General features: G+C 44.6%; 2 protein-coding genes and 1 pseudogene across 2 annotated transcripts; 2 read left to right on the top strand and 1 right to left on the bottom strand.

Annotated features, from left to right (window-relative positions):
* The first annotated feature begins 3,862 nt into the window (after positions 1 to 3,862).
* Positions 3,863 to 10,159, top strand: ZBTB39 (zinc finger and BTB domain containing 39). Its single transcript, XM_030196662.1, has 2 exons — positions 3,863 to 3,985; positions 6,344 to 10,159. Exon 2 carries the CDS (start codon positions 6,462 to 6,464, stop codon positions 8,583 to 8,585), a length of 2,124 nt encoding a protein of 707 aa, XP_030052522.1. The 5' UTR covers positions 3,863 to 3,985; positions 6,344 to 6,461; the 3' UTR covers positions 8,586 to 10,159.
* On the top strand, positions 9,763 to 9,900 carry LOC115467478 (annotated as a pseudogene).
* Positions 10,160 to 40,115: 29,956 nt separating the features above from the next.
* Positions 40,116 to 51,593, bottom strand: GPR182 (G protein-coupled receptor 182). Its single transcript, XM_030196663.1, has 2 exons — positions 51,479 to 51,593; positions 40,116 to 41,327 (listed from the first exon to the last, which is right to left on the bottom strand). Exon 2 carries the CDS (start codon positions 41,312 to 41,314, stop codon positions 40,217 to 40,219), a length of 1,098 nt encoding a protein of 365 aa, XP_030052523.1. The 5' UTR covers positions 41,315 to 41,327; positions 51,479 to 51,593; the 3' UTR covers positions 40,116 to 40,216.
* Between the last annotated feature and the right edge of the window lie 3,007 nt (positions 51,594 to 54,600).

Below are 54,600 nucleotides of genomic sequence, written 5' to 3' on the forward strand. Positions count from 1 at the left end.
TTTCTTCTCTACTTAATCTCTGCACACTACTAACTGTATTTGATATTCTGGAATGACAATATCATAACAAAACTATGTAAGCCACATTGAGCCTGCAAATAGGTGGGATAATGTGGGATACAAATGCAGTAGTAGCTGAAGATGTAACATTCAGGCACACTACGTATGTCCCTGTATCTGGAGAGCTTACTGTACAATCTAATTTTTTAAATGAGGCAATGGAGGGTTAAGGGGCCCTTTTACAAAGGCACACTGAAAAATGGCCTGCGGTAGTGTAGATGCATGTTTTGGGCACATGCAGAATCATTTTTCAGCCTGCAAATAGGTGGGATAATGTGGGATACAAATGCAATAAATAAATAAATAAATAAATTTGTCTGAGCAAGGCACTTTGACACACATCCACGATCTCCCTAATTCTTTCTGATTCTGCCGATGGGACGTTCCAATCCACATCAGGCAAGTTGAAATCTCCAACAATAGCACTTCCCCTTTCATACCAAGCTTATAAATATCTTCTATCAGATAATTGTCCAGCTTTTCCATTTGTGCCAGAGGTCTGTAGATAACACCCATGTGGATACAGGTTCCATCTTCTCTTTCCAGGATGATCCATATAGCCTCTTTCTTTCACAGGTTCCCTGCATTCAGCTGCTCTGATATTGTTTTTCACATACAGTGCCACTCCTCCGCCTCTTTGGCCCTCCTTATCCTTCCTAAAAAGATTATATCCTGGTATGGTCGCATCCAATTAATGGGAATCATGGAACCATGTCGCTGTAATAGCAACAATAGCCACATTTTCCTCAAATATCAGGGTTTGAAAATCTTGAAGCTTTTTACTTATACGAGAATTTGTGCTCATTGCTTTCCATATGCTATATGAGTTTGGATGATTTTTTTTTGTTACATTTGTACCCTGCGCTTTCCCACTCATGGCAGGCTCAATGCGGCTTACATATTGTATACAGGTACTTATTTGTACCTGGGGCAATGGAGGGTTAAGTGACTTGCCCAGATTCACAAGGAGCTGCCTGTGCCTGAAGTGGAAATTGAACTCAGTTTCTCAGTTCCCCAGGTCCAAAGTTAACCACCCTAACCACTTTGCCTCTGCCATCATCTTTTTTCTGGGGGTGACTTTCTGAGTTCCATTATTTCCTTTTGTCACCTCCACCCTCTAGTTTAAATGTCTAGAAATATACTGTCTGACTTTGTCCCCAAGGATCCTTTTTCCTGTAACAGAAAGATGTAGCCCATCATTACAGTACAGACTGTTATTTTTCCACATACTACCCCATCCTCCTATGTATCTAAAATCTCCCTCTTTACACAGGCTTTGGGTCACTTATTGAATTTCTCTATTTTACATTGTCTTTCCTCTCCCTTCCCAGATATAGGAATTACTTCAGAAAAAGCTGCAGTCTGAACCAAAGACTTGAGTCCCTCCCCAAGCTTCTGGAACACTCTCTGTGCTCTAAACTTACTATTGTTGGCCAGGTCATTTGCCCCCAGATGGATTACATCAGTAGTAGAATCCTTACTCTACTATCGGATCACATTCAGAATTTGGTTGGTACTTCTAGTGGCTGAGGATACTGGAAGGCATTTCACTAAGTTGGAATCCTTTGAACTCTGTTCCTAAGTTAATGCCTCTGATAATGGAGGCTCTAGCAATAAGAATTTTCTGGTTTGCACCAATCTGTCATTATTTTGGTGATGGATTTTGTTACACTCCTTGCCTCTGGTTCCACATAGGTGCTTCTTTTCTGAGCATCATAATGAGTTTTTAGAGTTTGTGATTTGTAAGATTGTGTATTTGTGGTTTTTTTAAATTATTGTTTTATTGTATCTTACCTAGATGTTTGAATAGGTGGGTTATAAAAGTAATAAAAAAATAAATAAAGCAGCAACTGAATTATATAAAGGCAAAGGTTGGGAGGGTGAATGCATCTGTGTCACAGGTCGTAATCTACCCAAACCTACTGTGACCCATCTATTCCTCTGCTGCTTTATTCTCTGTGACAGTGCTGGTGGTAAATTGGTTGGGAATTGGTTAATCCTGGATGCTTCCTTAATTGTAGCCAATTCCTTCTTGAGGTTGTTGATTTCATCTTTCATAGCCGATATTTGGAAACAGATGAGGCGAGCTCTAAGGTTCCAGATGGTTTGCCTTAAGATTAAAGCACAACATGTATTACATTGAATGAAGGTGATGTTGATGTGTGAAAGGTGAACTGTGTTAAGGGATATGAATGAGTAGGATTGACTAATATAGGGTTTATTGAAGATACTTGGCTCTTGAGTTGACATATAGGGAGAGTGAACCCAGGGGTGGGTAGGGAAAGACTATAAAGTCAGAATGAAGGCAGATTTAGAAACTTTCCAGAGGCCAGAACCTCTGGAAGTGAAAAGAAAGGGTGGTGTTGGATGGAGGTAAAGTCAGCAGATTATCAAGGAGATATTAAGAGAAGAACACACAGGTAAGAGCAGATTAGAATCTCTGAATCAAACCAAACTATAATCTGAAAATTCAATGCTTAGCTTTCTGGCAGCACTCCAAAGCAAAACTGTTCTCTGCTCAGGATTTACCAAGTCTCTACAGAGCTGCCGCGCCCTTTAAAAGCACACAAGTCTATTTGTCAACAGATGCAATAGAACCAAATTGATTAGATTACAATAACACTGCAGTAGAATGAAGGTACAAAACACAGTTCTGATAATAAAGGCACATTAACGTGCAAGTCACGAGATATAATGTTGTCATTTATAGATGCAGTAAAACATAGCCAAACACTGGTTCCTCATGTCTTTTGGGACTGCTTGCATTGCAGGTGACTGGAGAAGAGTTAATAGGGAGATACTGGACTACTCTATAAGCCAGACAGGGTCTATCAGATCTTCATGACATGCTGCATGTCACAATCGTGCAGACAACTCCTTCCAGAGGGTGCAGAGGTGCTACCAGGACACCAAGGAGAATACCAAATCATCCTTGCAGGATGAGCCATCTCATTCACACCAGCTGGGCCTGATGGTAAGAAATGAACTCATACCCAGGCATTTCCAGAGAATGTGGATACATATACTTTAACCAAAAATGGATACCAATAATATCATGCTCTGTCCCTATAACTCCAACAGTGACTCCATTATAGTGTGCAGCCCCCTATTATCCAACCATGTTCCCCTGTGCACCCTACTTCTTTCTTCTCCCCTTTCCATGTCCCTTACCCCTAGCACTCTTACCAACCTCCACCTTATGCTCAACTCTGCTGCAGTCCCATTGAGGGATGATAGATGGGGTGTCACCGCTCTCAGAGCCTCAGCCAGCAGCCCAGCATGTCTGCAGCCCCACAGAACTCAGAGAGCACCACTGCTCCTTGGGCTGCACTGGAGGGCACCATCATTGACTGGGTTGGCAGAAGTGTTGGACAGGTGGATGGTGCTCCAGGTAGGACCGGGAAGGGCCTACTGAGGTTTGGTGGGTGGTGGCAGCGGCAGGAGGGGGGCGGTGGGCAGCGGGAAGTGGCCGGGGTCCAATGACCCTTACTGCCCAGGTCACTATCAGTCCACCCCTGCTCATTATCTATATATATTTAATAAGATTGGCCAGAATGGTGAGGGCTTGAGGAGACAGGCAAGGATAGAGTCCGAGCTTGCCGGACATGGACAAAGCTTGAGGGGATTGGGCGGGGACGGGGACAGGGACAGGGACAAACTTTGTCCCAGTATCATTTCCTAGTGCTGTTCAGCCTCCGGCCATCAGGGGCCGCTGCCTTTTAGTGTGGCTAAGGGTACACGGAGGCGCTGGGGTGAGTGTTGTACCCTCTTGTCGGAGTGGTACAGAGCCGGCCGGAGCCTTTGTGCGGCGGAGGAGGGGGGGTGATGGCGCCGCCGCCGCTGGCTCTATGTCCCGGTTAAGAAGAGCAGCGCTATGCAGTAGGCGGGCGTCGAGAACGGTATCGCTGCTTCTGGCCTTCAGCAGGTGAGTGCCCCCCCCCCCCCCCCCGGTAATTAGTTGTCGCCTGGCTTTGGCCTGTTGCTCCGTCTTGTACAGAGCCAGGGGAGGGAGGTGGTCAAAGCCCCGAACAGAGACACAGAGTCGGACTCCTACGCTCCGGCCTGTTCCTCGTCCGCAGCCTTTCTTAGGAAGAAGCACCCCTGGGTGGGGGCTGGTGTCCGGGTGACTCGACCCAGATGGATGAGGGGTCAGAGCCGGCGACCTGGCCGCAGTCAGCCTCGGGCCCCGAAAGCCATTCCGTCAGATCAACACGTTGATAAACGTAATATTAAATAAATGTTGTTAGGCATAGTGCTCGAGTGCACTCTTTTCCTCCCGCCTAAAAACCCCCCACTGATGTTACTTCTCAGGCCAAGCTTCTGTGCCGTGTACTCATATAAAGAAAGATAAGTTTGGGTTAGATAGGACCGCCCAGTTGCCCACCATATCATCGAGCCCGTTACTTCATCTCTGGCTGCCTCTATCCCATGTCTTGGTTTGTGGATTTTCAAAGCAGAACTACTGTGAGCCCCTTTGCTTATTAGGATCAGCAAAGAAGCTCATGGTAAATGCCAAAGATATAATTTGATTTAGATTTCGATCACACCTTTTTCAGTAGTAGCTCACATTCAGGTACACTGGATGTTTCTCTGTCCCAGGAGGTCTCACAATCTAAGTTTGTACCTGAGGCAATGGAGGCAGTGTAAAAGTTGGATCGGCATTCCCTACAAAGAAAACATTAGCATGGAATGATAGGAGCCCAAATAAATATCATTTATATATCGCATAGTTAAGTTGGAAGAAGATATGAGACATCAAATTCAACCCTTTTCCAGTCGAGCAGGTTACTTCATCTCTGGCTGCCTCTATCCCTTGTCTTGGTTTGTGGATTTCCAAAGCAGAACTACTGAGAGCCCCTTTGCTTATTAGGATCAGCAAAGAAGCTCATGGTAAATGCCAAAGATATAATTTTGTTTAGATTTTGCTCACACCTTTTTCACTAGTAGCTCAAGGTGAGTTACAGTCAGGTACACTGGATATTTCTGTCCCAGGAGTGCTCACAATCTAAGTTTGTACCTGAGGCAATGGAGGGTTAAGTGACTTGCCCAAGATCACAAGGAGCAGCAGTGGGATTTGAACTGGCCACCTCTGGATTGCGAGACTGGTGCGCTAACCACTAGGCCACTCCTCCACTCAGCAACATTCCATGTAGAATCAGCAATAATAGCAACATTCCATGTAGAATCTCAAATAGTAGCAACGTTCAATGTTCCACGCACTAACCACTAGGCTACTCCTCCACTAGCAACATTCCATGTAGAAGCTTGCCCTTGCAGATCAACAATGCGGTCGCGCAGGCTTCTGTTTCTGTGAGTCTGACGTGCAGGACGTCAGACTCACAGAAACAGAAGCCTGCGCTGCCGCGTTGCTGATCTGCAAGGGCAGGCTTCTACATGGAATGTTGCTAGTGGAATAGCAACATTCCATGTAGAATCTCAAATAGTAGCAACAGAATCGCAAATAGTAGCAACATTCCAGGTAAAATCTCTGATAGTAGCAACAGAATCTCAAATAATTTATTTAGATTTTGCTCACACCTTTTTTAGTAGTAGCTCAAGGTGAGTTACATTCAGGTACTCTGGATATTTTTCCGTCCCAGGAGGGCTCACAATCTAAGTTTGTACCTGAGGCAATGGAGGCATTGTAAAAGCTGGATCAGTATTCCCTACAAAGAAAACATTAGCGTGGAATGATAGGAGCCCAAATAAATATCATTTATATATCGCATAGTTAAGTTGGAAGAAGATATGAGACATCAAATTCAACCCTTTTCCAATTACCCTGTTTTGCTAGTGTAAATTGAAGTATGTGTATTTTATCTATACTTTTCTAGATGTGTAAATGGCATCCACATTAATTTTTTTCCTTCAGTCCTCAGAATGGGTGATAAAATATAAATAAAGTGTGTGGGGGGGAGGGGTAGCATATTTTGTCTCATTAGGCTAGAGTAGGTTTCTTATCGCTTGCATATTGATTGTGGGTATCCTGAAAACCAACTGACTAGGTGTGTCCTGAGGACTGGGTTGAGAATCCCTGGGCTAGAGAAAAGAAAACTAATTTATGGAACACCAGCTGGTAATATACTCTCAAATTGAAACAAATTTGTTCTTGATCTAAAATGCATTTGTATTCCTCTTTATTAGCATGTATCAGCTGAGTTTGCACCAAATTTTGAGTATTTAGTATTTATTGATCTCTATAAAGCATCTAGCTTGATTATAATGTGTGTTCTCTCCATGGGACACTTGAATTATTGAATTTTGTATTTTTTTTCTTCCCTAGAATCCCTTGCTGCTAATGACAACCAAGTGCACTCATCTCTTTGTAGCATAACCATGTGGTTGTGAAGACACTAAGGGGATCTTCGTTGTTGTGAAGCTGTTTCTTAGAGAAGTTGAACATGGGCATGAGGATCAAGTTACACAGCACTGACCATCCTAACAATCTGCTGAAGGAGCTAAATAAGTGCCGGCTCTCGGAGACCATGTGTGACGTCACCATTGTGGTAGGGAACCGTTCATATGCGGCACACAAGGCAATACTTGCCTGCGCTTCCGGTTACTTCCAGAACCTCTTTCTGAACACAGGCCTGGATGCAGCTAGGACTTACGTGGTGGATTTCATCACCCCGGCCAACTTTGAGAAGATTCTCAACTTTATTTATACCTCTGAGCTTTTCACAGACCTGATCAATGTGGGGGTTATATATGAGGTGGCTGAAAAGCTAGGCATGGAAGGCCTTCTCAAAGCCTGCCATGCAACTTTCCCGGACCTGGAGAACTCAGCTGTGGCCAAGTATTCTTTAGCATCCAATGAAAGCCGGTCAGGTGCCCTGAGCAGTGTCTCAATAGACCCAAGCCATTCTGTCAGTGAGACACGAGGTGGTGGTGACCACTTCAGCTCTGACAGGAATTACATCACACACCTAGATGGAATGGATAGCTATAAAGCAGAAGAGAAAAACCCATCAGGTGAAGCTAATCAAAGCATGCCATTACCATTCCAACTACCAACAAAGACAGAGCAGGATGAGCCTGCACCATTCCCCTCTCCTCCAAATCTGGCAGCTCAAACAAGTGGGGGTAGTTTGGCTATCCAGACTACCACAAGCTCCTGCCAGACCTTCAAGATCCAGAGTAATGGGGATTATAGTAAGAACAGTTTCCTTGCAGTTGATGCACCACTGGGGTCCTCTGCAGGGAGCAACTCCTGCACCAGTATTGGTGAGCAGTGCAAAGATCAGAGCTTCGGGCCAATGGATGAACTACAACTGGATGAGCTAGAGGAGGAAGAGCTGCACTTTGAAGATCCTGTGGAAGATCTGGGGCCAGCTGGGGAAGTCATTGAACTGAGTGATGGTAGTGAAGATGAGCTGGTATTTGGGGAAGCCACTAGTGGGCGGGAGAACAAGGCTATGCCTTGTCAGGTGTGTAAGAAAGTGCTGGAACCCAACCTGCAGCTGATCAGGCAACATGCTCGGGAGCATGTTGATCTGCAGACAGGCAACTGCAAGGTTTGCAAAACTCACTTCCATGATCATAGCTCCCGTGTCACCCATGTCCTTTCACATGTGGGTATATTCCTATTCTCCTGTGACATGTGTGAGACCAAGTTTTTCACCCAGTGGCAGCTTGCACTCCATCGGAAGGAGGGCGTGAGTGACCACAATGTGGTGGTGCGCCCCTCTGACCCACTGCCGGGGGAAATCAACTCATTTAATGGAGGGACCAGCACAGAACTGACCTGTGCTGCCTGCAGGAAGATGCTGTTCAGAGACTTCCACACACTCCGCGGGCACATTCTGGAGCATGTGAACCTGAAGGCTCAGGCATGCGGAGTTTGTGATCGGCGGCACCCCAACCTGTGTAGCCTGATGTGGCACACGCTGTCTCACATGGACATTTCTGTCTTCTCCTGCGCAGCTTGTGCCAGCAGTTTTCTGGACCGCGGCCTATTGGAAAAACATCTGGCTGTCCACCGGAGCATAGACAGCTCCTTATTTTGTTGTCACTTGTGTGGCCAGAGCTTTAGATCCGATGTGGCTTATCACTGCCACATCAGCCAGCACAAGTGTGATGGGCTAGAAGAGCGACGGGGCTTTGGTGACCAGCAGCACAACACCTTGCAGAAACGGAAAGTGCCCGGAGAGTTCCTGAGTGAGGACATTGCCCTACAGACGCAGACTACACACACTAAATACAGCTGCAAGGTCTGCGGCAAGAGGTTTTCTCACACAAGCGAGTTCAACTATCACAGGAGGATCCACACCGGGGAGAAACCCTATCAGTGCAAAGTTTGCCATAAGTTCTTCCGAGGGCGGTCCACTATCAAGTGCCACCTGAAGACTCACTCGGGTGCCCTCATGTACCGCTGCACAGTATGTGGGCACTACAGCTCCACTCTGAACCTTATGAGCAAGCACATTGGCATCCACAGAGGCAGCCTCCCGGCTGATTTCACTATTGAGCAGACGTTCATGTACATCATTCATTCCAAAGAAGTGGAGAAAGCCACAGACAGCTGACTGCTCTAAGAAGTTCCAGAAATGAACGGTTTGTACGGTTTTGTAAGGGTTAGGCATCCTCCACAAGTTGTGCTCAAAGCAGACTTCTCCAGGAACCTAAATAAGCATAATTTGAAATGAACTGATAAGCTAGTTACAGTGCACTGTTATTTAGAAGCCACGGTCTGTCTGCTTGGTTTATCTCCAGTTTGTCATCCTTTGCTGCATGTTGCATCTCATCCAAGAAGATGAGGCAAAATTAGTACACACATATTTCCTAACAAATTTGTGCTTCCCAAGGGGTTTGGATTGAGAGTTCAAGAAACCGATACCCACAGAACAAATACAACATGGGTAACAGCAGTGCAAGCTTCTCTCTTTCACACACACATATACACACTGCCCCACCACAGAGCAAATGCAGTATAGATTGCGGCAGTGCAAGCTTCCCTCACACACGCACAGTGTCCTGCCACAGAACAGGGACAGCACAGACAGTAGCAGTACAAGCTTTTCACCAGTACACAGAGGGATTAGTGCTGCACCTTATCCCCTCTAATCCTTTGTTTAATCAAAATAAATACAGTAGAGTCTCACTTAACTTGAGGTTCTGGATTATCCAACATGACTAGGGGATGTCACAGCATCATCATTTAAATACGCACTGGTTTCTCTCGCTCTCTTTTCACAGTGTTGCAGACAGTTAAAAGGCAGCAGCACTAGGTAAGATTCTTGGGCCCCATAAGTTGGTAAACTCTTATTACTGCTTTCTCTTTTGAAACATACATTCAGTGTGTCTCTCTTTTATCCCTCAACCACTTTTTCTGTGTCTCTCTTTTATCCCTCAACCACTTTTTCTGTGTTAGCTGACTTTTCAGTTATGCGACCACCTGTCCCGTTTACATCGGATAATCGAGACTCAACTGAAGAAATAAAAGAAAAGAAAATAAGGTTTAACCAGTCACAAAAGAAAATCTGTAGCCTGTTTCTTCGTGGTGGTCGCAACCAAAGTGACGTCGTCTTCAAATTGGCATATAAAAGTATTTCCAGAAGAAAGTGTCGCATACAGGTTCATGGCTTCACTTTTGACCGCTGAGTCAAAATGTGCTTTATTTTCAGGGTGTTCTTGGGGAGATGGTTTGTTAGCGTCCAACGATCTATATATCCTGAAAGGGACATTTTCTAAATCTTTACCCTCATCGCTTCTCGGCCTTTTGGCTAAGATCAAGTGTAAATCTTTACCCTCTATTTCAGATGTCAAGTATTTTAATAATATTGAGACACATCTTTTTATAAAATAGTGCTCTGCTCTCTAAGAGCAGGTTTTTAAATATTCATCGACGCATATTCCTTTTTTTTTAAAGATTTGTGAGACCACCTTGTTTTGTAAGCTGAGTGCCTCATTTTCCTTGTTTTAGTGTTGCTTTGTTTCAGGTTAAAAGAATACAGTTTTATGACCGAAGAGTGTACCATTAATAGACACAGTACCGGTCTTTTAAGTCCTAATGAATAGTGATCCATTTCAGGTCCTTAGCACTGCACCCTACTAAATCGGTTCACCAGATCAGAGGGAATCAACACAAATGGCACAAAAAAGGAACATAGAGGCGTATTTTCAAAGCACTTTGGGAGGCTAAGTTCCCTAGGCTTCTATGGAACTTTGGGAGGCTAAGTGCTTTGAAAATGAGCTTGATAGTCAACCACAGGAAGGGGTGGAGGAAGCAATTTTTCTTCTGTTAGAATAACAATTTCATCCTGTTGAAACACAAACTGTTGGGTCCTTCAGTAAAATTGCTTCTTTCACCCCTTTCTTTTGGCCGACCACGCTCCTTTTGAGTATGTACCCTACTAAATCAGGGCAGATAAAAGACCAAAATAATTCATCTTGTCTGCCCAGCAGTGGCTGTACTGCCACTGCAGGTAACCCTGCCCCCTCCCCACACACTGTGCCTTATTGGAAGGCACAGTATAATCATTTTACTGCTGTTCTGGGCTGAACCACTCTTTGGTCAGGTTATCCCAGTGTTTTATTACTATTCTCCTGCCATTAAGGCATCCTTTGTGTTTATCCCATGCTTTTCAAAAATTCCGTTACTGTTTTTGTCTCCTCCAGTTCCTTCGGGAATTCATTCTACGCATCCGTTACCCTTTCCATGGAAAAAAAAAAACAATCTTGATATTGTTTCTCAGTCTACCTCGATGGAGCTTAATATTATGACTCCTACTACAACTTCCTTTCATTTGAAAAAGGTTAGTTTGTGCATTAATAACATTCATGTATTTGAATGCCTATCTATCTTCTCCTCTGGTGTAAATGCATTTTAAGTCCTAAAGTTTCATCAGTTTGATTGCTTTTCTCTGTATCGCCTTGAGCATGCCTCTTGTTCTTCGTGAGATGCAACTTCCGGAACTGAGCACAGTATTTAAAGTGAGGCCTCACTAGCTGCCTATAGTGAAGCATCATCATCCCCCCCATTCTGCTTTTTATACCTTTTTCTTGTGCATCTTAGCATTCTTCTGCCTCTAACTACCACCACCTTGTCACATTGAGATAACAAGATGCTACATTTATCGCGCAAAGGTTGATTGGTTGGTGCACAACAGCGTCTCTCATGTGTAGCTCCATTGGATTTCTGCACCTCAAAATGCGTGACTTTGCCCTTGTTTTGCATTGAATCTTAACTGACCACTCCTCAGGCTGTAAGATCACTTCATATTCTGTCTTCTTTCTTGGTAGCAATATCCTAAATGGGTTGCTTTTGTGCATACCACAACAGTAATGAACCTCACTCCTAAGCCAGGGTATGTGGAGTATGATTCAGGGTTCAACTTTATTTAATATACCGCAAATCGGTGAAAAATGTAAGCGGTTTACAAACAAAATTAAAGAGAGAGTATAGAAACAGACCAATAGAATAGGGGAGAGGAGAAACACAAGAGGGATGCTGGGTTACAATTTCTGCTTAGTAAAGGATTAGGAGCCTCGGTCTCTCAATTTATTGCTAATATTTCTCCCTGTGAGATGTCTTCTCTGTTGTAGGTCTTTGTGTTATCCACAAAAAAACCACAAGCAAATCGTTCTAATCTCTGTGCAATGTTACTCATAAAGATAGTAAACTGAACTTGGTCTCTGAAGCACTCTACTAATTACCTTTCTCTGAGTTCCATTTACCACAGTCATCTGTGAAATCGGTTTGTGGTTCAGTTCCCTCCTTGGCATCCACCTCCAGACTGTTCAGTTCGAATCTTCTGTGCAAAATAGTATCATAAGCTTTTGTTGAAATTCAAGTGAATTGTGTCTTGTGCATGTCTTCAGTATAAATTTCTGTCATCCTAGCAGAGAAATCATATTTGTTTGAGATGATCTGCTGCTGGTAAAAAAACAAACAAACCATGCCTTGGATCTTGTAACTGACTGAATTATAAATAGTTCACTATCCTTTCCTTCAGTAGAGCCTCTGTTAATTGTCCCACCACCAAGGTAAGGCTTACCAGCCTCTAGCTGGTAACCTCCTCTCTGTTATCACTTTTTATTTTTGTTACGTTTGTACCCCGCGCTTTCCCACTCATGGCAGGCTCAATGCGGCTTACATGGTGCAGTGAAGGGTTAAGTGACTTGCCCAGAGTCACAGGGAGCTGCCTGTGCCGGAAATCGAACTCAGGTCCTCAGTTCCCCAGGACCAAAGTCCACCACCCTAACCACTAGGCCACAACTACCTTTCTCCAGCCTGGGGCCAGGACAAGCTTTTTATGTACCTGGGTCAGTCACAATTATTTATTTATTTGTTACATTTGTATCCCACATTTCCCACCTATTATTGTTTATTTGACCTTGGTTTGATTGTGCAGGAGGTGGGGTTTCATAGAGTAGCACCACTATTTCTCTTTGTGATAGGCCACGGCTAGATGATCTGTCAAAGTGAGGATGTGGAGGCCAGATGACAAACGGCATTGGTAGATAGAAGTATTTGAGCTGGCAACAGAGCGGGCAAACCAAATTAGGATTTCTGCACATCATTCCTACCGCATCGTCATAGCCCCTCCACCTCACCCTTAAGGTAGCTATAAATGATACTACAAGAAAAAGTCCATAGGGCCCTCTATATATAAAGACCCACCACCACAAGTTAGTGTCAAGCACTCTGTAAATCTACCATTATAATTAATGATAATATTCAACAAATTCTATATGGGAGAGAAATCTGTATTCTATACCAGATTGGGTATAATTTAAACCCTGCATGTCCAGTTTACGTAACACAGGTTCACAGACAAGCAGGGTGTAATATTTTCACTGATCGGTGATGTTATGCGATGGAGCCCAGTACAGGAAATGCTCCTCAGCACTCTTTCCAGAAGCATTCAGAAGTAGCTCACTTCGCATATGTGTGCCTTCCCACCCACCGTCATTCATGCAAGATCAGCTCAGTCTTCTCTCTTCTGTGGATCAGTGAGGATGACTCTTGCCTGTTAATCCCACACAGTTCACGTCTTTAAGAGATTTTGTCTATTGCGATTTGTGGTGCTTATTTTTTGCCTTTTTCATATGGGACCATGTCCCTTCCATTTTAGCCTTTCTAGTTGGGTTTTTTCAGCACTGATAAGTTGTTTGTTTTGTTTTAAATTGTGGCCCTCCGGGCTCCCTTAGACCTCAAGCACTTGCCATTGAGCTGTTTGATTTTGTCTTGGCCATTTTTTATGACATCCCTTAAAATTCCCAGTGGTTTTAAGAAGTACTCTAGGTGCAGCAGCATCTTGTCCTTCATGGACTCTCATAGCTGGTGTCTGCAGTGTCTGGGGCCCGATCACGATCCCTCTTCTTGTAAAATTTGTTCATAGATATCAAGGAGAGGTATCAATGGTCAAGAAAAACAGTGTGAATGGATTTTTGACACTGAGAAGTCCAGTCCATCAACTTTAGCATCAGACTCTATAGTTCCAGGAGCTATATGAGATACTGGGCATGCATCAATATTGAGAGGTCCTCTCCATCTTCCTGATCATCGTGTTGGTAGCACCATAGAATTGGGCATTCTCCAGTTCCAAGGGCAAGGAAGGAGTCATCGTTATCCTTGTCAGTGCTGAAGGACTCTGATGTGATGCATCAGGTCAAGGCCAAGAGATATTGACATCAATTCCCCCCTCAGACTACAGAATCGAGAGCACCGAGGCTTCGAGGTCCTCCAAGCACTTCAGGCGAGAGGGTCACTCAACTTCCAAGGAACCAGATGGAGCACAGTAGCCAAGACCAGGTCACTGATACTCCCCACATAACTTCAAATGATGTGACTCCCTCTGGCTGGCCCCCAGCTTTCGTTGATGGTAGTCCTTGAGGAGTGGCATTTGGACCATGCTCCAGGAGCAGATGGAACACCTGTTTGCTTGGCAAGAGGCTATGGCATCGAGGGCATCAGTACCGGCATCTCGGGTGGTTCAGCCTGTTCTGGAGGTTATGCGCTGCCTGCAGGAAGCACATCGACACCAAAGCCTTGATGGGCAACAGAGCAAGAGTGCACTGAGCTGGTGTCAATCTTCAGTCCCCTGGGGGGGGGGGGGGGGGGCTTTCTCAGAGCACGGGGGATTTCTGGTTCCTTGATGCTCCCTTCCCGTTCCTGACCATGGTATCAGTCGTTGAGGTCAGGTAAAGACTTAGATGTCTCCAAGGTAGTACTTCTGTTAGTCTGATTCAAATCACTTTTGGATGTCTGAGGATGTGCTAGAGGGCTTCTCGAAGGAGGGGTCCCTTGGCTGTCCCTCAGACACTTCCTCATGAAAGCTAAGCACTCTCCTTTTTTCATTTTGTAAAGGAGATGGCTAAGTCAAACTCATTTGATTTATACATTCAGGGCCTAGATTTTAGACATTCTTCAGTTTGATAGCCCCAAAAGAGATTGTGGCAGTGCCCATGCACAGAATCCTGAAGCTGGTAGAGATGAAGCAGTGGGAGACGAATCCTCTGTACAGCAGGTGAACATAAAGGTAAACTCGAGAAGCTCCAGCTTCCTCACTATTCTATGGTGGTCAAATCCGCTCTCAAAAGAGCCAAGAGTTTCAAGACTCACTCTTTCAGTGCTCCCAGGGAACGAGGCTAGGACATTGGAGTCCTTTGGGAAAAAATTCTTTCAGAATGCTATGCTCACTTCCTACATGGCGTCCTACCAGCTCTTAATGAGCATGCTGTTATGGAACATTGTGTGCGGTGTGGTGGAGTTCACAAAAACTCTTCCTCAGAAAAAGGATGAGGTGTACCGTCAGCTAATAGCCAAAGAGTGGGAGTGCTGAAAGTCCCAGACCATGTAACCTATGATGCTTTAGGTGCAGCATCCAGGGACTCCACCATGGGGATTGGGTTATGCAGACTTAATAGGCCGCATGCCTCAAACCTTGAACCCATGGTTCAGTAGAAGCTTGGGGACATCCTATATCAGGGAGACAGTCGTTTTTGGTGACAACAGTGGAAGAGGCAGCAGACCTCATCAAAAAGCATTCTGAAACCATTAAGTCACTTTCCCAGCCCACTCCCAGCATGGCCTCCTCTTCTAGAAGGCATTTTGGCAGGGGGCAATGGAGGTCTTACTACTCTCAAATGCATAGGTGCCTTCCCTCCCCAGACTAACCAGGGATCTTGTTCCTGTCCACAGCAGCAGAGGCCCCAGAAGTCTCAACCAGCTTGGTGAGCCATATTACTATAATAAGAGCCATATCTGTGTTCATCTCCACTCTTAGGGCTGGCAGATCTAGAACTTCATTGCCTGGACTGTTTAGTTCACATGCGTGCAAGGTAACATTCATACATCCCAGCTCTTTGTCCATGGTTTGTGTAGCCTCATACCCAGGCTCCTCTACCCTGTTGCACAAAAGTGAACTATTAAGATGGTCTTATATTGGTTTTCTCATTATCATCATGCATTTTTCAGGTGCGGCACCCTTAAGCCTTCCACTTCTGACAGTCCCATCGTCTAGCAACTGTCCGTACAATCTGAATTTCTCACTTGGGATCCTTTTCCCTGCCGCTGTCATTACAATATAGCCTTTTATTCTCTGTACAGTCCCAGCAGCCTATGTATCCAAAACCACCTTTGCAGCAGGTTATGAGGCACATCTGAAAGTTGGGCCATGCAGTCTAATTTTTCTTCTCCTTTTCCACAGAGGTCATAACTCTTTAAATACTATGGTATTTGTCTTATGCTTTAGCTCCTTTCTCCAAATTCAGGAAGTGTCTCTGCTGTTTCCAGGTAGTCATTTGTTCTCACATGAAGGGTACAGAGAATGATCATCTGGCTCAGAAATGTCACACGATGGGCTCCTTTCATGTCATACATTTGTATTCAGTCTATCTTTACAATCTTAGGTGGATTTGAAAGTGCCAAGCCACTACGAGAAAAACTTCACTGGCTCCCACTCAAGGAACGCATCACGTTCAAAATATGCTCATTAGTTCATAAAATTATCCATGGAGATGCACCAGCTTACATGTCAGACCTGATAGACCTACCACCTAGGAATGCCAAAAGATCATCCCGCACATTTCTTGAGCTGCACTTCCCCAGCTGCAAAGGAATGAAATACAAAATAATGCATGCGTCAAACTTTACCTACCTGAGCACACAATTACGAACGCACTGCCGCGCAGCTTGAAATCGATATTCGAAAGAACGAACTTCCGCATACTATTGAAGACACATCTCTTTAATAAAGCGTACCACAAAGATCAACAAATGTGAATATGCTCAACTCGCACATCTGTATTCAGAACTTGTTTCATAATATCTGCTTGTACACTATGATTTCGTTTATTTTTGTTTTACTGTCAAGCTGACCAAGATCCTGCAATACCAAATGTTTACCTATTAACATTCCTCCACTACTCATGATGTATTGTAAGCCACTTTGAGCCTGCAAAGAGGTGGGATAAGGTGGGATACAAACGCGACAAATAAATAAATAAATTACACATTCACATTCAGAATATGAAAAGCGTACATTGCACACATACTCAGCATTAACATTCTTGCATGAAAAAGAGTTGGAATGGATAATATCCTTAAACTTAATTTTGGAACACTTGCCACATTTTACTCACATGGTTGATAGCTTAAAAACTCTTGCTCACATGAACCGGAAGAGGAAGCACAAAAGCAAGCAGACACACTTTGCTTGAGCACCCCTTCACTTTTAGAACTGGAATAAATTTGGGGCAAAAAATACAGTAATTAAATAATTTAGGGGGCCTGAATTGTAAAGGCTTTTCTCGACTACACAAAGATGTGAGACAGCTACTTGGGCCTGGGATTTAAGCTGAGGTCATGTGTGTGTCTCTTGTTCTGTAACAATGAAGTGGCTTGAGCAAGGATGGGACTGATTGTAGATAAACATTGCAGATCTTACGTGCAGAATGAGAAAAACTGATGTTTTTGATTACTTTCTTTAGTGAGTCTTTATTTAAAAAAAAAAAAAAAAAGTCTTCAAATCTGAAATCTTAAACTGTGAATTAGGAAAGCGTTGTCACCGACAAGGAGGAAAGGCTTTCTTTTGCTAAAACACTAACAGGAAGGTGCTGGTAACCGAGCCACCGTTTGGTGAGATGGGAATGGAAAGTGAAGGCTGGGATGGGCTACTTGCTGCGTTTTCCAATGCGATGTCTCTGGTGTGGAGAGTTCATTTCTGCCCTTGTTTTAGTTTCTCCAGCAATAAGTGGGGATAAAGGCCATCCCTGTATTACCTCTCCTGCAGCCTTAGTGCTGGGTCTGCTCTCATTCTGTGCCTATAAGGGAAATACTAGTGGAGGGAGGGGCAGGCAGGCAGCTCAAACAAGAAATACACTGAGTAGAATGTTTCTGTTTGAAATACAAGGTTTCTCCTCCTCTTCCACTTGCAGCTCCCATCAGGGCAGAGGCGTAGCCAGACCTCACGGTGGGAGGGGTCCAGAGCCCGAGGTGGGGGGGCACATTTGGTCTGCTGCCTGTCCATCGCTGGTCTCTGGCGCTGCTGTGTCGCCTGCCCTGCTGCTCTCTCTTCCCCTCATGTCCTGCAGGATCCTTTTAGTGAAATTGAGCATGCTCAGTTTCACGAAAAGAATCGTGGCGGACGTGAGGGGAAGGCAGCAGGGCAGGCAATGTGGTGGTGCCAGAGACTGGCACTGGACAAGGCTTCAGCTGCCGGGGATTGGGGGACCCCTGCCAGCAAAACCAGGGGCCCTGAGGAAATTTGGGAGTACCGGGCCCCCATGGCCCCACGTAGATATGCCATTGCATGAGGGTATGTATCATTTTGCACACCTCCTTTAACTGCTCCCTATCTGGCTCTTCTGGGAGATGTGCACACAGCCTCTGGCCTTACTCCTTGCAGTACTGCATTTTTCCTTCCTTCTGTCTATCTGATGTGTGTATTTAAATATACACACAAGTACCACCTGCATAGTTAATGTTCTTCAGATGCAGACTAGAAGAACTCTTAGCTATTATGGTAGTAAATTCTTATCTAGCTCAACTGGCCTTGTAGAGTTTTCACTCTCCAGTTTGTTTCCGCACTTCACCTGTCCCCTCCCGCTGATGTGTTATGCCCTGCCTTCGCCTTCACCTTCCCTCCAGTTTGCCTCAGCTGAAATTATTGCTGCTACTGCCCCTTTATCATTATACTTTATTTGTCTTTTTCACTTTAGGGGAGAAAGTTTTAATTTATTTTTCAGCTTTGTTTTCAGCTATCAAGTTTCAAAACAGCAGCCTAGAGGTGGTGATGTGAACTCATTTGTATGTGTTTGGGAGTTTGGAGGGGGGCGGTTAGGTGGGTTATGAGAGGACAGAAGAGCTTGCCGGGCCTCTAAGGTCTCATTTCATTATCCCGGAACAGAGTGGGTCAGACACAAAGCAGTCAAATACTCTCCCAGGTTATGACTTTGCATATAAAGAATTCAGTATTGATTCACTTCTTTTTTTTTTTTTTTTTTAATGAGAAATTCAACAGTTTAACCTCGGAGCTGAGTTTTAGCTGTTTTAAATATGTCTGTGCTGCATAGATAATGGCCACTGTACTGGGGGAGGGGGTGATGTACCCTTAGCAATTAAACTTATTGCTCCTGGCTGAAGTACTTTTATATCTGGGTTTTCAAATGCTGAAACTGTCACCACTAGAGGGCCCCCTTCCCCCTTTGTTTCCCTACTTTTTCAAGCCCAGAACACACTGACACTTCCAGAAGTGGTGTGTGACACCCCAGCCTCTGCGGGATATGGGAGAGGGCTCATGACCAAGCCTCACCAGAGGGGAAGATGAAGAGAAACTGTGTGCACTGCATGTGCTTCATAAAGCGAGAGTCCAGCTGCCAGCTAATTTCCACAATCTGGAGCTCATGCTGTATCTAGGTATACCATGAGCACCCAAGTGTGGAAATTAATAGCCAGCATGCAGATCCTGGATAGCCAAGCCCTACTTTCTGCAAAAACATGTTGCACAGAGTTGTATTTTAAAGATCCATTGCTGCTCTCTTTGTTGCTATGAGATGCCCAGTGGTGACTTGTTTTCATACCATAGCTGATCAGGTTTGAAAGCACACTGGGAAACACTCCTCTAGTAAAACGGAGAACACATCTTTAGCTGTTTTCACATATCGTGGTCCCCATGCAGCAGGGGCAGAAAGAGCAGATTGGTATTTACCAGCTGATCTGTCTAAAAGACTTTCTAACCAGGGGCCTAGTTAAATTGTAGATGTTTTGAGATCCAAAAATTTGAAGTAGCATAATTACAAATATTCCCACACAGTTTGGGAAGTTGAAATAATTACAGTTTTTAGGGAAGAGCAGAGAAAGGGACACATTTTGGAAGTGAATTGCACCTTTAAACTTTTGGAAGGTTTTAAACATTGAGGTTAACTGAAGGGATTGTTTTTAGCCATCTACCTCTGAAGGAAACTGCTTGGATGAAAAACATATGTGTTTGATCCTTGTACTAAAGGTGGGGAGAAGTCCTGGGATCCAAATACTGAGTAATTTTCATATAAAACCACATAATAAAATAAAAATTTTATTTTGCTACTGGTCTGTTACTGATATTTTATTTTTTTAATCTAGGATTTTTTTTTTTGTTTTATCAGAGGCTGTAGATTCTATATTGCAGAACAAAATTCTGTAATTCTCTGACTTTCACTCCTCTGTTGACGCTAACATAGGTACTGACCTCCTAATATTAAAGTATTTACTATCTATTGCTATAAAGTTTTTGTATATTTTGTAAACTGATTTCCCTGTCTGAATTGATAGATGTCTGCAACAATTGTACATCAGATTTTTTTAATATGCCATTGCACAACAGGATGTGTTGTTTGTACTTAGAATAAAATACATTTTGGGATTTGGCTGTTTGTCTATGCCCTTAACTTGTATGTAGAGGAACCCTTTTACAGAGCCATGCTGTGAGTAGCACTTGGGTTCACCGTGCACACCAGCCACTTTCTAGTGCAGCGGGAAAATACTGGAATTGTAGTTTGTGTCAAAATGGCCGTGCACTGGTTTCACAATTGGTGTGTGGCCATTCTGACTTTAGCTTTTAACTGCCACCTTATTTAGATGGCAGTAAGGGATCAACCGCTAAACCTGTGGTAATTGGGCAGTGTGCGATGATAGCCATGTGCTGCCCGGTTACCTCAGGGCACACCCACACCCCACCCCCATTCAGTGGTTCTGTTTGTTGCGCACTACCTGCTCGGAAGCCTTGCTGTCCTTTAGTAAAAGGGCCACTTGGTGACCAGTGACTCTGCAGATTTTCTTGTGATGTGTCCACATCCCAGGGAAAAAAAAAAACCCACCACCAGACCTGTTACATGTGCTGGTCATTTTGGATGCCAAGGATTGGGTAGTTAGGGAGGCTTGACATGGGCAGAGGCACCTAGGCAAGCAAAGCAGTATGAATGAGTGAAACTTGGGTGGCATACATTAATACACTTTAACTTTCTGAGAGGATTGAGTTGTGTTGTTTTACCAGGGGACCCGTGCCTGAGAAGTAATTAAACAGCAGGGCTGAATACTTTGGTTCTGGACTGTGGGAAGCAGAGGCAGGGAGCATAGGTTGGATAGGAATGAGATAAAAAAAAAATTCAAGGAAATCTCAGTTTCTAGCTTGAGCTGAAACTTTGTCTGAAACAATCCTCTACTAGGAAGGAAGGAAGGAAGGCACAGGAGCTGTCTTAAGAAATGGTGGGTGAGGCAGATCAGAATAGATAGGAACTCTTCCTCCCAAACCAGGATGCAGATAAGGAGATGGTACTTGCATTTTAGATACAGCATCTTGTAAAAAAAAAAAAAACAACAACAACCTTCGTGCCCTAGTCCATTTTTCATATTCTGCAGTCCAAAACGTACACTTCAGAATGCATTAAAGCAGCCATTTGTTTCACTGACAGTGTTGGGTAAGTATGTTATGTCTTCTATTCCATCACTACCTACAAGTTCAGGGCTAATCACATCAGCAAGATACCAGACCAAAATGTCTAGGAATTACAATACAAATGCACAGTTACATCAACTATGCTGTAGTGTACTCAATACCAAAATACATAAAATTTAATACAGTACATGTCCAAAAATCTGGACTGCTCAATAATTGGGTCTCTCCAGATTTTTGGCTTTTCTGGACTCTTGGGCAGTACTTTTAAAATTCAAATTTACAGAAGAATAAAAAGCTGAACAGTGTCTCTCATCCCCTTCCAGCATCTCTCGTCACCTCCCCCCCTGGCTATGTCTCCCTTCCCACACAGTCGGGCATCTTTCCCCCACTCCCGCCCTGACCTCGGCTCTATCTCATGCTCATCTATTCTGAAGTCTTTGGTGCTGTAGTGGCAGCCTTACAGGCTGCCATCAGCATACACTGGGCCTTTCCCTCTGACCTGTCTTGCAACTTCCTGTTTTTGGAAGAGTGGGACAGGTCAGAGGGAAAGGCCCAGTGCAGAGAAGGGCGACGAAAATGATAAAGGGAATGGAACAACTTCCCTGTGAGGAAAGGCTGAGAAGGTTAGGGTTCTTCAGCTTGGAGAAAAGGCGGCTGAGGGGTGATATGACAGAAGTCTACAAGATAATGAGCGGAGTAGAGGGGAGAGATGTGAAGCATTTGTTTACACTTTCAAGCAACAACAGAACCAGGGGACACAAGATGAAGCTAGAATATGGTAGATTTAAAACAAATAGGAGAAAGGTTTTCTTTACTCAGCATGTAGTTAGACTCTGGAACTCGTTGCCGGAGAATGTAGTGACAGCAGCTGGCCTTACGGAATTTAAATGGGGTTTGGACAGATTCCTGAGGGAAAAGTCCATTGAACATTATTTTAAAAAATTGTGTGGGGGGGGGAGGGTTGCCGGGTTCTTGAAGCCTGGATTGGCCGCTGTCAGAAACAGGATGCTGGGCTTGATGGACCCTTGGTCTTTTCCCAGTATAGCGGTGCTTATGTGCTTATGCTAGAAGCAGCCTGTAAGACTGCCGCTGGCACTGCAACACCAAAGACTTCAGAAGAGGTGAGAGTGAGAGCAAGTGAGCAGGGCTGGGAATAGAGGAGGTGGATCATGTGTGTGTGGGGGGGGAGGGGGACGGGAAAATGTGTAGTCCGGATTATCGGGCGGTCCAGAAACTGCAATTTTTTGAAGTCTGGATTTCTGCATCCAGATTTTTGCACTTATGTATTGATTTTCATCAGATAACGAAAGGCCAAATTTATAAAGAATAGAGCCTTCGAGTTTTTCCTGAAATTCAAATAATGCCTATGAGACCTCAGAGATAAAGGTAATGAGTTCCAGATTTTAGCCATTTGATGATGTAAAGGTGCAGAGAATTGCTTAACTGATTTTAACTTAGTTATTTCTGGAAAACGTAGAATAAACTAATTCTGGGTACTGTATGTAGAAGTAGCGCCTTGCAGCAATGTAATTAAATTCATGATATAGGAAGGGTCCAGACAAAATTTTAAAATCTATGACACAGCTTGAATCCAGCCGTGAGCGGCAGCCAACGTAACTTAGAAATTTAATACAGTAATCAAATCTTGTCGAATCAAAAATCAACCGAATAGCTGTATTTTGCATAATCTGTAATTGGTTGTTAAACAGGGCCCTAAATGTGTCAACAGTAAAATATTTTTTATAACCCTGAGCTTCCTGTTAATATGATGTCTTCATTACTGAAAAACCATGATGTCACATTGGTAGTAAATTGTCCACCTCCATTCCTAAGATTTTTGAATGTAGGTCAAGTGAGAAAACATTCTTATCGATAGTAAAATCTTGCATATATCTTGGGTCACTACTAGCTTCTAACCATAAAAATGTATTATTTTTTTTTCTTTTTTGATTTTAAGACTATGAACTGAGATCCAGTTTTCTATTTGTTTCATACACTCTTGAATTATGTGTCAATGTTGCTGCCCAAGACGATGAGAATGGCAGGAAAACAGTAATAGCATCTGCTTAAGTAAAAATGATACATTAAAGTTAATAGTTTCTGTAAGGAAAAAGCAATATATTGTATTTACTTTTTAAATAAAAGTAATATGTTACTGTGAAAAGTAATATATTACTGGTAGTTACTTTGTCATTGTTGGATATAAACAGTTTTGACATTACATAAAATTGAAATTCTAGCAATTATGTATTGTTAAAAGAAACCTCACACCTTGTAAACTTCAAAATTAGGTCATTCTTATTGAATTCAACTGTTAAATGTTGAACACCCAGTCGTCTTTGTTATCATCTCATGTTGCACATGCTTAAACAATTTTTAAGCAGGAAAAGAGTAGAGGCTGGCCAGAAGGACGAATCACCACAGGAGATGTAGCTTATTCACTCTTTATTCACAGCACCGGTAAAATGACTGGGCACTGGCTGTGTTTTGGTGGGGAGCTTGCCTGCATTGGGGGGTCACAATCAAATTCTCTATAAGCAAGAGAGGTGTATACTTGCTGGTGCAAAATTACTTGTAAATCACAATGAAGGTGCTGGTCAGATGTAGAAGCCATGGATAGCCACCATGTCAGTTTGAAAAAAACTGGTTAGACGTTGGCCGGGCCACCTTGCTCACAAATTAAGAGAATGACATGGAGATGGGGACCCCCTCCCCCGGTAAACTGCAGTAATGGTAGTAATTTTAACAGAATTTGTGGAGACAGGGTGGGAATGGAGTTTGGAGGGATGGGAAAGGGAAATGGGACTTGATATACCGCCTTTCTGAGGTTTTTTGCAACTATATTCAAAGCGGTTTACATATATTCAGGTACTTATTTTGTACCAGGGGCAATGGAGGGTTAAGTGACTTGCCCAGAGTCACAAGGAGCTGCAGTGGGAATTAAATTCAGTTCCCCAGGATCAAAGTCCACAGCACTAACCACTAGGCTACTCCTCTACTAGCAACATTCCATGTAGAAGCCTGCCCTTGCAGATCAGCAATGCGGCCGTGCAGGCTTCTGTTTCTGTGAGTCATACATGCAGGACGTCAGACTCACAGAAACAGAAGCCTGTGCGGCCGCATTGCTGATCTGCAAGGGCAGTCTTCTACATGGAATGTTGCTCGTGGAATAGCAACATTCCATGTAGAATTTCCAATAGGGAACGGGAAATGGGACTTGATATACCGCCTTTCTGAGGTTTTTTACAACTACATTCAAAGCGGTTTACATATATTCAGGTACTTATTTTGTACCAGGGGCAATGGAGGGTTAAGTGACTTGCTCAGAGTCACAAGGAGCTGCAGTGGGAATTGAACTCAGTTCAATGGACAAGTTTTGTCCTTGTGTCATTCTCTAATGAGAAGTTTCTGGCTAAGTGGTATTCCATAAGTATGTACCTAGAATAGGGGCTTTCCTAACACAGAGAGAGATGCACAGAACTGTGGCACTGATCTATACAACACAAGAAAACACTGGCTGGGACATTGATTTTTTTTTTTTTGGTCTAACAGCATGCAAATTATACGTATGTTGTTAGTGTTGAGTAAAGGGGTTGGTAGGGTCCCGTGCTAAATTTCTTGTCAGTGCCTGAGCCAGGAAAGTCAAAATGGCAGCATGCCACAGCCCCTGAGCCTGACCCCCCTCCCCCTCAAGAATATTCTGGTAGTCTGGCGGACCCTAGGCCAGGCAGGACCAAGCCTGACCTAGTCACTACTGGCCTTGTGGTTTAGTGGAATCCCAGACCCCTCCACGTACCTTTCGTAGGAGGCAGGAGGAATGTTTACTCCCTCCAGCCTCTGGGACCACCCTCTTCAAAATGGTGGCACCCTGCCCCTTCCTGGTTCATCCTGGATGCACTGGACGTGGCCCAAGTACCATATGGTCATTTTATGTTGTTTCTAACTGATGAGCAGAAAAAAAAAACATGATATTGTGTCTAGATTCAATAAATGGTGCCCAATATTAGGTGCCGGGATGATCCATGCTAAGCGAGTATTCGGGTGCTCAGCAGGGAGCATCCTTTATGCAATGCTACCTTAATGCACATTTTGCGCCTGAGCACTTACACCTGCCAAATGCTGGTGTAAATGTTTGCACCCAACTGATGGCAGTTAGGCTGCAAATGCAGATATTTTATAACGTGTCTAATTTCTGGGAATGCCCCTGACCTGGCAATGCCCCCTTTGGAATTGCACACTATGCTATTTAGGTGTGCATGTTATAGAATAGGGTGTTGGGCAGAACTGTGTAACTCTTTGCTAGCGTCTAATTGATTAGTTTATGTGCAGATCTGGGGTCCGCGCCCAAATGGTGTGGAAATGGTGCGTACACTTCCCCAATAGTGGAACCACCATGCATGTGTGAACCATTCTGCATGTGCAAACCTGAAAAATAGTGTACCCACTTTCCACGATAGTGTGCACGCTATTATCAGAAACTTGACAAAACAACAACGTGCCAAGCAAAAATAGATAAAAAGAAATTCCCATAAATGACATGAAATGAACATTTTCTGACTGCCTATCCCTATTAAAGTATGTCATGTAGATTACTGAAATAAACTTGTACTTTAATGCATTTTGAATTGCATTTTTTAGTCATCCAAATGTGAAAAGTATACAATTAAAATTTTTGTTTCCCTGGCAATTTCCTCCTGCTCCTGGGCTTCCAGCTCAGTCAGAAACTGAATCTTACTGGGCAATGACACTATTTGTCTTCATTCTCAGCTACTAGTGGTTTTCCTTCAGAATTAATCCTTTCCGCCCTCTCATGTAGCCCATCTGTTGCAGAATTGATCTTCAGTTGCGAACCCAGCTTGCACTGGAACCTAATGTGTTCTCACCTGATTTTGGCTATTAAGTGTCACCATTGCATAAAGGCTGAGACTCCCTTCATCTGTTGGTTGTGAAAGCTATCACTGAAACATCTCCAAAAGAAAAGAACTGAGGTCTCTCACATGGCAGAGCTCAGCATTTTGACAAAGCTACTGGGACTGTTTCCCTCCCCCCACAGTTGGTAGCTGTTCTAATCCCATATTGCCAAAGAACTAGGACAATAGTACTTTTAATCTGTTGGGGTGTCACGTCTGTGGCCATGACCACCCTCAGTCTTACCTTCTTTCTGGGGGTCAGCAGCTCTACTGGCTTCTGTCTGTTTGTGTTTGTCTTGTCTCTAGTCTCTGTGCTGATTGCTTCACTAGACCTTGCCTGTGTGGGCTATGCCTCTCTAGGGAGCCAGCATCTAAGATGGCTGCCACCGGCTCTGTGCCAGCTTCCAAGATGGCTCCTGCTTGTCTTTCCTGTGGGCTCACTTCCTATGTGTGTCGAGCCTCTCTTTGGGGTCTGTGTACTTCCTGCTTCTGCCCTACTGCTGGTGACTCATCAGTGAGAGCCTTCATAAGGAAGTGCTGTGCTTGCAGTCAGCGCCTTTGCATAAGTGTTATGCTCTTAGGCCAGGTCAGGTTAGTAAGTGTCTGCTGCACTACTGCTTAGGGTAAAACAAACAGTGGATCCAACAAAAAGTCCTCTCACAATGAGTGTCTTCCTGAACAAGGTCTTTATTCACAATGGCACAACTGACCCATTTGGGTCAGTTGTGCCATTGTGAATAAAGACCTTGTTCAGGAAGACACTCATTGTGAGAGGACTTTTTGTTGGAGGGTCAGTTGTGCCATTGTGAATAAAGACCTTGTTCAGGAAGACACTCATTGTGAGAGGACTTTTTGTTGGATCCACTGTTTGTTTTACCCTATTGGTTTTCCTGTGGAGAGCTCACCTTCTGTGGGTGTTTGCTTCGTCGCACTACTGCTTAGCCTCTCTCTGGGTTCCAGCCCAGTTTCTTTCTGTGTCTGTGTCTCTGTTGTCCTTCTGTGGGGGGTCTTCCCTGCCACTGTCTGTCTGTGGACTGCGGGTCCTTCCTGGCTTACCCTGTGTTTGGGGTGAAGCCTCTGTTCCTGGCTTACCCTGTGTTTGGGGTGAAGCCTCTGCTCCAGGCTTACCCTGTGTTGGAGTGAAGCCTCTGTTCCTGGCTTACCCTGGGTTGGGGTGAAGCCTTTGTCCGGGTTTGTTCTCTGTATGCAAAGCCTCAGCCTTTGTGAGTTCCCCAGTCAGTGTGTGGAACGGCTGTGGCTTCAGACCCTTGGCCTGTTCTTCCTGGTTACTCTGTTTGCTGTGCTGCCTGCCCAAGACCCTTGGCCTGTTATTCCTGGTTTGCTCTCTTTACCCTGAACCCTGCCTTGCCTAGTCTGTGTGCCTACCCTGCTTGTATATCCTGAGGGTATATCCTGAATCCTGTATCTGTCTGGCTAGTGTGTTTTTCTGAGTGATTATTCCTGTATCCTGTCTTCACCTAGCTAGAGGGTTTAACCTGTGGGTATTCCCGGATCCCCGTTCTGCCTAGTGTGTTGCTGCCCTAGTCTTGCTCCTGCTAGCTTCTGTACGCCTTGTGTTCCTTTGTCTGTCTTCTGGGTCTTGCTAGTGGCTGTGCAGCAGCACACTGTCTGAGTCTAGTTCCGTGCCCTGTCGCCCTCATGTATCCCAGACCCAGGGTGGGTCCTCTGGATCTTCAGTTCCTGCCTTATCCTGCAAGTCCTGCCGGCCGCCTGCACTTCGGAGCTCAACTCCGAAGGAACGGTGGCTAGGTGCAGGTGAAGCTGTTCCTGTCTCATCTGTTCTAGTTGCCTGCCTTGTACTACTCCAGTCCAGAGTTCCAGTACTGCTCTTCTGTGTTTCCAGTCCCGAGGTGGTCTTGCCTGCCGCTGCCGCTCGGCAGTGGCCCAAGGGCTCACGAACTCCAGTCCTGCCTCGAGGACCTGACAGAATGCCAAGGCCCTCGAGAACGCAACATGGGGGGGGGGGGGGTTGAGGTGAAGTTTGCTGGGGAGCCTGTCTCTGGGGAAGGTGGCTGGTGCTTTCCGTCTTTTCTTTACAGAGAAAATCATTTTTTGCCTTTTATAGTCTCAAAATGGCAACTCTATGCAGAAGCCAATGCTCAACATAGGGCTCAACTGGGTCTTTATTGGGAGACAGTGAAAGCTGTTCTTCAAGGGGAGGTGATTTCATATGTCAGCCATCAGATAAAGGTGCACCGCAGGGAGGTAGCGCGCCTAGAGAGGCGAGTGACTTTCCTCCACAAGCAATTTGGGGAGACACCGACTATGAGGGTGAAAAAACAATTATTGGAAACGCAGCAAAATTTAAATGAATTGTTGCATGATCGGGCGAAACGATCGCAAGATTATTACAAATATCAGCTATATCGGTTTGCGAATAAGAGTAGTGGCTTATTGGCTCGTCTGGCTAAAGGAAACAAGGGGCGGACAAAAGTAACCACGCTGATTGACTCCAAGGGTAACAGACACCATACAGACAAAGCTATTAACGGGGTTTTTACAGAATTTTTTTGCTCAGCTTTATGAAGCACAGAATACGATAATGGAAAATAGTGAGGCATATCTGTCCAGTATGGGATTACCCCGCATAGCGGACTCTGATGTAGCAAAATTAGATACCCCGGTGATGGTGGAAGAAGTGGAATTAGTAATACAGCAAGGGGCATTGGGAAAGGCCCCGGGACCGGACGGTTTTAGGAATGAATTTTACAAACTGCTGAGATCAGAGATTAGTCCGGTTTTGGTGGAAGTATTTAACAACATCATACAACAGGAAAGGTTGCCTCAATATAGCTCAAATAATTGTTCTCCAAAAACCAGGTAAACCAGCAGATAGGCCGGAATCCTACCGTCCAATATCATTGCTTAATGCGGAGGTGAAACTGCTTGCCAAAATTATGGCAAACAGGCTATCTAGAGTGTTACCTTCGCTGATGGCTGATTCACAGGTGGGATTTATTCGGGGGCGGGTAATAAAAAATATGAGAAGAATACTGGCGGCATTGGAAAGAATTAGGAAGGAGGAGATCCCGGATCTAAGCTTTGACGCTGAAAAGGCGTTTGACCAGGTGGATTGGGGCTACATGTATGGGGTCCTGGAAGCATATGGTATAGGAGGGGTTTTTTTGAAAGCAGTTAGAGCATTATATGCAGAGCCGCGAGCGCAGGTGTATGCAAACGGAGTATTATCGGATAGCTTCCCGATAAGTAGGGGAACAAGACAAGGATGTCCACTGTTGCCACTACTTTTTGTCTTAACTTTGGACCCCCTATTGCGTGAGATTCAATCTAATCAAGGTATAACGGGCGTAACCATAGGGAAACATACCTTTAAAACTACTGTGTTTGCAGATGACTTATTAATGCTTATTACAGAACCTAAAACTTCATTGGGAAATCTAATGGAAAGTTTGGTGGAATTTGGAGACTTTTCCAGTTTTCAATTGAATTTTTTGAAATTGGAGGCACTGGCCAGTTCAGAAGAAGTAAGAGGTATGTGGGAAGGGGGCTTCCCCTTGAGGTGGGCAATGGGGAGGTTCCGATACCTGGGAATGCAACTGACAATGAACACCTCACTGTTATACAAGATAAATGTAACAAAGCTTTTACAGGAAATGAAGGGCCAACTGACGAAATGGTCAGTTCTACCGGTGTCCTTTTATGGAAGGGTACACTTGCTAAAAATGATTATTTTCCCATGGTGGCTTTACGTAATGCAGGCTTTGCCACTATGGCTTACCAAACAAGATCTGGAGGCATTCTATAAATTGGCGGCAAGGTTTTGCTGGGGGGGGGGGGGGGGGTAGGAAAGCGAAAATGAAGTGGAAAATGGTGGTGGGCAATTCAAGATCTGGAGGATTGAGATTTCCTGATTTTAGGAAATACAATCAAGCCTGTTTACTCAGATATCTTAGAGACTGGTTGCTGGGAACCAGCACCTATGGTTGGAAAAAAACTACTTTGACCCCTGGAATGTAGCCTCATTGTTACATGTCCCTAGAAGGCGACTGCCAGAACAATTACGGCACAGTGTACTGTTATGTCCATTAAGGCAGCTATGGAGAGCTTTATTGCCGTTGTGGCAGCAGAATCCCATGAGCAATGTATGGCTTCCCGTACAAGGGAATCTAGAATTTGCGCCGGGAAGGGAATCTAAGATGTTTCGTCAATTACGGGATAAGGGAGTACTAAGGTTGGAAGACCTACTTCAACGGGATGGTTCGTTGGTAGAATATCAGACTTTTGCGGAGTTGGGAGGGTGGGGCCCATTAAGCATACTGGCATATGGACAATTGACTCATTACGTATGATCGCTGCCATCAGGGAGCCTGTCGGCTAGTTTTGGGGAACAGCTGAGAGCATTACTAGAAGGAGATGCAGTGGGCCAAGTGTCGGTAGCATGGTTTCATAGAGAATTATGCAATAAAGAAAAAGCTCGTGACTTACAGGTGGCGGCAGACAGATGGAGCAAAGAGAGATGGGAAAGCCAATATCTACACAGTTGCTATTGACCGCCCTTAAAAGTGGCCCACAGTTGGTCCACAGTGCAGAACTCCAAGAATGTCATTTTCGGTCGGTGCATAGGGCTTACGTTTCCCAGAGACAGGCTGTTCACATGGGGGTCACTGAATCACATTGTTGTCTTAAATGTACAAGTGGTGAGGCTACACTTTTTCATGGATTATGGCAATATGGATGTATCTCTAGATATTGGGCGGTGATTTCCAGGTTCCTACAAGAGGTACTGGGCAGAAAATTTAGGCTAACGTTTGAAAGAGCAGTATTTAGTGCACCTAGACTGTGGAGCATGGGCACACGAGGGGAGAAGCTATTTTTAGGGAAGGCGTGCATTGTGGGGAAGAAATGCATATTTCAATATTGGTTGCAGGATCACCCTCCCTCCTTCTGGCATTGGAGGAATAAACTACATGAACTAATGACCTGGGAAGCCAGAGGTGCGGGCCTGACACCGGGAAGGCAACGGAGGTTCTTAGAGGTGTGGGGGGCGTATTTAAATATCATATCGCCACGAGCACGTAGTCAAATTTTGAACAAACTCCCCTGGCAAAAGTAGTTTAGAATACAGGATACTTTGAGCTTGCATTGAGGGAAGTTAGGAGATGGGGGGAGGGGAGGGTAGATGGGGACATAGAGAGGGTGGGGGGAGGGGTGGGATTGTTGGGGGAGGGGATAAAAGGTTAAAATGATGACGAGTAGTAGTGCATGACTTCCCAGAGAATATATTATCACACTCGAATTTATATATTTTCAGGCCATGGAAATGTTCTTTGTTGAATCATAAAACTGGGCAAAATAGGAGATACCATAACCCTGTGAAATAGGGTACTGCTGATGCCCAGAGGTAGTGAATTGTCAGCAGGTTCCTTTGAGTAGGTGTCACGGAGCAAAGGGTAAAGGGGAGGGGGCAAAAAGGATTAAAAAAGGATTGATGAGGAATAGAACTTATTGTTTATACTCAGATGTTTATGTTGTGTTTACAATTTACTGTAAAATGAGTTTATGGGATGTTGTCATGTTGTGGAATCATCAATAAAAATGTTGAAACATAATCTGTTGGGGGGGGGGGGGGTCGTTATTTATTTAGTTGGATTTATTAACCGCCTTTAAGAAGAGTACTTTTGTAGCAAGGCAGTATACAGTAGATACAATTTAACATAAAACTTACAATTCTGTTTTCAGCATAACAATGGTAAAATGACAAAATATAAGCATAAATATAGTTGACGAGGTAAACTGAAACCTAGTAATAGGACTAACATGACACAATATCAGAAACATATACATTTAACTAGAGGCAGTGGCGTAGCTAGGGGGGGCACAGGGGGAGCAGTCGCTCCCTCAAACAGGTTTTTAGAAAAAAATGGTGCCCCCCCCCATCCGCGTGGTCAAGCCAAAAAAAAATTTTGAATGGCAAGTCACAAATAAATAAACAAATCATTCATCTAACTGTGGAGAATAGATGAATCTGATCAATTCAATAGATGTCTAAAGGCTTGCTGGGACAAATAGATCTTCAAGTACTTGTGAGCACAGCTGCAGCATCCTAGCCTCTTGATGCTAGCCTCTTGTTCTTGTGCTGCGAAGATGATAACCTCCCATCAGGCCCAATGATGCTTTCCCTGGGGGGTCTGAAGCACAGCACTAGTGGATTTGATCCCACCAGAATTGGTTGATACTACTGCAGCTGTCACCTCCAGCTCTTGCTGAAACTGTCAGAAGCTATGATTCTGGAAGATAGATGGGTGGGCAGGAGACATTAGTAGCAGCTGCCACTACTGCTACCACACTGCACCATTAATCAATTCCCCAAATCTGCCCCCCTTGCCCTTCTGTGCTTCTGTCAGCACCTAGAGATGTTGAGCAAACCAACAGGAGTAGGGGCTGACCATAGACAAAACCAACTCGGGAGATGATGCTTGAAAAAACTATTAGTTGTTTGCAACAAGGGACCCCTTGTTGCAAACAATAAAGAGTTTTTCCAAGCATCATCTCTATGGTCAGCCCCTACTCCTGTTGGTTTGCTCGATTCAACTTGTTTTTAGGCTGCTTGTATCCCCTCCCAAATGAGCATAAACAAGCCATTCTCAACTGGGAGGAGTAAAAAAAACCAAAACTGCAAGATAATGAGAAAGGCAATTCATTTTTATTATTTACCAAGAGCAATTTACAATTACAAATGCTAGTTTCTCATGGGGAATGCAGGGGACCCAAACAAGTGGTCTACCTCCGCCTCTCCCCAACGTAATGCTCTGATACAGCTGTTTATATACCTTTTGTGTTAAGCAAGGCTTTAGCACTTACAGTGGTGGAAATAAGTATTTGATCCCTTGCTGATTTTGTAAGTTTGCCCACTGACAAAGACATGAGCAGCCCATAATTGAAGGGTAGGTTATTGGTAACAGTGAGAGATAGCACATCACAAATTAAATCCGGAAAATCACATTGTGGAAAGTATATGAATTTATTTGCATTCTGCAGAGGGAAATAAGTATTTGATCCCCCACCAACCAGTAAGAGATCTGGCCCCTACAGACCAGGTAGATGCTCCAAATCAACTCGTTACCTGCATGACAGACAGCTGTCGGCAATGGTCACCTGTATGAAAGACACCTGTCCACAGACTCAGTGAATCAGTCAGACTCTAACCTCTACAAAATGGCCAAGAGCAAGGAGCTGTCTAAGGATGTCAGGGACAAGATCATACACCTGCACAAGGCTGGAATGGGCTACAAAACCATCAGTAAGACGCTGGGCGAGAAGGAGACAACTGTTGGTGCCATAGTAAGAAAATGGAAGAAGTACAAAATGACTGTCAATCGACAAAGATCTGGGGCTCCACGCAAAATCTCACCTCGTGGGGTATCCTTGATCATGAGGAAGGTTAGAAATCAGCCTACAACTACAAGGGGGGAACTTGTCAATGATCTCAAGGCAGCTGGGACCACTGTCACCACGAAAACCATTGGTAACACATTACGACATAACGGATTGCAATCCTGCAGTGCCCGCAAGGTCCCCCTGCTCCGGAAGGCACATGTGACGGCCCGTCTGAAGTTTGCCAGTGAACACCTGGATGATGCCGAGAGTGATTGGGAGAAGGTGCTGTGGTCAGATGAGACAAAAATTGAGCTCTTTGGCATGAACTCAACTCGCCGTGTTTGGAGGAAGAGAAATGCTGCCTATGACCCAAAGAACACCGTCCCCACTGTCAAGCATGGAGGTGGAAATGTTATGTTTTGGGGGTGTTTCTCTGCTAAGGGCACAGGACTACTTCACCGCATCAATGGGAGAATGGATGGGGCCATGTACCGTACAATTCTGAGTGACAACCTCCTTCCCTCCGCCAGGGCCTTAAAAATGGGTCGTGGCTGGGTCTTCCAGCACGACAATGACCCAAAACATACAGCCAAGGCAACAAAGGAGTGGCTCAGGAAGAAGCACATTAGGGTCATGGAGTGGCCTAGCCAGTCACCAGACCTTAATCCCATTGAAAACTTATGGAGGGAGCTGAAGCTGCGAGTTGCCAAGCGACAGCCCAGAACTCTTAATGATTTAGAGATGATCTGCAAAGAGGAGTGGACCAAAATTCCTCCTGACATGTGTGCAAACCTCATCATCAACTACAGAAGACGTCTGACCGCTGTGCTTGCCAACAAGGGTTTTGCCACCAAGTATTAGGTCTTGTTTGCCAGAGGGATTAAATACTTATTTCCCTCTGCAGAATGCAAATAAATTCATATACTTTCCACAATGTGATTTTCCGGATTTAATTTGTGATGTGCTATCTCTCACTGTTACCAATAACCTACCCTTCAATTATGGGCTGCTCATGTCTTTGTCAGTGGGCAAACTTACAAAATCAGCAAGGGATCAAATACTTATTTCCACCACTGTATCTTCCTGAGAAATCATTCTGTTCTTACCATCTATCCCACGTCACTAAATCTCACATTCTTCTGTTCATCCATAATTGCACCTTTCCCAGGCCCTTTTGCACATAGGAATGTCTTATCATAAGTTCCTGGGCCTCAAGATTTATGGCCTTTGCCCCTTTTGACTCCGCTCTAGGGTGGACAACTAAGTTTATAGTGTTTACTTAGGTGCTAGCAGACCATGAGCTCTGATTCAGTAAAGAGATCAACTAAAAACACAGGCCTGTCAGCCTAGATGCTCTGTTGAGCCTTAGCTTTTATAGGTCTTAATCATGGTTCATATTTCATAACTAGCACTATAGAAATGATAAGTAGTAGTAATAGTAGTACCCATAATATACAGACTGTTGCAGAGGCTTCCCCTGTTCCTGAGCACCTAGAGATGTGGCAGTTATGGAGTCAAAGTGCTGCTTGCTCACTCCATGTCAGTTGCCACCAGCATCAACAAGGATGACAAGCTCTCTCCAGGTGGGTTGGGGGGCTGCTCTTGGTTGTGTCTGTCTCTGTGAAAATGCCACCTCCTAAAAAAGCTGCCCCCTTTATTCCTTCTCCCCCTTTGATTTGACCCTGTTTAAAGTATCTGGCAATGCAGCTTTAAATGTAGCAAGCCCAAAATAAGTACAGTTCATCCCCAATCTTTGTTTCTATTCTGTATGAGTGGTAATGGATCACCAGTTTCTTATCAAGGGGCCTTCGCCTGGGTCAAAAGGCGTTAGTAAATCCCAATAAATAAATGAGATATTCCTTGTGGAGTAGAGGAGTGGCCTAGTGGTTAGTGCAGCGGGCTTTGATCCTGGGGAACTGGGTTCAATTCCCACTGCAGCTCCTTGTGACTCTGGGTAAGTCACTTAACCCTCCATTGCCCCGGGAGGGAGCCGCGGGGTTGTGGAACTCTCACAACAGTGGGTGTATGGAACTCGGTCAGCACAGGATGAGAGGGGGGTCCTGAGACGACAGAGGGGGGCCCTGAGATGGAGAGGGGGGTCCTGAGACGACAGAGGGGGGAGGGGGAGGAGGAGGGGGGGCGGGTCCTGGAACTCCAAGGGGAGGGGTGTCTGGAACTCAGAGGGAGGGAGGCAGGTAGGGGACTTGGAACTCGGAGGACGGAGGGAGGTTGGGAGGGGGCCCTGGAACCTTGCTAGAGCCCTTTTCCTTTCTGTTTTACTAGTCAGCTATAAAACCACCACCTGTGCAGAAGCTCTACTGGAAGACTGCTAATAGGTTTCAGGTTTGTGCAAACATCCTGTCTCATTGCCTGCCAGTTCCTTACAGGACATTCTCATCTAGCTGGGAATGGAGTTTTATAATCTTCATTTTAACATGACTGGCCCTTGTGAAGTAGCATCTTATAGCTTTCTCAAGTTGCCAGCATAGCTTTATTACCTCCTAAGGGATGTGGCCTGTTGGATTATGTTCAAGAATTAAAGGAAGGAAAGGCCTGCTTTAATAACTTATTCTTATTCAAGAATGATAAGAATAACTTTGTAAGTGTAAGTGCTTTGAAAATGAGCCCCACCATAACATAGTAAATGGTGACAGATAAAGACCTGCACATGGTCTATCCAGTATGCCCAACAAGGCTTGCTATTATGGCTGCAGCACAGTCAACATTCATTATTGATACATGATTAAACATGATTAAACCAATAAACCAACAATCCAATCATATTGTTAACTAATGTTTTGCTTGTTAATTTCATCCTTAAGATGTCTTCCCCTCCCTCACTGAGATACACAGCATGGATATGATAGACATTTAAATACCTCTGTGGCATTAATGTACAAGAGGTGAGCCTCTTTCAAATGAAGGAAAACTCAGGAATGAGGAGGCATAGGATAAAGTTCAGAGGTTGTAGGCTCAGGAATAACCTAAGGAAGTACTTTTTCAAGAAAAGGGTGGTGGATGAGTGGAATGGCCTCCCGGTGGAAGTCAAGGACTCTGTCTGAATTTAAGAACGCATGGGGCAGGCACATGGGATCTCTTAGGGAGAGGAGGAGATAAGTGGATGGGCCATTTGGCTCTTATCTGCCGTCATGTTTCTATGTGTTCTGTCTGTGCCATTTTCAGGACACAGACCACAGACGTCTGCCCAGCATGGCCTTTACTTCCCATTTGCTGGAGTTGCCATCAAAGCCCATAGCAGCTTGAAGATTTTTATGAAAAAGGAAATCTTGTTTTTATTGATTTATGGGAGATATTAGACCAGACATGCTACTGACAACTAACATGCAATTATGTGGTCTCTGTCAGTCAAATAGAATCCCAACTTGTTTTAAAGATTAGCACTTCAGCAAGATGGACTTGTCCATAGGTGTCCCATATAAGAGGCTTAGCCTCCCCAGTCCTACCATGACCTTCCCCTACCTCCTCCCTGTCAGTACTTGCTCGCTTGCCATGCCAGGTCACTGCCTCCTCAAATTCGGGGCAGGAAAAAGAAAATTTGTAATCTTCCTCTCCCTGCTGCCCACCCGCTTACTTCTTTGCTTACCCTGCCTGCCTGACTCGCTTACCTCTCTGACTCAGTGAACTTAAATAAAGAGAAACCACCTGTGTGTGGGGCTATAGAGCTGTGTGCACCACAGCTGCCTATGTCAGTCCTCCCCAAACAGGATGTTACATCATAGGGGACAGGACCAGGAGAGCTGACAGCAGCGTTCACAGTTCTAGAATTTCGCATGCGGTCTCTATTTTCAGTCACCAAGCCATGGAGGGAGGCATCAAATCAAACAAGTGGGTAAGCAAAGGAGTGAGCAGGTGGACTGCAGGGTGGGGAAGCTCATAGGTGGAGGTGCCCGTGAAAGAGTGAGTGTCCGGGTGGTGAGGAGGAAAAAGAGAGAGATGGTGTGATGGTGGAGGTGGGGAACATAGTAAAGAAAGAGGCAGGATGATGGAATGGGGGAGAGACATAGGAATGAAGAGAGAGAGCATGCAGTGTTGGATGGTGACTGGTGAGGGAGGAGAGACAGAGGGATGATGCTGGATGATGGAGGGAAGAGATAGAGAAGGGGAGACATGGGGCAATGTTGAATGAGGGTAATGATGGAATGGGAGAAGGAAGACAATTGTGGGGGGGGGGGGGGGGGGCCAAGACAGACAGTGGGGCAATGTTGGATTGGGGCAGAGTGAGATAGAGAGAAGAGATGATGCATGGCAGGTGGAGAAGGACAGAAGATTCTTTAATGCAAGGGGTGGGAGGGAGAGAAAGAGGAGATACTGGTAAGTGGTTTTATAAGTCAAAATAAAAATAAATATTTTGTTTCATGCAGATCCCTTTTGTTTATATATAACTAAATGGGCTATAAGCCCCTAATACAGTCCATTGGTTTTCTTATATTTTGTTCTTGTGATGACTTATACTGTGCCAAAACTGAAAACTCATATCTCTATCTGGTCATTAATAAAAGGAGCTCATTGTGAAAACTATCCACCCTAAAAGGTTGTTTTGTGTCTGCACATGAGGAATTCTGATATTATGATCCCTTGTTTCATATTGTTGATGGTCTGTGTTTTCCGTATGGGTGATATATTGTATATTAGGGTCTGCAGAGGGTAATATTTACAGTGCTGCAGTGGTGTTCCTAGGGGGGCTGACACCCGGGGCGGATCGCCAATGCGCCCCGCCCCCTGGGTGCAGCGCCCCCCCAGAACAGCGCGACGCCCCCCCCGGCGAAAGAACCCCCCCCGGGTGCATACCACTGGGGGGGGGGGGGTGCCACGTGCCTGCCGGCTCTTCGTTTTCATGCTCCCTCTGCCCCGGAACAGGAAGTAACCTGTTCCGGGGCAAAGGGAGCATGAAAACGAAGAGCCGACAGGCACGTGGCACCCCCCCAGCGGCGTGCACCCGGGGCGGACCGCCCCCACCACCCCCCCTTGGTACGCCACTGCAATGCTGCGTTTTCATGCACAATGTTGTTGCTCTTTGAGTCTTCAGAGTTAGTGCTGTTATGGTTCAGTAAGGTTCTGAATGTGTTTTTGCACAAGTTTATGCATAGTGTTTTGCAGTTGAGATATTGTGTGTTGGCCTTACTGAGGTGACATCAACACTTTAATTTAATTTTAGTTTGTCATAACATCAGACATGGTTTTAGAATATTTGAGGATCTGATGTTGAATTGTTCCATAGATGTGTATGTAGTTTAGTGTTGGTAAGTACTTGAAATAATTGAGTTTAAAATGTCATTTATGATGTATAAATCCAATTTTACATGCACATAGAAGCATTACTTGTCAATAACCAGTAGCCCTTCCTTGGGACTAGGTCTCTTCTCCACCTTGACAAATGTATACACCGAGTACACTGCAAGAAACCTTCTGCTCAATGTGCAGTGGTGGTTAAGAAAGCAAATAGAATGTTAGGAATTATTAGAACAGGAATGGAAAACAAAAATGAGAATGTTATAATACCTTTCTATCACTTCATGATGCAACCGCACCTCAAATACTGTATGCAAGTCTGGTCACCGAATCTTTAAAAAGATATAGCGGAATTAGAAAAGGTACAGAGGAGGGTGACGAAAATGATATAAGAGATAGGGCAAATTCCCTATGAGGAAAGGCTAAAGAGGCTAGGGCTCTTCAGCTTGGAGAAGAGATGGCTGAGGGTCTATAAAATACTGAGTGGAGTTGAATGGGTAAACGTAAATTGCTTGTTTACTCTTTCCACAAATACATGGACTAGGGGGCACACAATGAAGCTACCAAGTAGTAAATTTAAAACAAATCAGAGAATATATTTCTCTACTCATTGTGTAATTAAACTCTGGAATCGTTGTCAGAGAATGTGGTAAAAGCAGTTAGTTTAGCAGGGTTTAAAAAAGGTTTGTATAATTTCCTAAAAAAAAAGTCCATAAGGTGAACTTGGGAAAATCCACTGCTTAGTTCTAGGATATAACAAAATATTTAAACACACATGAATACAAGTGTATTGCTTCTTCAGCTTATTGAGAGTGGAGTAGTCTCATATATAACACACGATAAAGATTATTTGATTTTTCACCCAATGACTGGGTGTAGTTCTAGGATAAGCAGCATAAAATCTGTTTTATTCTTTGTGGGATCTTGCCACTTGTGACTGGGATTGGCAACTGTAGGAAACAGGATACTGGGCTTGATGGACCTTTTGGTCTGTCCCACTATGGAATTACTTATGTTCTCATGTTGTTATGCTTTGCGGATAGAATATGTCTTCATGTTTGTTTCAAGGGGAAGTAGTACAGGACCTTTCTTGCTTACCTCTGCTAATCAACACTAAACCAAAGTATCCTTTCTGTTTTGCTTGGACACTCTGCATACTAGAAGAGATGAATGTTTTCACTACTTAGAAAAAAACAATCCATTTTAGTTGCTCAAAACTGTCATCATTACTACTAAGTACCACCACTGATGCAAAGATTGGTACCCACAGTTGATTCAAACGTCTATGCATTTCTGCTTTCTCCCTTGTAAAAATTACATCACATTTGTCTCCAGCCCCCACCTCTGGATCAATACAAGCTAGTCATTTTCAAAAGGTTGCCCTGGATAGATGTGCTATTCAAAGTAAGCGTGTAAATACTGGGCTACAGCCCCTTTTCTCCTCCAAACCTTCATTTCAAGATGTTTCAATTCTTAGAAGCCATGAAAGAGAAAAGTATGGGACAGTAAACAAAAGAGGTCCTTGTAGGACAGGCAGTCCAGCTCCCTGAGAGGGATTAAGAAAAGGCCAGTGCATTTCACAAAGCTGTAGTCATCTGCTTTCTCCAAATTTCCCTCTTAAGAATTTAAGCATGTTAGTATCTATCACAGACATCCCTCTCCTTCCCATTCTTTAATGTACAACAATAGTTACAGTATATATATCTATATCTATATATACATGATTTGCATAGATATACATACAGCATACACATAAAATTAGTTGGGTTGACCATTGGTTTTGGTTATAACAATGGAATGCTGGGTGCTGGAGGTGGAGAACTCTCTATCCTTCTTGTCCCTCTGATCTTTTGGGATGTACTTGACCACAGCTGCCATGAATTTGCCCCTGAAGTTCTTGCTCAGAAAGTTATAGAGGATGGGATTGGCTACACAGTGCAATAGAGAAAAACAATCTATGATGTCATAGAAGAAGTAGACGATATGCACAACGGGGCAGTTGAGGAAAATGTGGGTGCCATGGAGTGTGAGCAGAGTCAACATCAAGTGGAAGGGGAGCCAGCTGATGAAGAATACAAGGATATAGGCATAGATCAGACGGCACTGCTTTCTGTTCTCAGGCTTGTTGGAAGAGCTGATGAAGCGGGCCGTTAGTATGTTGAAAATGGCAATAATGGGGAATGGGATCAGGAATCCTACAATGGTGACTAGTAGGCTTGTTGCAAGGGTCCATTCATCATATGACTCAAATGGAGCCAGGAAGACACAGATAGGCTCATTGGACAATATGAGCTTCATGTGAACTATCTCCGGCAAGGGTAGCACAGCAGCTAGAAACCAGATGCAGGCACATAAACCTTTGCGAATTCTCTGCTGGTTCTGGTGCCAGAAGTGGGAGGAAGAGACGATGGAGAAGTACCTGTCCACACTGAGCGCAGTCAGAAAGAAGATGCTGCTGTACATATTGGCAAAATAGAAGTAATGGGTGAAGTGACAGAAGAAGCTGCCCCAAAGCCAGGTGTAGTCTAGCATGACCTCCAGCATCCAGAAGGGCAGAGAGAGCACCACTCCAAAGTCTGCGATGGCCATACACAGAATGTAGATATTGATGGAACTTTTGCTTTTCCAGGACTGCCAGTTGACCCAGATCACTAGGAGGTTTTCCACCAGTCCCGCCACAAAGATGATGAGATAGAGGATGAATAGCATCACCCTCTTTACGTTCTCATTGAGATCCACATCGCACATCAGGTAACTGTGGTTAAACAAGTCCAAGAGTTCAGTCAGGTTATGTACATCGCCGTAGTCGATGGAGTAGTTGGAATTGTCTAGGGCCTCAGAGGTCACTTCAGACATGGTGATCAGATACCTACAACAAGAAAAGCATAGAAATATACAAGCTTGATTTATCACAGTAACACAGTAAATGATGGCAGGTAAAGACCTGCACAGTCCATCCAGTCTGCCCAACAAGGTGGTCAGAGCTGCGTCCACCACTTCTTCTGGGCCAAGACAGAGTCTCAATACTTAAGCAAATCTTCTTTAATGTAATAACTTGAACAAGGAGAAAATAACTTACAGTTTGTCGCTTGAAAAGTATGTAGCCTCTGCTACTACAGTCCACTCTCAACCAGTGTACCCCAGACTCAAGTACTGGGAGAGTGATTTCAGCACACGCTGAGAGATAATGCTGTACAATAGAAGTGGTGAAAAGACTTGATGGAATTACAGTGATTTTTAGAGGTATGCACTGCTTGCTAAGTTAGAGGGCTGCTTCTACCATGTTCTAAGGGGGGGGGGGGGGGGGGGAGCAAAAAGAAGGTGAGGCTACAAGCTCAGTATGCTAGAAGGCAAGCAACCAATAGGAAGCCACCCATAAACCACAGGGACCAGAACATGTGAGCTGAAGGAGCCCATCAGAGAGAACTACGAAATTATACAGATCTGTAGTCCAAGGACACAATTTCATCTCTTTAAGGTACAAGCACTGAATACTCTATACAAACAACATACAACCTGCCTCCATGAATATGGGGGCCGAACACCCGTCTTTTACCATTTGTGGGACACAGACAATAGAAGTCTGTCCGGCATTGGCCTCAGTTCCCCTAATGCTGGAGTTGCCAAATCTTCTTTCAGTCTTTTGCCATTGCAGGACATAGACCATAGAAGTCTGTCCAGCATCGGCCTCAGTTCCCACTATTCTTGCCCAACATAACGCCTCACACCCATGTTGTGCTTCCATCCCCTTTCTATTTAGGCATCTCCTATGTCTAATTCCACACATTTTTGAATTCACTCACTAGGGATTTGGGTAAGGCTGGGAATAAGGTTGGGGATGGGATGGACATTGTTACCAGGGAATCAGATGCTGAGCCTGTGGGGGGGGGGGGGGGGGGGGGCTCTGAGGCTGTGTCTTGGGGAAAGGGTCATAGGAGTGCTGGATGGGTACTACCGGTGGGACCAGAGCTGAGAGAGAGAGAAGGAAAGATTGAACTAAGTGCTGAGTCTGCACGCTTTCCACCGCTGCTGCCGCCATAACCCAGACGAGGTAAGATGACTTTTAAAATTTGGAGGGAGGGGGCCTGGAACTCGAAGGGAGGAAGGAAGGGAGGGAGGGAGGGAGGGAGGAGGGGGGCCTTGGAACTCAGGAGGGAGGGAGGGAGGAGGGGGGCCTTGGAACTCAGAGGGACCCTGGAACTCAGAGGGAGGGGGACCCTGGAACTCGGAGGGAGGAGGGGCCTGGAACTCAGAGGGAGGGGGGAATGCACCACCAGTAAAAAAAAAAAAAAAAAATTTCAGCACCCCCAATCATTTTGAAAAGTTGGCTCCTATGGATCCTACGGATCTAGAAGTGCTATGAGTGGTGGGATGTAAGAGCCAAGAGATTGGCTTAATCTCTGGATGTTGACAGTAGCTCCTTGTGAAGGACCTAGTTTAGGGCCAGTCTGCAGCTGTCTCCACACCTCGTTTTTCATTCATTTTCATTGCGATACACAGTACATGTGACCCCTGAAGCAAAGGCAGCTTTCCGCCGAAACACAGTCCCGTGTCAGGACCGTTGTATGTGAGATGCTTTACCAATAAAGATTTTACATCCATTCACTGGCTGCTGGAGCTTTGCTTGGTCCACCCTTATTACTTTGTTTTTGTTAAAATTACTCCCCACAAGACTGGTTGTTTCTTCTTGATTTTGGAAAACAATTTTTGGCACGTGCAATAAGGTTTAATTTCAGAAAGCATGTAAACATGTTTACTCAGTGGTATTATTAGCCTTTTCTTTTTACTTAACAGTATTAATGATCGTTTCCGGACAGCTTTCCAGATAATGCTTAAGGTGGCTCGCAACATTTTATTTTTAGAATTCAGGCACAATAGGCCCCTTTCAGAAAGAATTTAGGTGTTGATATTCATAGGAATTTAAATGGCCAGAAATAACTCGTGGCCATTTAAATTGTTTGTCCATTGCTAACCGGGTATATTCGATGGCATGGACAGTGGCCACTGAAAATGCCCAGTTAGCACCTAAGCTGAAACCAGCTATTTTGTGGGCATTCCACAGTCCTATATTTAAGTGGTTCATCTTAGCCACTTAAGGTAGCTGAATATCACAGCTAGGCCTTATCCAGCCATGTAAGCCTAAATACTTAATGTCATTGCCAAGACATGGCCAGCATTGAATATCCAGGAATAAAGCTGGCGGTGGTCAGCAAAATGCTGACCGCTGCTGGCTGAACACCTGGCCCTTAATATCTAAGTGGATTCCAGAGGCAAAAGATATAGTCCTACTTGCAAAAGATGAAGTAGGATTTAAATCAGGCTTGTCCAAGTTCAGTCCTTGAGGGCTACAAAGCAAAGAAGCCAGGTTTTCAGGATATCCCTAATGGATATACACGAGAAAGATTGACATGCCCACTTCATCCATTGTATGCAGATCTATCTCATGCATATTCATTACTACCAAATCAAGGGTTACACACTCCTTCCCTTATGCTAAACAACCAAATATATATGACTATCTTAAGATTTTACTATCGTTTTCACATAACAATTATACATACACTCAATATATCACATCATATTTATTCCTGCTTAAAAAATACAAACAGATCAACCATACACAAAACTCTGTCCCACCATTTATAACTAAAACGTGACCTGGATATGAAACAAAGTCACTGATGTCCCATTATATCAGTCCATTTGTTGGCTGTGGATTCTTAATCATTTGAAGCTCTCCAGACAATGCAGTATTTCATTAGCCATTGTTCATATAGAAATAGATAACCCAGGAGAATGTCCAATTGTAGATGTATTATAATATATTCCACACTTTTCCAAAATATAAATGGATCCCAGTCACTATCCAATTGTAGGTGTCTGTAGTGTATTCCACACTTTTTCAAAACAAATTAATGGATCCCAACACAGGCTGTGTTTCAATTGTTAGCTTCTTCAGGAGATCCAGCCATACTCAAGCATTGAGCACACCATCGGGAATCTCAACCGACCATGACTACGTCATTACATTCAAGCTTGTAATGACGTAGTCATGGTCGGTTGAGATTCCCGATGGTGTGCTCAATGCTTGAGTATGGCTGGATCTCCTGAAGAAGCTAACGATTGAAACACGGCCTGTGTTGGGATCCATTAATTTGTTTTGAAAAAGTGTGGAATACACTACAGACACCTACAATTGGATAGTGACTGGGATCCATTTATATTTTGGAAAAGTGTGGAATATATTATAATACATCTACAATTGGACGTTCTCCTGGGTTATCTATTTCTATATGAACAATGGCTAATGAAATACTGCATTGTCTGGAGAGCTTCAAATGATTAAGAATCCACAGCCAACAAATGGACTGATATAATGGGACATCAGTGACTTTGTTTCATATCCAGGTCACGTTTTAGTTATAAATGGTGGGACAGAGTTTTGTGTATGGTTGATCTGTTTGTATTTTTTAAGCAGGAATAAATATGATGTGATATATTGAGTGTATGTATAATTGTTATGTGAAAACGATAGTAAAATCTTAAGATAGTCATATATATTTGGTTGATGGATATTCATTACGGATATCCTGAAAGCTGGCTTGGTGCGCCCCAAGGAAGCACTGCTCTAATTTACAGCTTGAAGCTTTAACACATTGAGCTGTTCCTTCACGACCATCTATAAAGGCCAGGGAAGGATTAACTCTTTAGTTGGATCTAGGCAAACAAGTGTAATATAAATACATTTTAAAAACTTCCATAAATGGGATCCCACATGATTCTAACTGCACAAGAAACCCCATGGAGGAGGAAACAGCAGGTGAGGAGCATTGTTAAACGGTACCTGCTGTACGCCGTCATGGGTGATTCTCTTCATAAAGGCGGTTAATAAATCCCAACAAATAAAACAACAAATACAATTGTTAACTCACTCCAGGACAGTCCACAGGTGTGTAGAAAGAAGAGATGGACTTCTGCAGGCAGTGGTGTTTCTGATATCCACACTTCCTTCTGCTAGAAACTGATGTACCAGGGTAAATATCTGCCTTGAAGGCCTCTGAATTGCATATTTTTGAGAAGGTCTTTCCTATACATTTGGGCCCTAGGTATATGCCTAGTTTGCCTGTGCTTTAATCCTGCCCTGATAAAGGCAATTCTACGAGGACATCCACATCTTCTAAGAACATAAGAGTAGCCATACTGGGTCAGACCAATAGTTCTTCTAGCCCACTATCCTGTTTTCCATACATTGGCCAAGCCAGGTCACAAGTACCTGGCAGAAACCCAAATCGTGGCAACACTCCATACTACAAATCCCAGGGCAAGCAGTTGCTTCCCCCCAGTCTGTCTCAATAGCAGACTATGGACTTTTCCTCCAGGAATTTGTCTAAACCTATCAGCCACTTGAGCATGTAAGCCTAAACTCAGATTCAAGGCCGGGGTTAGGGGATGGCAAACAGGGCAATTGCTCTGGGCCCTCATACCACAGAGGGTCCCCAAACCAAGCTATAAAGGAGGCATAGGCTGAAGGCCAGCTTTTGGGCCCCTGAATGTTTAACACCAGCCCTACTCAGACCACTTATCTTTGCAGGTGATATACAAATTATTTATCCCATAACTTCTATGGGTGACAGTAAATTTGAATTTATGAGTTTCTGTTTTCAGAGAATTTCAAGTTGGATGTATAGATGTCTTTTTAAATTATAGGAAAGAGTCTAGTTTATGTACAGCTAATCCAGTATTAGAAAATAAAACTATTTTTCTCCATTTCTCAATTTGTAGTTTGGGAGCTCGGTTGGATTCCTTCTTAAAGGGTGACTGATTAACATCTGATCACTTCTGTGTATATTTAGCTATGTCTTGTACATCAAATGTGTTCATATTTTACGCTGGTTGATATGCAAAAAATGTTTAGATTACTGTATCTCTCTATACATGGGCATTACAAAGAACTCACTGCTTAGACTACAGTTATTTCAAAAATGCTGCTGCAAAAATAATTCTTTTTATAAATCTAAATTTGTTAGAGTAGCACCACTGCTAAAATCGTTGCACTGGCTCCCTATAGCTGCATGTGTTGAATTTAAATTACTATGCCTGATTTTCAAAATGCATTACAGCAATATTCTTTTGTTCATGTCTGCATTAATAACGCTAACGATTGGACGGTGTTCTGATTGTTTGATTCGTATGAATACGTTTCAGTTACCTACAGTCTCATCTCTGAGGCTTCAATCTTCTCGGAAGAAATCATTTAGCTCTGTTATTCCTGGCTTATGAAACTCTCTCTATCACTGGAAATTAGACTGGAGCAAAATTACTTAAGGTTCCGTAAAGCAATTGAAAACCTGGCTTTTCTCCACAAATATTTGAATTAGATTCTTTAGATAAGGTCAGTTTCAGTCAAAGACAATTTCTTTGTCACAGTTTTGTTAAGACAGGAAATGATCTGGTGGTAAATTTGTTACCGTGAACTGTTCTGAGCTAGTAGTTTATTTATTTTATTTATTTGTTGCATTTGTATCCCACATTTTCCCACCAATTTGCAGGCTCAATGTGGCTTACATTATGCCGTAATGGCGATCGCCATTTCCGGATAAGGAATTACAAGTGGTGTTGCATTAGGTGTATAAACGGTACATTAAATTATAAAGTGGTGTTGCATTAAAGTACCTGAATTACAGAGTGAATTTTAAAATTAATTAGATAATCAACTATATAATGGTCATATTCGATACAAGAAATAACGTGGTAGTGCATAATACATTATTTTCATTAGTAGCAGCGAAGGTTATCAGTCTAGTATAAAGAGTTGAAATGTTATGTAAGGATTCTCTTATGTTATGTAAGTGTACAGAATGCTCCCGCTGGCAGTGTCATGGGTAAGTGACATGCATAAGTGGCAGCAAACAAGTAAGTGATGTGCTGTAAAAGGGCGTTTCTAAGCGGCATGAGACCTAATTCAATAAATGGTGCCCAAAATGTTAGGCGCTGGAATGATCTGCGCTAAATTAGTATCCTGCGAAGGGTGCCCTGTGTTTAGTGCCGTTTGCAGAATACCAGCTTAGGGCCTCTTTTACCAAGCTGCGGCAAAAGGGGGCCTGCGCTGGCATCGGCACATATTTTTGACGCAGCTGGTAAAAGGTAGGGTCTTTCTTTTGTTCAAGAAATGGCTGTGTGGCAAGTGAAACGCTTGCTGTGCGGCCATTTTGGGGGCGGTAAGGGCTCCAGCGCTAACCAGACAGCATGCGGCACTGCCCGATTACCACTGGGTACACACCAGTGCTACAGAAAAAAATATATATATTTGTAGCACCGGATATGACAGTGAGCTGGGGGTGGGAAGTGCCGCTGGGCTGCTGCAGTAGCCCGGTGGCACTTCCTTTTTAGTGAGCGGTAAGCCCGTGTTGGGCTTACTGCCACTTTGTAAAAGGAGTCCTTAGTCCGCATTTCGTGCCTAACTTTGGGCGTGAGCACTTATGCCTGCCAAAGACTGGTATAAATGTTCGTGCCCAACTAATGGGGGTTAAGCAGGGAAATGCAGGCATTCTTTTTTTTTTTTTTTTAATTCAGTTTTTAAATATTACAATCCAAAAAAAAAAGGATAAGCAAATGGAATTACAAAAATAAATAAATAAACAATACATCTAATCTGTGGTGTACCGAGGGCGGGGCGGTGGGGGCGGTACGCCCCGGGTGCACGCTGCTGGAGGGGTGCAGAGAGCAGCCACGCGCCTGTGGGCTCCACTGGTTCCCTGCTCCCACTGCCCCGGAATAGGTTACTTCCTGTTCCAGGGCAGAGGGAGCAGGGAGCCAGCAGAGCTGACAGCCGCACGGCTGCTCCCAACAGCTAAGAATGCACCCGGGTGTGTGTGTGTGTGTGTGTTTTGATGTGCCGGGGGGAGTGCGCAGCGGCGATCCGGCCCGAGTGGCAGCCGACCTAGGATCATCACTGCATCTAATCAATCAGTTATTCTATAACATTGCGCCTAAATCTGGGAATACCCCTGACCTGCTTATGCCCCTTCTGTGGTTGGAGTTGTGTTCTCTGAAATTTGTTATAACATAGGGCAGATCTGCACGTAATTCCTAATTACTGCCAATTAAGTGCTTATTAATGCTAACAATTGATTGCCAATGCTTAATTGACTCATTACTTTGCAGACGGATTTGTGATTCATGCCCAAAACTGCACGCCCGATTTCGGATGACCTATACAGAATCTGAGGGACAGTGTGTAAATGCAGGGGGGGGGGGGTGTTCACACATGACAGAGCATGGGAGAGAAATGGGTGTGGCTGCCACTTATACACACACTCTGCAGAATACTTAAGTATACGTGCCATTACTGCATTCAGGGGGGCCCACTGTTACGTCAGGTGGTGTGACTGCGGGCCTGTAAATGTGATTCGCGGATACTGGGTTATGCGAGTATTCTATAATGGAATCTGGGTGGCCGGGCATCGATATAGAGAAGGTTCTCACTGAGTGGCATCATGGGCTCACTTATAAAACTGCCTCACAGTTTAGAAAAAAAAATCTTTAATATAGCTCAGCGGTTTTACATGTGTTTTTTTTTAATACAGCTGCTTCAGTGTAAAAAGACATGCGCCTTAAAATAACATACAGTAGGGGTTGTATGCTACAGGGGAAGTTCTATAACAGGGTGCATTCATTTAACACCCCAATACTGCATGGGGAGCACCCTCTCTATAGCAGCATCTGGATGCCATGATCCCCTTAAAGAATACCAGCATAAACTCTAATGGCAAACCTAAATTTAGCTCTATGGCTAGTGGAAACGGCCACGCCTAAGAGCGCCACGCAATGCATGTAGCATATAATATTGTATCACTCTTGTACCAGAGGCCTAGTCAGACCTCGATGGGAGCAGGGAGGGTGCCACAGCCCAAAGTGTGTGGGCACATTTTGGCCCACCTGCTCGCCACCACTGCCACCTCCGCTGCATGATGGTACCTTGGCTGGTGGGGGGGGGGGGGGGTCTGAAGTATTTGTCCCGCACTGATCTCGCATTGCCCGCCCTGCTCTGTTCTAGTCGCACCGAGCACACTGATTTTAATGAAATTGCACACGTGTCGCGCATGCTCAGTTTCACTAAAACGAGCATGCACGGTATGACTGAGAAGAGCAGGGTAGGCAATACGGCAAGAGCAGTGTGGGACAAATGCTTCAGCTGACGGGGGTTGGGGACCCCCGCCAGCCAAACCAAGGGGCAGAGCCAATTTGGGGGGCCCAGGCCCCCATGGCCTCCTGTAGCTACCCCACTGGATGCTATAAATGGCCCCGATCCAAATGTGTGGGCTGAAAAGCCAATTAGAGCTAATAATCGGTTGCTAATTGGCACCAATTTGAATTTGTGTACATATCTTGCGCCCACATCTCATAGCGTGCAACCCAAAAGGGGGCATGACCATTGGAGGCGCATGGGCGGGTCAGGAGTGTTCCTAAAATTTGTGTGCAGTGTTATAGATTACCGGGGATGCGCGTCCAAATTGGGGACTGGAAATTATACCTGGTTTCAGCAGGCGCAAGTCCTGGCACCCAAATTTGGCTGCTGCTATTCTATCATTTATTTATTTATTTGTTGCATTTGTATCCCACATTTTACCACCTATTTGCAGGCTCAATGTGGCTAACATAGTACCGAAAAAGGCATTCGCCAATTCCAGTACAAACAGTTTCACAGTGATGTTATGGTAGAATAAGGTTTGTGTGGAACAACATATTAGGGAATCGTATAGAGGAAGAGTTATGTTATATCCATTACGTTCTTTGGTTTCGTAGTGTTGCAGGGTTCTGGTATTTAAGTAGGGTCGGTAGGGTATGCCTTTTGAACAGGTAAGGTTTTAGTGATTTCCGGAAGTTTAGGTGGTTATACGTTGCTCATCTTTGAGTTCCCATTACAGAATAACATCGGGTGCTGATTTTGAGCACCGTTTATTGAATCTAGCTCCGTAGCACTTAAACACTACCTTGAATAACCTGGGGTCGATATTTAGCCAGTGGCAATCAGCAGGTTGCTGTCCGCCACCAGTGCTAAACCCAGAAATTCAATGCTGGGACATGTCCGGTACCGGCATTGAATTTCTGGGTCTGCAGAGCCAGCTAACACACAGCCGGTTAAGTGTGATATTCAGCATTTAACTGGCTATGGCTTACCAGATAAAGCTAAGACTGACTGCTATGGGTTCCTATTTATGCAGTTAACCTGGTCAGTTAACTTCTGAACATCGGCACTTAACCGGCCAACCCCACTCCCAGAACACACCCACAAAATAGCTGGTTTTGAGCTTGGACCTAACCGGTTATTTTCAGCGGTGCTAACCAGTGAAATGCTGCTGAAAATGAGCATTTAGTCCCGAACAGGTGATTTCACCAGCCAGGAGCCTTTTCTGGCCGGCTAAATTGCATTGAAAAATCAACCCTCATGTTGTGCATTACCACAGCCTAGTTATAGAAGTGCTTTTCATGTTAGTTCACCTCTCTGATCCCAGGCCATCTTGCATACAAGTCTTAACACACAGATACCTTTGTGAAGGTTTCTGGAGGAAAAGTCCATAAAAGATTTTAGCCAGGTAGATTTGGGAGAGCCATCCCTTATCCCTGAAAATGAGCTATGAGAAACAGATCTACTTTTTGGGATCTGCTGAGTACCTGCGACTTGAACTAGCTACTGTTGGAGACATAAAGCTGGGCTCGACGGTCTTTGGACTGGCTCAACGTGACTTTTCTATGCTCCTATGTAACATACCATTTGCTCTTATAGAAGGCAGTCTGATTGTCATTTGCTTTTACTCTGTATTGGATGAAGTAGTATTTAAAGTTTTATCACAATACACAATACAAACTGTGCTGGGTGGTAAGGGAAAGGATGAAAGGAGAGAGCAAGGGCAGCAGCAAATTTGGATCTGGTCTCTGCAGCTAGTTATTAGCAGCAGGATTCTTTAAAAAGTGCAAGAATAAGAGTAGGGAAAAGGAAAAATGCAGAGCAGAGCTCACCTGATGGAAGACTGGGGTAACCAGAAGTATATCTTCCGAGCAGAATCCTTTCCAGCGTCAGGCTGCAAGGATCAGTGAATGCAGGGAATGAGCACAGAGCCAGCTCCCTAGCTGTTTTTTTTTTTTTTAAAAATCCTTGTTGTCGCATCTCCTCCTGTGCAGGAAATGACCATCTATGCAGGACATCCTGACAACCCCAAGTGCAGGGCCAGGGGCTTTCCTTTCATGGAATGAACCCCCAGCCCTGCCCTCACAGTCTCTGGCTGGGCGCTGGGAACAGGCAGAACTCCCACGTTGGGCAGCTGCAGCAGGTATGATCCAAGTCTGCCAAGGAGAATTACTGCTGCTGAAGGACAGCCAGAACCCTGGCTCAGAGCACCAGGAGAAGACAGCTGAACCTTTCCAGTACAGTTGTGTCCACAAGGGGAATTGTTCTTTCTAATGTTGCATTGAATGCAGTGGATCTTCTATGATGTACACCCACTTTTTTAAAGGCTTATGCTAGACCATTATATTATAGTATTTTGAAGTTGAGCAGTTTCCTTCTGCTCCTTTGGGCTTCCAGGTCAGCCTGGAGCAAGGCTGGGATCTGGTACCACCATAAGCCTTCATTCACAAATATCCAGAAATATATTTTTCCCTAAAGTATATCCCCCCTTCCAACTTACTTTAGTCCAGTCATTCCAGCAACAGTCCTTGACCAAAGATGGCTTCTAGAAGAACCCTGCAATCACAGGCTCTAAATCTGGCCACTAGGTGTTGCTGTAGTGCAATGACTGGGACTCACTGCCCCCACTGCACCCGCAATTCTCTATATGGGTGATTCTATACCAGTGTGACTATATTACGGTGCCTAAGAGGGAGCAATTTGCTAAAAGTCACCCAAATTTGGGTGCTAAAATGTAAGACACTGAGCATGAATTCTATAACAGCACCTGGGCACCCAGATTCCTTTATAGAATAGAGCAGGGAAGTAGCCAGACTTCGGCGGGAGGGGGGTCCAGAGACCAGGTAAGGGGGCACATTTTAGCCCCCCCCAGCGCCGCTGATCCCCCCAGCACCGCCACCAACTTTGCCCCCCCCCCCCGCTGGCGACCCTCTCGACCCCCCCTCCCGCCACCAACCCTCCCCCACCACCACCGTCGTTGTCTACCTTTGCTGGCGAGGGACCCCAATCTCCGCCAGCCGAGGTCCTCTTGCTTCCCGCGCAAGGCTTCGTTCTGTTTCTGACGACGTCAGAAACAGAACGAAGCCTTGCGCGGGAAGCAAGAGGACTTCAGCTGGCGGGGGTTGGGGTCCCCCGCCAGCAAAGGTAGCCCACGGTGATGGCGGGGGAGGGTTGGCGGCGGGAGGGGGGTCGAGAGGGTTGGCGGCAGGGGGTCCAGGACCAAATCTACAGGGGCCCAGGCCCCCGTGGCCCCACATAGCTACGCCCCTGGAATAGAGTGTATGTCAGCATTTGTACAGCAACATTTAGGCAGTAAGGGGCCCTTTTACTAAATGGTTGGCGTACTGCAACAGGCTTGCCGCGTTCCAATCCAGAACTACCAACGGGCTACCGCATGAGACCGACAGTAGTCCCACCCCCAATGCGCACCATTTCCGGCACTATAAAAATAGTTTCTATTTTTGTAGCGCCAGTGCTTACCTGGCGGTAATCGGGCAGCGCCGTGCACTGTCCGGTTACCTCTTGGGTTAGCGCGGGAGCCCTTACTGCCACCTCAATGGATGGCGATAAGTGCTGTTCCCCCGAAATGGCCACATGGCAAGTAGTTCACTCACTGCACGGCTGTTTCTTTTCCTGAAAAAAAAGGACAGCCTTTTACCCGCCGCAGTAAAAGGAGGCCTCAGCACACGTCAAAAACACGCGCTGGTGCTAGCGCACGCCCCCTTTTACTGCAAGTTAGTAAAACACACCGTGGAAAAGGCAGGCGTAAATGTTAGCAAGAAATGTTGCACTTTAACATTAACAGAAGTTATGCACCTAAATGTGGGACCCACCCATACTCTGCCATGTGTGCATCCCCCTTGCACTTCCACAGTATCCCCCGGAAAAAGACTTCAGCTGGTGGGGGTTGGGGACCCCCGCCAGCAAAGATACCTGGTGGCAGCTGGTCATTGGCGGGGGGGGGGGTCAAATTGGCGGGGGGATCGGCGGCGGGCTAAACTGTGCCCCCCCTCGGGCTCTGGACCCCCCTCCCGCCGAGGTCTGGCTACACCCCTGTTTAGCACTAGGTCAGCGGCAGTGTAGAAGGTTTTCTGAAGAAGATTTCTTGTCAATTTTCCACACTGAACTGCGAGTTTTGTCTTCTTTTGCAAACGGAATTCTGTGCTGCAAGTTTAAGTGCTGATAGTGAGAAACAACACGTGCACGAGTCCAAGAAAAAGTGAAAACACTCATCAGGTGCCTGTTTTTCTGTACTTAAATATGAGCCTTTCAAAAATTTAGTGCAAACACATTTTTGAAAAGCTCATGTTTAAAAGCGCAGGAGAATGGCGCCAATGTGTTTTTGCACTTCCGGGTTTGTCTGGGCATGCACACAAAAGCCACACTCACTACAAAACCTTTTTGCGCATGTGCCATTACGATTTGTTTGTCAGCGCAAATTAAGCATGTATTCATTTGTATATGATTTCTTCTGAGCGTTGCTTTGTTATATTTCCGCATTCCTTTTGCATTGTGGGCTTTAGTATTATGTGCTTTTGGGCATCAGGCCCCTTGGTTATTTGCTAGATAGGGGGAGGTGCAGATAAAGATCAGCAGACCTAAAAGTAATATAAGGTGATATCTTTCTATTAGACTAAATAAATTTGTTGATTTGCTCTTGGTAGCTAGCATTTGCCACATCAGCTCAGCTGAGTGGCATCTTAGATTGAGAAAGGTATTGTTGAAATTAAAAGGTGCTTTTTGCCTATTGTTATCTTTGCTGCTCAGCAAGGGACTTTTCATCAGCTGTGGTGCTGAAAGAGTAATAGTTCTGTTGGAAACTGGAATAGCCATGGGAGGGGTGCAATAACTGGAATTTAGGTAAACAAACTTAAACTAAAGGGATTTCTGTCAACATAAGGGACTTCCCAGGGGTCACAGTCATCAAAGCATCCAGGCAGGCTGATCTGATAGA

The sequence above is a fragment of the Microcaecilia unicolor genome, chromosome 3, assembly GCF_901765095.1.
Source record: "Microcaecilia unicolor chromosome 3, aMicUni1.1, whole genome shotgun sequence".
Classification (NCBI taxonomy): Eukaryota; Metazoa; Chordata; class Amphibia; order Gymnophiona; family Siphonopidae; genus Microcaecilia; species Microcaecilia unicolor.

Coding starts and splice junctions, on each gene's coding strand:
- GPR182 (XM_030196663.1), bottom strand. CDS start 41,314: ATGTCTGAAGTGACCTCTGAGGCCCTAGACAATTCCAACTACTCCATC.
- ZBTB39 (XM_030196662.1), top strand. CDS start 6,462: ATGGGCATGAGGATCAAGTTACACAGCACTGACCATCCTAACAATCTG.